Here is a 72,089-nt window from a genome sequence, read left to right as displayed (position 1 = left end):
AGTCGTACATTTCCTACGAGAAAAAGTCATAACATTACGAGAATAAAGTCGTAAATTTGCAACTTTATGCTCGAAGTTTGTGATTTTTTTTATTTGTCAATGTGGCCCTAATACTCCGTCGTATGATGGTCACAGTGTGTAGTCAGTTTAAACCTGGACTGAACAAGACTCTGTGTGATGCATGACTTTATCTCAGCTCCGGAGCATTGAGATCAAACCACAGACACTGATGTTACAGTAGATGTACTAACGAATGTATGCTAACCTCGTAAACCAGCCTCTCGTGGAAATGCATTTCATTTCATTTCTCGGGAGAGTCTGGCCTCATCCCCCCTCTAATGGCGCATTTCCACTAGCACGGCTCGGCTCGATACGGCTCGGCACGGCACGGCACGGCTCGGCTCGGTTTGGTTGTGTTTCCATTACAACTGAGTATCACTAGTGCCGCCGTGACGTCATTTACACGGCGCCGAGCAACGCTCTAAACTCTGTAAATATATAACTTTAGCAACATTTGAAACATTTTCAGGCGAGAAAGTAGTCGTTTAGATCCCCAACGTGTTGAAAAACTGACTAAATACCAGCTGTTTACAATTTTGTTTCAACGAAGTCGGCGTTACTAAAGCTAGCCGTAGTGAGCAACGCACTTCCGGTTATTTTCACAAAATAAAACACCCGTTGCCTTTTATCATAAGGAAAGCCATTACGATAGAATTGGTGCTTTTACTTTGTAAACAGGAAGTGAACCTACCCTCGCTGTAGCTAGCTTTAAACCGCCGTTTTGACTGCTCTCGTCCCGTTAACGGCATTTAACCGTTCAATATGCCTTACCGGAGAGTCTTGCCAGCTCTGAGATCGGCCTGGTTCATTGTAAAACATTTATTTATTGATGTAATGTGGTGTTTTCTGTGCGTAGGCTGACCCCAAGGCAGTGCTGCTCTTCTGTCTAGCCACAAACAAACTGCTGCTACAGCCACAATTGTTAGATTTCATCAATGAGACCAACATTTAAGAGTTTAACCAGCCGGTGGTAAACCTCTTAAAAGCCATCGGGGAAGTTAATTAGCGGTCTGTTCTCCTCGGGGTGACGGTGGTAGGCTGGCCGGCGGAGCACGTCAGGAGCCGGGGCTGCTGCCTCTGTGGTGTCGCGGTCGCTGCTCGGACTTGGAGCTTCACTTCTCCGAAAAACATCGGGGCAAACTTCTAAACAGCCGTCGTTTGGATAAACTAACCGCACATGGGGATCTAAACAGTTACTTTCTCGCATGAAAAAATATTAAAACTTAATAAAGTCACGTAATAACAGAGCCAGTCTAAATATTAGAAATTCTCTGGTAATAACAGGCTTCAGCAGCAACATTTCTGTTGTCGGTCGTCGCTTCCAGTGACGACACTCATCGGCCAATCAGTGGAAGGCAGTCGGCTGACGTCACGTTTTAGTAACGCTTCGGCTCGCTTGGAACCAGGGCTGAGGTGATACTAAAAGTGTACCTGATTGCAGGTACTACGTGCTAGTGGAAACACGCAAATAGCGCGCCGAGCCGAGCCGTACCGAGCCGAGCCGTGCTAGTGGAAATGCGCCATAAGTGTTTGGGCTGGGCGGGAGCTGGGCGGGAGTAGTAGCAAAGACGGTTTAATATCTTTGGTAGTAGCGTTGACAGACAACCCCATTCAGCCAATCAGCAAGTTGGTGTAGTGACGGGGCTTTGCACCAGTCGGTCCCTGATTGGCCAACGTGCTGTGTCAATCACAGCGGGCGACGCTGATTGGCTCGGCCTTCTGAGGGTTTCAGTCCAAACGCTTAGAATGGGGATGAGGCCAGACTCTCCCTCGGAATGAAATGAAATGCACTTCCGCGAGAGGCTGGTTTACGAGGCTAACTGTATGCTGCATTCACGTCGAATCAGGCAGACTGACTGCACATAACAGGATAAACAAGTGGTCAGCCGGCACGAGGCAGAATGATGCACACGACGTGACAATCTGTTGTTATAGCAACGCGTCGTATTTGTTTACCTCACCCACGTCTTACCGGCCCACTCTCGTTGACTAAAATGACATCCAGCTTATTTGCCGTCTGCCGTCTGCCTGATTCAACGTGAATGCAGCATCAGTGTGATCCTCCGTCCTTCCTCACACTGTTTTCAAACAGACGCAACCTCCATCATTTCTCCCGGAGCCGACCGCTCCGGTGTCTCTAGTGAGTCAGTGTTTCTGTGGTTACCGTAGGTCACGCTGCCACTGAACGTAAAAGATGGCGGCCCAACATGGCAGCCAGCATTGAACTTACCAGCTCTATATCAATGTGATATTGTAAATTCAAATTATCAATTGTAAATTCAAAGAACCAGAACACTTCAGTTTATTGTTGGGGTAATTACTAATTAATGAAATGCATACTTTTGAACAAAAGAATACATTTTTTTTGAATAGACAATAAAAGAAGTTACACAGTGGGGCTTTATGGTATTATGATACAATGACAATAAAGGTTTCTTTCTTTCTTTCTTACTTACTTTCTTTTTTTCTTTCTTTCTTTCTTTCTTTCTTTCAAGCCAATCAGGACAAAGCTCTGTGGTCACTTATTTAGTGCAGGTGAACCCGTGACTGTTACATTCATGTGACCTAGTGATGCTTCCCAATGTATCACATTCAGTCCAGTGGGTCTCTTTTGTGTACATGACCTGTGTGTTCATCAGCTGCTGTGGAAGTAAATCTCTGTCATGTGTATTAAACCCAAAACGTGTCGGGTTATACTTGTAATGAAGATGTGAATTCCATGTTGTGGTAGAATATGACACTAGTAGTGATGTAATGTATCCATGTCTACCTCTGTGCGTATCTATTGACAACATTTAGGACCCCTCAGAATTTTTAAAGTTCAGTTTTAATGTTTTAATCACTGACCACATCAAACATGTCTATGCTACTGTAGTACTTTGGTCATAGTACACCTGCAGGTATAAAAGCAGGTATAAAATTAGAGTTTTACTATTCAGCTCCCACAGACTAGGAAGTGGTCTCTTCTGTTTGTCTGTTTGAGAATGCAGAGATGGACAAACAAAAGTAGTTTTCTAATGTGTGTTATTAAGTATAGTCTGTAGAATAATAAGAGAGTTTAATGATTTATGTACTGTAAACATAATATCTTCACAAACAAACAACAACCCAGGCCTAAACTTCGCACTCAACTTGAAGAAGGTGTCATCCTGAAACTGCTCAGTGAATTAGCCTGTCTATATGACTTAAGCAGTTCTTGTTTGAGATACTTACAGTTTACAGGATTAGCCTGGGGGTATAGAGGGTGTTAAACATGTGCTTCATTAGACAGAGACAGGCTTGTTCAGTCTAACTGTTGCTGTAGAGGTCTAAATAGTCAGGCAGTATTTGTACTCAAACAACACACATTGTGTCCCACAGTACAGTATTAACTACAGGTGAATGTGGTCAGTAACCAGTCACATACTTTCAATGAATATAGGCAATCTGAGTATCTCTGAGAAATCACATGTAGTATCATCTTCCAGCCAGAATGAAGTAAGCCTCTTCATGTGTGTGTTCCTGCAGGTATGCCAGCCTGTATTTCTGCTGTGCAATAGAGGAGCAGGACAATGAGCTGATCACTCTGGAGGTGATCCACCGCTTCGTGGAGCTTCTGGATAAATACTTTGGCAGCGTGAGTTAAATTTCTCTGGTCTTCATCTGTCAGGGTGGTAGAAGTGAAATGTGAGCATTGATTACTGGTGTGTGTCCATGCAGGTATGTGAGCTCGACATCATCTTTAACTTCGAGAAGGCGTACTTTATTCTGGATGAGTTCCTGATGGGCGGCGAGATCCAGGACACGTCTAAGAAGAGCGTCCTCAAAGCCATCGAACAGGCCGACCTCCTGCAGGAGGTAGGGGTTTCTGTTGAGCCTGCATGATATGAAGAAAACAGTTCAATACTACAGAAATGATATGACTTGTGACAAATTAGTAAATCTTTAAAGGGATAGTTCAAATTTTGGCAAATTGGCCCATTGCCATAATCCTTATAGTCATAGCAGTAGGTTCGTTACCTTTATTTGTCGGTGTAAACTATTTTTAGAACGCCGCAAGCTGCTCAGAGCTATGCTATGTAGGCTAATGGGATTTCTTGGTTTCCCTCATCAAACTCATCAAATACACAATCCAACAACTCCAAAGCACTGTCGTGTGACCTGCACATTCACCACGCTATGAGATAATAACGGAACGTTACCACACAGAGCTGTTTTAGAGGTAAATTCATGCAAAACCGCTGATGCGCGTTGCCTTTCGGGACAGTTTTTCAGCAAGCAGTCTCTGTATTTACCTTGGAAACAACTCTGTCTCGTAAGGTTCCGTTATTACCTCATAGGGTGGTGAATGTGCAGGTCACAACTTGTCCACGAGAGCGTTTTGGAGTTGTTGGATTGTGTATTTGATGAGTTTGATGAGGGAAACTAACGCCGGCATTCCACTGGATGCGGAACGATTCCGAAACGGGTCCGCTACAGAACGGCTGCGTACTCCGACTCCGTCAACTCACACCAGTTCCGTCCGTGATGTTGATTGTTGCGGCTCCGCCGCACAGCGCGAACACGTGATCTTGCGATAAAGCGGGTTGTAGTTTCCATAAAGTGAACTAGGGCTGGGCGATATGGCAAAAAACGTTATCACGATATGTTTTTCCATATTGATCGATTCTCGATATCGTCTCGATATGTATTTTTTGCTGCCGCTGCCAGTTCAAGCAGCATCCTGACTGAATCCTGAAGAAACCAGAGAATGTGTTCAGTTTGGGAGGATGACATGAGTTCACTTTAATGTTCATTAAGGGTGGAACAGTTCAATAATCCACAGTTTGATTTGATTTACATTGTTGTTGCTGTTGTTTTCTGTTGTCTTTTTTCTACCATACATCAGCTCTAAAATGTGTCAATCATGAGGCTTTAGTCTTTCTAGTTATTTGAACAGGTTGTAGACAAATATTTAGCTATTTAGCTGCTCTGACACCAGGCTTTATGCCGAGCCCACTCTGATGAATCCAGGTGTGTCTGACTCTGACCTCAGTAGTCACAACAACTGTCAGACACACCTGGATTCATCAGTTTGTCCAATAATGTAAGACAGGAAGGAAAGGAGCCTGTTTGAGCTCAGGAAGTAGTGGAGCTGTGCATAAAGCCTATTTATTGATCTGACTCGGTAACCACGAGCGCAGTTAACGTCAACTCAGGTGATCTGCAGGTTGTTGTTTCACTTCACCGCTCCGACGCGACGCTCCGTGTGTGTGTGCGCGCGGCGCTGACAGAGAGAGAGGGAGGGAGAGAGGCTGTCGGCGCATACTGTGAGTGGATTTGACTCCGCGCGCACTGTCCGCGGACTTTTGCGGTTTCATAGGCAAGCATACAGTATCACATTTGAAACAGATTGAGTCCGCGCGGTCATAAAAATTGAGCTTTGCACGGAAGGGACCGGCGGACGCCCGCTTTGGGTCCTCGTCTGCCTCGAGTGCGCGCGGACATCCGCGGAGTCAAATACGCCGGAGTATGTGGGGGCCTGAGCCTAGCGCATGTTCTTCACACTGTACATGAGCAAACAGACATGTTACCGCAGAGTAAACGTCACAAGCAGCTCCGTGTTTCCTCCACTTTCTGACCGTGGTAGGCTATCATCAGGTTGCTCTGACTCCACACTGACAGGCTTCTTTAGCCGGGACAGACGAACTGATGCTCCACACGTTCACAATCGCTTCAGTTGCCATCGGCTCCACCTCCACTCATTTCCTCCCTCTTTTACAACTTTCACTTTATCACAGCTTGGGATCAATAAAGTATATCTATCTATCTATCCATCTTATCCTTCCTCCCTTTAGCTGCAGCAGCTCAAACAAGCTCTGCATGCTCAGGACAGGAGGCGGAGTATCAGACGGAAGTGTGGCCGGCTGCTGTCGCGCATATTTACTTTCATGTGATATCGAGGAATAGGGCCATAGCTTATTATCGAAATCGTTCAAAGATTTATCGCGATCCCGTATCGAGATCGTTATATCGCCCAGCCCTAAAGTGAACCACAAAAACAAAGACAATTAATTTAATCCAGAGGAGTAGTAGAGAAACAACTTGGTGCTGACCTGACTTGATTTTACAATCACTATCTCCTTGTCCATGGTGTAAACGGGGTGAAATGATGTCTGAAAACCTCCGAGCTGCTGACTACAGGCCGTTCGCTGCCCATTACAACGTTTTCAAGGTGTAAAGCAGGAAATATGCTCCGCTGTAAACATGGTGTATTTTATTTTGAAAATTAACCGGGTGTTTTATTTTGTATTTTGCCCGCGATTTCCTGTCATATACGACCTGCTCTGTGCTGCTTGATGCGCCGTGCTCTGGCGTCCGGCAAAAATAGAAGTTCTGCGTATTTGTTGCGGAGGGCTGCTGGATGCCGGTGCCGTTCCGGACCCACGACACAGCGGACCCGGAGTCGGTGGACGCTCACACGGTGATTATAATAAATACGTATCAGCTCCGCCGCCGTACCGGAGCGGATCTGCAGCCGTTCCGCAGTCAGTGGAATTTAGGCGTAAGAAATCCCACTAGCCTCCGTAGTGTAGCTCTGAGCAGCTTGCCGCTCCGCCGTTCTAAAAATAGCTTACACCGACAAATAACGGTAACAAACCTACTGCTATGACTATAGCGATTATGGCAATGGGCCAATTTGCCAAAATGTTGAACTATCCCTTTAAGTGTGTATATTAGAGGTGACTTCAAAAAGTCGACGGTTCGTTAAATTGATCCAGAGGAGTCTGATTGGACTGCAAGTCTCGCCGTCAAATGGTAGCAAAATGTGGTTATGGAAAAAAAGATTGTACCATTCTGACTACATGGGGGTGCTCACTGCTGCTACATAGAATTTCTCACAGCACCTGTATACACACACACACACACACACACCTGTGACACTCGACCCCTGATTCTGCTATACAATCAATTCATACAACAATGGGACTTGCAAGTTTTCATTCTCCATTCACACTTCTTAATTACTCATCACTACACTTAACTGCCAGGAAAAGAGAGACGGTGATGCATGTCGTGCAGCCAGCCTAATCGGTGAGATCAGGAAAAGGATGGATGGAGAATGTCCTGTTATTGTCATCTTATGCCAGCAGAAAAATTCAATTAGTTTATTTGGGTGTTTAAGCTTTTTCCTCCGGAGCGGAAAAAAACGCAAATGAGATCATGAATCAATGTGGGGAAACATCAACAACAGGATTTGACAATTAGTCAACTAAAGGCAAAATCTGATTCGACTATGAAAATTCTTAGTCAGGGACACCCCAAGTGTATAACAACAGAGACAGATGTCACTAGGCCATCTCCTCCATCCTCCCTCCTCTGCTGCAGGGTAACACTGCTGGGTCAGGGATTTAAATAGTGTGAGTCCTCCACCTGAACTTTTTGTCTTTGCCTTTGCAGGAGGACGAGTCTCCCAGGAGTGTGCTGGAGGAGATGGGCTTGGCATAGTCCACATGACTGCTGAGAGAGACTGTAGATACTGAGGTGGAAGACTGGATGAGAGGGGACAGGACAGGATCCAGATCTGAACCGTCTGGGACCAAGGACCTTGGCTCTTGGAGTCTGTGGGGACTGTACAGGGTTTAACTGGGAGGAGACTCAGTCAGGAGTGAGGATCCTTTCACTGACAGGCCCTTCAGCTGCGTGTGTGTGTGTTTGTTTGTGTGTGTGTTTGTATGTGTGTGTGTTTGTGTGCGGTGTTGAGGAAACAGGGACTGTTGAAACTTGTGTGTTCAGACATCCAGCATTGCTGTCAATGAGTCGAGAAAAGCCGACAGCGAGAGTACAGAGGACACTGATGTAAGTTTTCCACTGAGTCGGTCGAACCATCTCGCCTTGTGATTTGTGAGGTTCTGATAAGACGACAAGTAACTGGACATCTCCAGTGATGAGGCTGAGATTTTCATCAAATCTCACATTAAGTCAGGAATCAAGCTTCAGAACACTTCTTGACCTGGTCTGCTCTTATCTCATCTCTCATTATCTCTCTGGGTTCTGCAATGATCAACTAGCAGCTCATATTGCAAAGTCTGTTTTTTAAATGTCCTACAATCAGCTCAATGCTATCATTCCTCTGACTCCTAAACAGGAAATGGTGACTTTGTTGGGGACTTTTTTCAGCGATGGATTAAGCCACGTTTGGTGCTGCAGTGAGTATGTGGGGGAGACGCACAGATCATGGCTGTGATGGTTTTGGTCTGCAGTTTGGTGACAATTATAAAAAAAAATCTAAAATATCATCAGACTTTGAAAGGAAGCTTCTGTTTTTACAAACCCATTGTCAAAGCTTTACTCCTGTCTGTGCGAATATAAAATGACTCAAACAAATGTAACAGCTGTGTTCAGATAAATATTCAAATTATTTATGAAATAGAGGGGTAACAGTCCAACATTTAAATATGAACAGAGCACCTTCAGTCTTATGATGATTGAGGGTCATGTAGGTGATATATGCATTACATCATAAAGCCATAAAGAGCCATTGGGCTATGAAGTTCCCCTGACCCCCATAGCTCAGCTTCCTGTTTTCCTTTTATCCAGCTGTTCTGTCACTGCTTCATCTACCGTAGATGTTATCACAATCGTCTTAACCAAATCCATGTTGCCCAGGGTGATGAGCTGTGGGTCAGTGATCAGTGGACCAAAGGCATTTCAGTCTGAAACAGCTGGTTTGCATCTGTACCACCAGTGGACTGATGGACCTGCTGAGATGAAAATGTCGAGACCAAACAATTTCACAAAGACACGCACATATGTTACCTCTTGTCTCTCAGCAAGAAGGTTCAGGGTTCGATTTCTGGGTCTGGGACCTTTCTGGGTGGAGTTTGCAGGTTCTCCCTGTGTCTGCATCGGTTCCCTCAGGGATCTCTGGCTTCTTCCCACAGTCCAAATTTAATCAAGCAGAGTAGGATGATTCGTAAAGGTGTGTGCTTTGTATGTGGTCCTACAGTAGACTGATGACCTGTCCAGGGTGTATCCCGCCCTCACCCTAGGTCAGCTGTGATTGGCTCTAGCCCTGCAACCCTGCATAAGTGCTATAAACAATGGATGGATGGATGCAGGTGCCTGTAGTGGTTAGAAACTGTTAGAACTGTTAGAAAAATAGTTGGTTGTAGATGTGACAGTGACAGGAGGAGTAACTGAGGATGTGACTACTGAGATAACAGATTTGTCTTGGTTACACCATATTTTTTACCCATCAGCCTCTCCTCTGTGAGAGATGAATGAACATTATGTGACCTACTCTTGTTGACACAGATGCAATGTAACTTCAACACTGTCAAAGGTCTTTTCACCCAGTACATCCACTACATATCCCAGGATTCCTCTGAGTCTGGCCTAGTCATACAACTGTCTTCAGTTATAAATCACAAACTTGACTGAGATCTCAGAGATTAAATGTTTTGATCCTGTCACACTAAATGCTCAGTTTGCACAAAAAATTACATTATTATACCAGTAACACCAGTTACAGAAAATCCATCAGTTAACATTAGGTCAATCAGTTACGCCATTTCTCATGTTTCGTGTGTTTGAACGTCCTGACTGAGTCTGATCTCTATGAACTGTCAGTTGTTGTGTCATGATGCAGTCAGTGTCTCTGAAGGCACTGATCATAAATATGATAGAAGTAACTTCCAGACCCTGTCCACTTCCACACCTCCACCAAAAAAGGTTTTTACCCAGTTTTTTGAGTGGGCTCAGATATTTGACTCTGATCCTCCTCACCTCCCTCTATAACCTTCATCCACTGTAGGACTCTGAGTCTCTGGTCAGTCAGACTTCAGTGAATGTTAATGATTGTCTTGTCCTGAAATGACATGTAAAATATGGTACTGGTTCCTTGAGGATGATGAGTGATGAAGGCGAGAGCTGCACAGGGCTGTGTATGAAATGAAAAGTTTCTGCAGAATAAAGGGATCAATGTGTGAATGTAATTTTATAAAGAAATAAAACATTTTAAGCTAAATTCACCTGTTTCCAAATTTCTGTTTGTTCTGTACTGAAAACTATTGTTGCATGTCACCCTGATAATGTAAAGGGCACAAATTAGGCCCCATTTTTAATGAACATCTCAATGGTTTACATTATGTCATTAAGAACGATACACATCATTTTGTGCACTCCAGCGCCCAGTGAAAACAAAAAACCCCAGTAGTCTAATCTTTTTATGACTGATATTCTGCATAAGACCCTGACTAATACTCATAGTAATGCTGCATTAGCATCAAAACAAAGTAGGCTAAATAAAAAATGATAATACGTAGTCTAAGACAAAAAAAAAACGGAAAAGTTAGGGGGTAGGGGCCCACTTTAGTATTCTTTAAGGGGGCCCAGAATTCCTAGCAACGGCCCTGCCCCAGTAGTCTAATCTTTGTATCATACAAGAATAATTCAGTCATACAAATTGTATGACTTATTCTGCATAAGACCCAGACTAGTACTCATAGTAATGCTGCATTAGCATCAAAACAATAGGCTAAATAAAAAATGATAATACATACGTAATCTAAGAGAAAAAGTGGAAAAGTCAGTCGGGGGGGCAGGGGCCCACTTTAGTATTCTTTCTTTCAGGGGGCCCAGAATTCCTAGCAACGGCCCTGCCTGGACCTGATGCATTGTGGCAGGTTCTTCTGTTCAAACATAAGGAAACTATCAAGAGATGGTTTCTTTATGTTTGAACACTTGTCACCTGTTTTCTCACCACCACCCCCTTCTGAAAAATAAAGTCCACTGATTGTGTCATTGAAAGTTTGGAAAATAACACTAACATGCCAGATAAAGGTTGATTATGGGGAAATGGTGGAGCACGTCTGTTCTCTTCTTTAGCTTCTCCAATGATCAGATCAGTTTAGGCTTTGATATAAAGTGCAGTAGACTAAGGAACCTCCATCTAACGATCTAGGCTTTTATCAATTTGTCAGGTATCCTGAGCAAGCCAATCAGATCTAACACATATTTTTTACAGAGAGCTGGACCACCTCCAGAGAAACAAACTGCGGATTCATTCACCAGCTTCTGTTCATTCAGCAGCTGCAGCACTGCAGCTAATTGGTTCGTCTGAGGGGAGAGGGGGTGAGAGGGGGGTGGGCGGATGGTTGTGCAGAGAAATCTTATGAATGAAACCCAGTCTGGTGACGTCAATTGGGGTCCGTTTGACGCAGGAATCACGTAGGGAGGGAGGGTGGAGACACGAGACAGCCGCAACCGCTGTCCGTGGTCCTGAAAACAGACGAGCCACAGGCGGAATCCCGAGAGAGGTAACTCCGCAACACATAACAAGTGACGACACTTTAAACATTAGACGACAACAATAACAGCTTACACACACAACAGCAAGCTCGGGGTGCAGAGAGTGGACACTGTTGGACTCAAAAGCAACTCCAGCGGGTCTGAGTCTGACGCGCGTGGGAGTGGAAGCTGGGAGATTCCGGCTGCTGCCGCCGATCAGGTGAGTGTCAGCTGCTCCCTCACCTCAATGTGGTGCTTTCTGACTTTAATAGTGAGACGATTTCACTCATCCATGCTGGATCACAGGTTCTCTGTGAGCGCAGGTCGCACGCTTCATTCATTCATTCATTCATTCATTCATTCATTCATTCATTCATTCATTCATTCATTCAATTAATCTGTCAGTCAGTACATTTTTGGTTTCAAGTGGCTGAAAGTCTTTATTGAATTACTGATCATGTTTCTGTGTTTACAATCAACACAGATGAAGCTTCCTCTTCCCCCTCCACCTCCTTTTCATCATCATCATCATCATCATCATCATCATCATCATCATCATCATCATCATCATCACTGACTCCTCTGCTGTGTCCCCCGGTGCCACGGTTGTGATCTCAAAGGGACGTGTTGCGTGTGTGTGGGTGTGAGGTTGGTGTTGATCTGCAGCTGCAGGTCTGGAGATTGATTTGTGGTGAGAGATGCTTCTTGATTATGGCTCCTCATAGTGTGAATGTGCCAGAATCCACCTCCTGCAGGAATAAAAACAGATGCTTCAGCTCAGTCATGTTAAATCCTTTTGTCTTAAAAGCATTTCACCTTAAGATCATGCATCATAAGATCATATCCTGCAGCTCCACTGCAGACTGAGGCTGATTCCACTTGTCCTGGTCTGTGACTCATCTTGGAAAAATATTTGTTACTGAGGAGATTTATTTATCCACCATTTTTTTTACTATACCTCATGTTTTCTTGAACAGTGTGTGTTGATGCATCTGCTCAGTCGACGTCACTTGTTGCACTTCAGAGCACAATAATAAAGGATGGTGCCACCCCCCACCCCCATTCCATCCATCCATCCACCCACTCCTCCCCACCCACCTGTTGGTATGCTGAAATCAATGGTCTAACATCAGCACAGTGGCGCTGGTATGTCGCAGTGCTGCTCTGGATCCTGGGTCATTGCATTTCCCCCCTGCTCTGTCCACACTAGGGATGTCAAGATTACTTGTTTTCACAATTAATCGCAGTATTAAACGCCACAATTAATTAATTGTAAAGATTTCCAAATGCCGTCACTTTCCAAAAAAGATTATGTTGGAAACACAGAGGCAGATGTGCACCAAAGTGAAGAAATACTGGTCCATTTACCTAACGTAACATACGATTGGTAGGAATTTAAATGTTAGTGAGTCATTTGTGCTAAAAAAAAAAACAATGATAAACTTAAACATTTGGTATAGATGACAATTAATGACTTGAATATTTAAAACACTTCCCCTGCAGGATTAATAATTGGTTAATGGTTATATATTAAGTGTAGAGACTTAAAATATTTAGTGTAAATAATTAGTATTGTAATTATATTTTGACTGTATTTGATTTTACACATTCATATGATGTAAATTAATTCATGCATAATAATCATGATAATAGTAATATCGTGATTATTTCTCTGACAATAATCGTACAAAGAAAATCTATAATCATGAAGTCCACACACATCAGCTGCAGTTTTAAGTCCCTCTCAGCCTGTTTTTCATTGGCTGAACTGCCTGAACATGCAATCATCAGGTGTAAGAGTTTCATTTAGTTCAGTCAGACAACTCTGAAATGAGAACAACTAATTTATTGAGTATAAGCAAGCAAGCTGAAGCACAGCATACTGTAGTTAGCATATTCTTGAGCATGGTTGCAGCAGGATTGATTGTAAGGATTGCAAGCTGAAGCACAGCATCGGTATCCTTGAGCATGGCTGCAGCAGGTTTGGCGTCAGCCCCCCCCCCCCAGGGGATCATAGAGACAGAGCCCACAGGTGGATGGTGGGGAGGAGGTGGGTTTGCAAAACCTCATGGGCGGCAGCAGCAGCAGCAGCAGCAGCAGCAGCATAGCCAGGGATGGGCAGGTAAACTGGGGTGGTTAAATAGCCCGCCCTATTTGGAGGAGGAGGGCATGTGGCTGATCAGCTGATTAGAATGGGCACAGCTTGAGTTGTCTGCCTGAACTAGCTCCGCAGGCTTTGCATCATTTGTCGTCATGATCTGTCATTATTACAGCAGAAGTAAGCGGAATGTTTGTGTTAAGTCTTAAATAGTTGTATCTTCCGACGGCAATCACTAATAGAGTGTTTGGTCTGAAACACGGGTTTGTCAGTCACTCTGCTCTGCTGTAAGCCGAGAAGAAAACTTTCCTTGTATCCTACAACCTTTATCCAATGAGGAGAGAGAACGGCATAAAGGGGCGGTCCTCTCTGTGTGTACAGCCAAAGGATGCGCGTGAATGTGGTGACGTAGGGACGAGGGCGGGGACTGCTAACTCCATCTGCTGACAGGAAGTTAGACAAAACCACCGGATCGCTTACTTCTGCTTTAACATAGAAGACCCGTGTGTGTGCAGGGAGTCACTGACACTGAACTATCTTTGTGTTTTCTCTCCTACAGAAGAATTTGGACCCACTTGCTGCTCACATCGCACCCTGCTCTGAGTGGTCATGACTGGGCAACACTATGCCTCAAGTGTCCTTACCCTCCTGGTTCTCCTGACGGGAACTTCCCTTCTCCATCTGTCCAGCCCCAGTCCCATCAACGGCCCTGGGCTGAAAGTGTCAGGAGATGAGGAACAGGGGGACGAGGAAAGACAATCATTACAGAAAGAAGAGAGAGAGGACGAGCTCTTCAAAGATGTAGACCCCCAAACCCTGGCAGCAGTTTTACTGGAGGCACTGAATGACTCAGAAGTGGAGGAAAGGAAGGAGGGAGGAGAAATCAAGGGAACGGACAAAGAGATGAAAGCTGAGAGGGAAGTGAGGATGATGGAGGGAGCAGACAGAGACAAAGACAGACGACGGAGGTTAGAGCTGCTGATGGCAACAAAGGGAAAGGAGCAGGAAAGAGAGGAGGAGGAGGAGAGGAGAGCTCAAGAGGAGAAGATGACGGAGAAGGTGACCAGTCGTACCACAAGCCAGTCGGTCCAGGTCCAAACAGAGCAGCAGCTGCCTGGTCCAGATACAGTGGTGGAGATTAGTAAGGCTTCTCCCCAGCAGCAGCAGCAGCAGCCAATCAGCTCTGAACAAAGCAGCAATGAGGCGGAGGAGCAGCTCAGTCCAGAGGAGCTGAAAAGCCTCGAGACCATGATGAAGGAGTTTCCTCGTTTGGACACAGCGACCAAGAGGAAGGGAGAACTGGAAGAGAACCAGAGAGAGAGCAGAGGCTACAGCAGCCACAACGACATCCTCCCCTTAAACAAAGACGGCAACCTGGCCATGTCGAAGAAGAAGCTGAAATGGCAGGAAGAGACGCAGAAAGCCCTCATCTTCCCGACATTCAGGGGAGGCAACTTCGCCGACGACTTTGAGGACGGTCGCTATGGCGTCGCCGCGCAGCCCCCGCCTCCGGCCGAGCAAGAGGTGATGGAGGAAGATGAACCAGAGGACAACAAGGAGGAAGACGAAGAGGTGTTGAGTCCAGAGGAGGAGGAGGCTCAGGTCAAAGCAGAGCAAGAGGAAATGAGAAGACAGGCGGCGGAAGCGCAGAGAGCCAAAATGGAGGAGGAGAAGTTGGCCGACATTGCCTCGGACATGCTGCTGCACTACATGGTCAAACAGAACGGGAACAGGAAGTACAGCTCGTCTCTGTCCAACGCCGCAGAAGACAAGAGGTCCGACGAGGACCAGGAAGTGATGTCGGAGGACGACATCGATCCGCAGACCATCGACAAGCTGATTGAGATCTCCAGCAAGCTCCACCTCCCCGCCGACGATGTGGTGGACATCATCAGCGACGTGGAGAAGAAAAAGAAGAAAGACGTGCCGCCGGAGCTCACGTCACGTTGGCAACAACCCCTGACCCCTCTGTCGTCTTCTTTCTCGTCGACCAATGGCTTCTCAGAGCCACAGGTTTCAACCAATCAGTACAGATACCCTGTCAATAATAAGCCCGTCAGTCTGCACAAACCCTGGTTCCAGGAGAAACCGCTGAAGTCCCAGGATCTCTGGAGCAGACCAAAGCCGATGTTGGCCGCCAATCAAAACCTTTGGCCCAGACCTCAGAAGGCCATGCCGATCACACAGGATCTCTGGCAAAAACCCCCCAAGTCTGTCTGGACTGGCTACCCTTCTTACCCCTATGTGTACCCCTTCTACTACCAGAGGAAGCCCTACCCAGAATACTACCCCATCTATTTCCCACCTCCCCCCAGAGCCAGACCCCGTTACTACATCCCCAAACAGTCGCTTAGCCTTAGCAACTACCTGGGAAACTCTGTGGACGACGGACAAACTTTCCCTCCCAAACGCCGTCACCACAGCTGGGTCCAACCGCGGCTGAGGAAACCCCCCCTCCAGCAGAAGCCGTACTACACCGGCTACCCCCTCCCTCTGTACCCCAGGACATTTCAGCCGTCCCTTGTCCCAAAACCCAGACCTCCTCCCCTGATGTCTGTCATCTCTCCCGAAAAGCAACACAAGTACTACTCAGGCCCGAGGCACGAAGATTATTACGCGTCAGAAAAACAGTCAGACAGCAGCAGACGCGACGAGCTGCAGAAATACATTCAGCAGATACTAATGAAGAGACCACAGATGAAGGACTGATGGAGGGATGGGAGGAGAGACAGATGAGGGAGATGGGAATGAGGAGAGATGACTGGAGGGCTTTTCTTTCTGATTTTGATTTTTGACTTTTTGTTGTTTTCATTCTTCATAATGTAAGAGGTTTCTTTCTAATGATTTGATTGGTTGTTATATGGACAAGCGACGTTATAGCCTACAGGAGCCTTTCATTCAGTGGTAATCTGGATAAAACAGGACTACACCCCTCTATGAAGGAGGGGGACCAGAAGGGGGACGTGGTCTGGACTTTTCATCCCAACCCCCCAAATGTGGACATTTCCTATGCTAGTGAAGGAGGACGCTCCAATCTACTGTCACTTTTACCTTTAACAAATCAGTGGTTGATGATGATGATGATGATGATGATGATGATGATGATGATGATGATGATGATGATGATGATGATGATGATGATGATGATGATGATGATGAAATTTTACTGTGTAGACACAAGACTGCATGTGACTAGCTCAGGCAGGGAGAAATATATCCATATACATAATTCATCAGGACAGTTGTATGCTCTTTGGACAAAAGTAGACACATAATAAAATGCCCCCTTGGGGATATTAAAGTCAAATCAATCAATCAATTCACTTCAATGTGATTATAAAACCAATAGAACAGTTTCCAATTTACCAGCCTTCTCAGCTTTGAGGCTATCATCTAGATGTTGAACCAGCTGCAGACACAAGAGCCGGATCCTTGAGGTCTGGCATAAAGTCAGAGATCCAGAACAGTCAGGTTCTCTCTAAAATATTTTTAGGTTATTATAAGGTTTTCCTTCAGCCCATGGATTCCCACATTAATTTGACCATAGTGTCACCAGAGGAAAAGATGTGTGATTGAGTCACTCCTTCACTAATTTTGATGCATTTATTTGTGAATTGATCATATTGTGTTATTTACACAATAGCATTCCATCAGTATTTACACACACACACACGCAGCTCCTGATCATGAAGTACTGTATAACAGCACATTTCATCCTCAGGGCTGTGAAGCCACACTCATACCACTATAATGGCTTTGATGACTCATTCCTTTGCATAACTTAAATTACCTTGTTGCTATGGTGCCAAATCCTGATCAGACTCTATATGGCATATTTTACAGCCAACACCTACAAGGAGGCTGCAGTGGTGTAGACTTTACTGTTCTTTACCAAACATGCAATGTGTCAATGACTCTTCTGTAGAGATAGAATCCTTGGTTGAGTTGCAGCTGCTTAGTAAAGAACAGTGTTGTTTTAATATTCATCATCACCATCATCATTAAGATATTGTTAAGAGGTTTCTCTATATTTCTCTACATTGAGAGACATACACAGTATTATACGGCTACTGATAATCAGTAATCAATAGACACCTTATCTCAGGAGCTAGTGTTGCTCCCTGTTTGTAGGTGTTGTTGACCTTTGTGGCCATCTGTTGCTAAGGGATCGGCTATAGCCTCGGCATATGTGTTGCTGACAGGTCAGAATCAAGGCATCCACAATCTCACACAGGAAGTCGGGCTGATGAAACACAGAGGTTCTCTGTCATCTTTTTCATTTGTTGTCTTTTATGAGGTTGAAAAGTCAGAGATAACGAGAAGGCGGGGTGAGCATCTGCACGTTTCTCTAACTGTATATCTTCTTTTTGTACAAGCATAAATGAAAAAGCAAACAAAAATTTTAAAGTGAAAGAAACAATGACATTAGTGAACCTGAGCATCATTGTTGGAGCTGTGTGTCCATGGTCTTTCTAGATGTATCTTGTTAAAAACCATCGTAATAAACATGTGTTTGCTGGATGTAAATATGAGCATGTCAATGACTACTTTTGCTACATAGAAAGAAACAAATAAAGTCAACTATTTTATTACAAAAGTGCTTCATTGTGGACACGGAGAATTTCTATGTGAGTCTGAAAGAAACAACAAAGGTCCTTGACAGACATCTTACTGGGGTGGTCATATCATTCATTGTGTATGTCAGATTTCTGCTGTTTGCAGGATTGTAACAGAGAGTCATCCTCATAAAAGCTCTTAAAGGGGTAGGTCAACATTTTTGGCAAATTGGCCCATTGCCATAAACCCATATACTGTAGTTTTAGGAGTAGGTTCGTTGCCTTTATTTGTCGGTGCAAGCTATTTTTAGAACGGCGGAGCAGAGCCGCTAGCTGCTCAGAGCTATACGCTACGGAGGCTCGTGGAATTTCTTGGTTTCCCTCATCAAACTCATCAAATACACAATCCAACAACTCCAAAACGCTCTCGTGGACAAGTTGTGACCATTCACAACGCTATGAGATAATAACAGAACGTTGCGAGACAGAGTTGTTTTCGAGGCAAATTCAGAGACTGCTTGCTGAAAAACAGCCCCCAACGGGAATGTTACATCCTGACTGAAAAGATGCAGATATAGCAGTAACCTCAGGTCAACAACATAAGGAAAGCTTTGTTTCTTTATGGTGTTTTTGTTTTGTAATTTGCATTATTGCCCCTGCCATGTCAAAATCACAGTCCTTTGATCAGCCTGCAGTACTCTGACAACCATCTGCTCTTTATAATAATCACATCTAGGTTAACAGTGCCACTCCCGTGTATAAGCCTTTGGGCTGATTACAGCACAGACAGTAACTGAGGGTGGTGGCAAAGAAGATAATTTGGCTGCCTGATGCTGCGTCGTGCTGCTCAGAGGTTATAGGGTGTTCAGCAGAGTGATTAGAGGTTAGAGCAGTCATCAGGGGAGATGCTGCAGGATGCAAATACCCACACCCACAAGAAAAAACAACAATTACATGTCCATGAACAGGTCTGTGGATGTGTAGAGGATGGGGGTCAGGGGTTCCATGAGTGAAAGCAATGCTCAGAGATAAAAGACAGGGGATAAGCTTTAGTAAACATGAGCAGAGCTGTAGCTGCGACATGAAACTTAAAATAATAGAGACAAGACGAGACAAAGAGCAATCAGATGACAGGGTGAGGAGGAAGTGACACGGGGCTGGGTAGAGGCAGGGGGAGGGAGGGAGGGAGGAGAGGAGGAGGGAGGAGAGGGGGAGGTTGATGGTTGCAGCTCTGCCCACAGAGGTACGGTGATTCATGGAGTCACGTGATGAAGACTGGGTGACTCATCCACCAGCTTTTTCATGCAGCCACTGCAGAGCACCTAAACACACAGAGACAGACACACACATACACATACACAATCACACACAGTGCACAGACAGACAAATGTATCCATGCATGTTCATTCTGACAAAACCAGGAGCTGATCAAACATGTTCATGAAGACAGTCAGAGCGTGATGCCTCCACATCTGTATTGTTGTTTATTCTCTCCTTTATTCTCATTCTCTTCTTTCATGTCTTTGCAGATCATCTGTTTCTGTTTTCATCCATGATAGCGCTGTGAATAAATCACGCGCATGTGTATGTGTGATGAAATGAATGAGAATAGATATACATTTGTCAGAACAACAATACAGAATGACAATTCTAAGTGAAACACCATAGAGAAAAAACAGCAGCAGTCCCTCTCAAAGTAAGAAGATAGGAATTAGTGCTGTCAAACGATTACAAATTTTAATCACAATTAATCACGATTAATTGCATTTTTATTCGTTTTTGCTCAAAATAACATCAATATGAATGAATCATAAGAAACATCCAGAATTTAAAAATCAGTCCGAGTGTGTGATTTATGGACAGTAAAGGATATGGACAACTGATGTTATATATACACAGTGGTGGCTAAAATTATTAGAACAGCTGACAGATCTGAAAATACCTGACCTTTTTGCCTCTAAAACATGACTTCATTTAATAATGTTTATGAAATATACAGATGGTTGCTCTGAGCACAATCAAATGAAGTGAGTCCTACTGTTTTTATCCACTTCTAACTGTAATGTTTGGCATCTCTCTGGCATAGTGTAGAAGCCTAATAATAACATATTTCCTGAGCACTTCAACAAAGTTATCCCATTATGCCTTCACTAATCAAGCCAAGGGGTTTCCTTTGAGTGTAGAATAAATCTGTCCAGTTTATTTTCCAACTTGCCCCAAATTTGCTTAATAGGGTGGTCCAGACTTTGTAAATAATTTGGCTTCTTCAGTGAAGGAACATGATTGTGTGACATTGATTGTGTAATAGATCTAGCTGTTTTTTTTTTGTCAGGAAAATTACCTAAAACTTCTTATGATGGTTCTGGTTAATAGAGCATAATGATGATTAATGGCCAATTCAACAAAAACAAATAAAGTGTTCTAATAATTTTGGCTCATTGCAGAGGGGGCAGAAGATATCTGGAGGAGAGGAGACATTAAACATTATTGTTTAATTTAGAAAACCTACTTAGAGTAGAGTTGAAGGAACTTATGAAGCATCTGTTTGAGTTTCTACGTAACACAGGATTAATACTGTAGATAATGTTGTATTTTATATATATCTTTATTCTATTCTTTTATATAGCCTAGTAGTATGTGTATTTATAATATGTATTTTTTTGCATATAGTATATGCATAATCTTTTGCACTAGAATATTTTAATTCATTCTATTTTATTTTATTTCAGGCTATTTAAATTCTTAATTCTATTTTTATCCCTCCCTTTAAACTATTTTTTGTACCTTTATGTTTGCACCTGACACCAAGACAAGTTCCTCGTGCTGTAAACTGACTCCTGCTCAGTAGGTGGCGGTAATGCTCCTGAAACGGGTCGAAAACTACCATATAACACAACAGAAGAATAAGTAATGCTTTTACTGTGAAAATATACCGGAAGCAGTTGTATTTGTTGTGGCTGGTGGCGGGGAAGAGACGTTTTAGTAACGTTGACAGCGATTCATATTCAAGAGCCAGCAGGACCCTGCAGACCGCAGCTGTCTGACTCTGAGCTGAACCAGGACCAGACCCAGCCGGACCGTGCAGCCGTCAGGATGAAGCCGCCGCCGCGGACGCGCAGGAAGCCGGACCGCAGCCTGGAGCCGGAGCCTCCGCCGCGGCAGCGCTCACACAACCCGACCTGTGAGTGGGGGAAACCGGAGCAGAAGAAGCTCCTGAACGGCCTCAAGAAACTCGCGAAAACCGCCGGAGAGAGCGGAGAGATCGACTATACCTACCTGAAAAAACAACTTCCTTCCCGGTCCATAGCAGAGGTAGGTGGTCTGGGTTTGTCAAGTGTTATCAATAAATTAAGTCCGTCTGACTTTCTGTTTGGACTTCATTATGTTGTTGTTAACCGAACCATAACTACTCCTAAAGCATTTCAGTTGTGTGAAACCAGATGGTCCCAGGGATCAGTTTAACTCACATTTATTAGATTAGAGTTAGGATCAACTTCATAACGTTGGAGACTAGAGCTAAGTAGGCTACAGCTGGAGCAGAGTCCTTTAGTGTGATGAAGCCTGTATGACCTCCATGCTTCATCACATGTGTCCAACTTATGTAAATAAGTTAAAGTCATACAATTACTGTGATGTTGAATGCCAATGTGCAGTGTGAGACTGCTCAGCTCAGCATGACATGTGCTGTCCTCCCTCCCTCCCTCAGATCGAGGCTGTTGTCGAGGCTCTGAAGAGCAAAGTGATCTCTTCTGTCAGTCTGAAGGTGAAGAAGAGGAGGCAAGAGGAGAAAAAAGCTAGAAAGCCCATTCAAGTGTGGACTCAAATGGCAGCAGCTGTGGCTGGAACGCTTGAGGAACCCATCACCAAGGCCTTCTCTCAGGTACATTTCAACAGATGTGAGCTGCTCATGTTTAAACTGATGCTTCTCGTGTACCAACCTAACCTGTGAGGTCCCTCCCACTCCCCCTTTGTCTTTCAGATGTTGAAAGTCTCGTCCACTGAGCCTTGCACCCTGAGAAACTGTGACCCTCCTCAGATCTACAGACCGCCTTCAGACCCGACCAGACCGGTTGGTCGCACCGTCCCTCTAAGACCGTTGCCACGTGCGCCAGTCCGAGGTGTGTGGTGTCTAGTTTCTTGTTGATGATATCAGTGATGAGGAGCCACATATATGACACACTCAAACACTCAAAGCAAGTGTAGTCCAGACCACCTGTGACTTTAGTCTTAATAATCGATACTATGTATGGCGTCAATTCAGTACCAAAATAAAAAAACATAATCAGCGCGCATAAAGACCACTCTCTAACTGTGAGTGTTCAGCAGATTTTTATTTTTTTTTTAATTTTTCCACTTTTTCATAAGCTTTTTTCACAGGCCCGGACTTAAATTGTCCTGTGGTGTGACATCGCACAATAGTGAAATTTACAAGAATAATAATAATATTTTCAAATATAGATTACTTGAATTGAAAGTTTAAGGACCCCTTTCTCCAAACTATCATTGATAATTTACACAGGTAACTCATTCATAGCTGTTTTTCAGTTCCATTCTTAAATTGTAGCCTCTTTTATTGCTCACACTAATGAAACTTTCTTATAGAATTTTAATATTATGATGAAAATGCTTTTTTTTCTTCTTATAGTTAAATAAATGTCCTTTGCTCTTATATTTCCTTTTAAATAAATAAAAGATTATGGTTTTTATGCGCGTGGATTTTGGCACTGTATTGACTCCATACAATACATCGTCAATGCAAATTGGTGCATTCACAACTGAAGAGCTTTAGAGCTAAACACTTGTGATTGGATCATCTGACATAACCTGAGAGAGAGTTCACTGGCTCTGTTGCTCCTGACAGATCTGGACAAAGCTGGAACTTGTATTTGCCTGACATGTCAGTCAGCAGGTGTAGCAGCAAAAAAGAAATCACCTTTTAGTGTGTCTATTTCACATAATGATCCATGCACATAACACAGTGAGATAATCTCTGCGCTGTGGGTTCTGTCTTTCTGTTCCTCAGGTCAGTCTACTGCTATCAACCCTGCCCGTCCTCTCCTGTTCATCAAGACTCCAGCACCAACCATAGGCCCAGCCAAACGACCCCTTACTCAGATCAGAGTACCAATCAGCAAAATCCCTCCATCTCAGAAACAGCTTTTAATCAGAGCTGGAGCCTCACCTGCTACCCCTAACCAGCCAGGTATAGCAGCCCGAGTTGAATTTGCCCGGAATTGTCCTTCAATGTGCGCTGATTATGGTTTTTATGCTCGTGGACTTTGGCACTGTATTGACTCCATACAATACATCGTCAATGCAAATGGCTGCATTCACAACTGAATTTAGAGCTAAACACTTGTGATTGGATCATCTGACATAACCTGAGAGAGAGTTCACTGGCTCTGTTGGTCCTGACAGATCTGGACAAAGCTGGAACTAGTATTTACCTGACATGTCAGTCAGCAGAAAAGAAATCGCCTTTTAAAGGGACATTGTGTAACTTCTTCTGTTATCTATTCACGAAAATCGATTATTTCGTTCAATCAGTAATCACCCTCATCAACAAACTGAGGTTTTTTCCGGTAAGCTCTGAAGAGCGTTACACTGATGCTGCATTCACATGCAGTCGGGCAGACGGCCGTCGGTAACAAAGCCGAGAGAAAGCCGGTAAAACGTGGGTCAGGTAAACAATACGCCATCGCCATGACAACATATTGTCACGTGTATTGTTTTGCCTCGTGCTGACGGACCACTTGTTTACATAGAGGCTTGTTTGTGCCGTTACGTGCAGCGGCTGTCGTCGGTCTGCCGTCTGCCCAATTTCACGTGAATGCAGCATGAAAATTACGATTGAGTTGCTTGCGATATACAACCGCAATGCTAGATGGGAGTAATTCCTACACAATGTACCTTTAATGAAATATTAACAGTGTATCTATGTCACATAATGATCCATGCATATAACACAGTGAGATAATCTCTGCGCTGTGGGTTCTGTCTTTCTGTTCCTCAGGTCAGTCTACTGCTATCAACCCTGCCCGTCCTCTCCTGTTCATCAAGACTGCAGCACCAACCGTAGGCCCAGCCAAAAGACCCCTTACTCTGTCCAGCGAGATCAGAGTACCAATCAGCAAAATCCCTCCATCTCAGAAACAGCTTTTAATCCCAGCTGGAGCCTCACCTGCTCCCCCTAACCAGCCAGGTATAGCAGACATCCCTGCAGCCCCCCCGACAGCTCCACGGCCTGCCACCCCAGCCTCAGCAACAACCACACCGAGTACTGTCCCTGCAGCTGTGGTGGTGACTCCGAGTGTCTCTATAATCCAGGCAACCCATCAGCAACCCTCCACCTCCGCTGTAAAGCCCACTCCACTCAGTCCTCACACACCTGCCTCTCCCTCTGGCACCAGAATCACACCTGTCCCCAAAGCTGCTCCATCCTCCGTTCCCCCCAGCAACAAAGCCGCAGCGCTTCATGCCAGGTTTGGTCGCACCAGCAAATACGCCACCAAAGACAGTCCCCGAACCTTAGGTGTCAAGTGCATCGTGGACTTTGAGAGGATCTACTGTTACCTGAGCCAGATACACAAACCAAATGACGACTGTTGCCTCACCCCAATGGGTGAGTTGGAGAGTCATTCTCAATAATCAATTATATTATTAGACTTAGTTTAATTTTGTAGTATAATTCTTTAAAGACACTAACATCTGTAGACATCACATGAATTGATAATGGTGTTGTATTTGTAATTGTCTAACTTTGTCCTGCAGAGAGCGCCATCATGTTGGACCTGTTGATGTCTCTGGAGGAAGAGATTCCTTTGCTTGACTGTAAGAAGCTTCAGAAACACCTGGTCCAGGTAAAAGCTGCCTCTGTTTCAGTCTATTAAAACACAGTATTGTTCTATGTTCAGCAGCTGGCAGACTTCATTAACACTAGAATCGCAAGCCTTCCTCCGATCCTCCGATCGTCTTGCAGTGGGAATGTCAGATCTGGGTAATTTATGTCAGGGGTTCCTAACCCCCTCGCCGTGGATCATTTGGTTCCAGGCCGCAGAAAGAGCATGAAAATATATAAAATTGTTTGTTTTGTCTCATTTACACTTCCGGTCATTTTATTTTGGAAATTTTGCCACTTGGTTTTGTGCAATTGACAGGCAGGTCCACAAACGTAAAAGAGTGAAAAACACCTGCCCCAAGTTCCTTTAAAGTGAGGGTGTCAATAATTTTGTCCAGTTCATACTTGGAGTTCTGTGTGGAATAATGATCCTGTTTTTTTTCTCTGCTTCTTTGCAAACAAAGGAAATAGACTTAGGGATACCAAAACATCTGCAGTTACAACCATTTTCTGGTAAAATTTGTGCATTATCTAAAAGAGGTGCATTGTTATCAGTGTTTTTCGACATGATTGTGTAGTGAGCTTGTTTGGTATGTCGGTACTAAAAAGGTGCTCAACTGCATTTGACAAAAAACTTTTATTAAAATTTTTTGCAAATGCATTGCTTTTGAAGAGAGTGCAGGGGTTTCCGCTATGTATATTAAGCAGTGGCGGCCTGATAGACAATGGCAACATTTTTTATGTTCCTTCTATAAAGGCAGTCCAGTCTGCCTTTACGTTCCCAGGCAAAACACAGTCAGACGCGCTCCGGTGGATGTCCCAACCAGTAATTACAAAAACAGTGTTGCAGAGTAACAATAATCATTTGCTAACACAATAACTCATACCCAGCCCCATGGTGCCTTAGTAAAAAGAAAAACACAAAAACCAGGAATTTTTTTTTAATCCCTTTCTCCATGTTTCAGGTGTACCGCACTCTGTCATCACCGGCTGACTCCCAGGTGGAAACGGCCCCCTCGACTCAGTCAGAGGGTCAGAGTGCTCCAGACAGTGCCGGACCAGATGGCCCACAGAGCTCTGACATGTCTGACAGCAGTAAGTCTGTGGACAGTGGTGGGAGGCAACTGCAGCAAGAAGCTGAGAACCAATCGTCCAAGAGCAACAACACATCGAGCCAAGCAGGGAAGGGAGGCGTTCCACGATCCTGTCCCCCTCTCAACCCTTTCATGGTGCCATCAAAGCTACTGATGCGCAAATAAATTAAGTATTTTAATATTTATTAACCATGTAGTATTTAACTTAAAACTGCTTCAGGGTTTAGTCTTATTGGTTGGTCTTCTTCTGAGAAGAAGCTGGATTTCAAAACACTGTTTCTGAGTAACTAGCTACTAAAGTTGGTGTGGTGTTGAAGATGGATGTTCAATCACATACGTTTTTCATTTATTCTTTCAACTGGGAGTTTTTCTTTTTATTTAAATCGTTAAGTTTCTTTTAGTGTTTTTTTTTTTACCTCCTGACTTTGTTTTTTGTTCTTTTTAATATAGCCTTGGAAAATTCAGGTCGAATTTAATTTTTGTTTCTGTTATGGTTAAATCACAATGATTTACACATGATGCGTGAATGCTTTCAATAAAAAGAATATATTTAGTTTTTGTAACTTCATATTGTACAGTCAGTTTCTTATATTAAGATGACATTCTGAGTAAAATAATAAGCATTTTTTTAATTGACTTTTCATATTCAAATAACAAACATCCCATTCAAAACAAGACAGTAGGACTCAAGAGATACATCACAAATACAGGTCTAAACTACAGACCAAACTGTAACAAGGCAGATACTAATACTTATTTATTTATTTATTTATTTAATCGTTTATTTAACAGGGACATTGCAGAATTGGCTATCAGCTAAATTTCATCTGTAGTCCCTGGGCAGGAACAAATAACATGAATCTAACACAAAAGCACATACAAATATAAAAACATCACACAAGCAGCCTTTCAAACAACAACAATAACAAAGTACACACAATACAACACAACACGACACAACAGCAAGAATAAAATGCAATGTAAGACACAACAAAACAATGTTAAGATACAACACTAAAATGGTGAGTGAATGATGGTACCAGACATCACCACCTATGTGGTCCAGACAGTCTCGGGTTAAAAATAAATAAGTAAATAAATAAAAAGTACAATAATAAAGATATTTTTTTTAAATTAATTCATTAAAAATAAATAAATAGAAATAAAGAAAACAAGATATTTGTTACCCGGCATTTTTTTTAAAATTTTTGTGTTAGATTAAAAATCAAAAAACAAAATAATCTATCACTTTTTCATTTTTTGATTTTTGATTGCTAATTGAAAATAGAAATAATGAATGATACACGGACCTAATACCAGTACCATAACTGCCCTACTAGTGTTGCCAACATTACCGTTGTGAATGTAATCATCTCGAATATTACAATGACATTTATACTGGGGCTTGTGCCATTAGGTGAAGCTCATGATCATCCTAGTGACACCAGTTTGTTCTGGCAATAAAAATTATATCAGCCTACCCTGAAATGACATTTGGAGTTGGGAGCAGAAGTTGAATGCTTTTACTGCTTCCTTATGTAACCCCTGATTATCAGTGGGCAGCCAAATCAATTAAATCCTGATGCAATGATGGTGCAATCAGCAGAGACAAGTGTCTGTTATCGGAGACAGACAGTCAACACATTCCAGTGAGGATGTGTGTTGGGTTAGAGGACAATCCCAGGCAAATTCAACCTGGAAGTTATATAGTATAGTTTCCTAATATTTTAGGTCTAAAAGAAGGAATCTGAAGATTTTCCTTTTAATTGCTCCTGTTTTGCAGTAGTTCTTTCTGTCCCCGCATCGCAGCCATGAATGGGAGCAGACTGATATTATGCTGTTTAGGCTGTTAACATCCCACAAAACCACTTTTTTCCCCCACAGACAACATCAGATGGCTATTCAAACATACACCAAGGGGTTTGTTTATGTCAAGAAAGCTGACAAGTTTGTAAAAGGAGCTGTAATACAGCGTAAGATCGGTCTCACAAGTCTCACTCTGGAAACAAACAGTGACACAAACAGAGAGCAGTACATTTTATCTTTCAAGTTTGAATGCTTTTCTTTTTCCAGATAATTCAGTATTTTATCAAGGAAAAAGATTTTGGCACTTCATTGAGTGCACTAAATTACTGTATATTGTTTTGTTCACCAAGAATGAGTCGGCAACACAGTATATTGCTTCAACTACATTATTGTGCATCATGATTTAAGATCAGGATGAGGAAGAGATGTGTTCTCCACTGTATTGAGATTGATGATGGTGAAACCTGAACTGATGAAATAATGTAACCTGTTCAAGAGGGAAGTAGGAGAGACAGGGCAAATGTTTGGGTATTTAAGGTATTTAAGATATTTAAGGAATGAGGAACCAGTGACGTGTCTCAGAGACCGGCTGAGGCAGGTCGAGGAGAGAAGGCCGCAAGGCCAGTAAAGGTGGCAGAGATTTAAAGATGGGGAAGTACACATTGACCAAATAAGGCCAGTACTGGTGCAGAATGATGGAGAAATTGTTCCATGACAGGGGAACGGTGTTGTCTGCGCTGGGCCTATAAAAAGGTTATCTGCCCGGAAGCCGAGGAGTGTGCGGCAGGACTAGGTGCAAGAGCTAGCTGGTTAGACCCTACTCCTGCGAGGACCCTGAGAACTGGTGCATTTGTATAACTTAGCCATCAAGAAAAAGAGAAGACTTGCACTCAGTGATTTAGGCCCAATTTCAATTCTATTTTTCATCCCTACCCCTAGCCCTAGCCCTTAACCCTTGCCCCTTGAAACGGAGCTACAATTTGTAGGGGTTCAAAGTCAACCAAGCTTTTGCCACAAATCCTGTATTTAAAACCATGTTAACTTAATGTAAATGTGGTGATTTCTGTACATAGGCTCCAGAGCCCCGAGGCAGCACTGCTCCTCTGTCCAATACACACATGAACCTTCACTTTTAATTCAAACAAACTAATGCGACTGCCACAATTGTTACATTTCATCAATGAGACCAGCATTTATCCCCTAAAAAGAATGTTACCAGCCAGCGGTAAACCTCTAAAAACCTGTGGGTAAGTTAATAAGCAATCGTCTTTTCTACCAGGATGACGACAGAGGTTGGCCGGCTGACGAGCTCTCCGGACGGGTGATGCCTCTGTGAGGAGCCGTTGCAAGATGCATTCTGGGAAACTTGTCATACCCCTCGGTTTGAAGTGTGCCTCTGAAAAATCTCCGTATGAAGGGCCAGATAGCCCTATACCACTTCCCCTAACCCTCGTCTGAACCAGAATCGGGACACCACCACTTCATGTGAACGCGCAAAACGAAGGGGTAGGGCCAAGGGCTAGGGCTAAGTGGGGAACCTAAAAGACAAGAGAACTGTTATCCTCATCTTTTTGTCTGAGGTTTTAATTCAATTATCACTGTGATGCTGTCCATGATCGTAAGAAGCTAAGCCATAGTGTGCACAATATCTTTAAGGCTCTTAAGGGTTAATCTAGTTTTGTGTCCACTTCAGAAGATAAACAGGTCCATAGGGTTCTTTTTCCTTTAAACGAAACCTAGCCAATTACCAAGTGCAAAGATCGAAGAGGAAAGCTGCCGTTAACGGGCGTGTCAGGTGACTATTCCTGGGTGGGGGGGCTGCTCTACCAGGGGTAGTGGCTTGAGGAAGCGGGATAGACGTCTGGATGAAGGCAGTGAGAAGCTATAGGCGAGGTTCCTCGTCACCAGCTTAAACATTCTCTAGAATTTCTACTCAGGTCCGTGACCGTTAGAACTTGAGAACGTACCCTTTAAACGGACAACTGGTCCAGTAAAAGCCTTAGTAACAGGGGCTAAAAACCAGGGATCTAACATTGTGAATGATAACGTTGCTGCCTCAGTGTGAATCAACTTACTGTTATCTGTGATGATGTGTCAGTGTTGCCCCACCTATCAAATGGAAAGGTTATGTCAGAGGAATGAAGTGTGAGAAATGAGGGAAGGACCCATAAACTCATGTGTCATGTTTGAAGGGTTTTCTAGCCTCCACACATAACTCTAATCTTAGACAGTCCTGTTATGTATCCCTCCTCTAAACCTTGACACTGGGTGTGTTTACAAGGGCTAACCCACTGATACCACTGCACAGTGGACACTCTGTGGACTCAGATGAAAACAGTTGAGGACATATGACATATTCAGTTTAGGGATTTAAGCATTTGTGTTCAGTCATTATCCACGTCCTGCTTGGGATCATCTGGCCATGGCTTTCTCCTCTCATTTCCTGATCATATCTGCTTTACTCACCTGTGTATGTCCTGCTGATGGTAAGATTCAAAAGAATTATCTACTGATGTTACTGTTTCATGCATGTTGTGAGACTTTATCACAATAATTATCCTTATTATCTATCAAAATATCTGCAGCTCCATTATTTGAATATTTCACTTGATCGTATTATAATATTAAGCTTTATTCATTTCATTTCTTTTCTTTATTTATTGAATTGGGAAAGTGCACATTCATCAACACTGACGCATTAAGCATCAGTGTAAATGTGCCGGACTTAGCACAACTGCTAAATTTCAGCCGCAGTCCCAAGGCAGGTTTCTAAAAAACATTAACACAGAAAACTTGTCGAAGACAAGTCGTACAATGGACAATTACAAAACAGAACAGACAGACAATATCAAGGCAAAACAGACGCAGACAAACAAAATAAGAACAGACAATTTTAACCCACAGTTAAAGAACAATATACCATATGCCCCGGGAACAGACATCAGATTAAACAGTATTTAAGCTATATGAGTACATGTCTGATTTGTTTTTAACCAATGTTTGAGTTTTTTTTTAAAGAGTAAGTAGTTGTCGCAGTTTCTGATGTGTGATGGTAACTTGTTCCAGGACTGTGTTCCTCTTACAGAAACAACCAAAATTTAGTTCTACGCCTCGGTACATTACAATCACCTCTTGTTAAGGCTCTGGTTCTTCGTCCTTCATTATTTTTTTCTGAATGAATTTATTCAGTGGTGGGGGGGCAAGTGCGTTTAAAACTTTGAAAATGAGGCAAACATCCATAAAAATCTGGTAACTGTCTAAGTCAAGAATGTTAAACTTTTTTAAAACATTACAATAATGAAGATGAAGAGGTTTCCTGTCCAGAATCTTAATGCAGAAGTAAGCGGAATATTTGTGTTAATATAAGTCTTAAATAGTTATATCTTCTGACAGCAATCACTTATATAGAGTGTTTGGTCTGAAACACGGGTCTGTCAGTCACTCTGCTCTGCTGTAAGCCGAGGAGTAACTGACAAGAAGTTAGCCAAAACCACCGGATCGCTTACTTCTGCTTTAACTGCCTTTTTGAAGAGAGACTTGATGGGTTTCAATATACTTTCTGTTGTGTGTGTCCATGTTGTAAAACAATAATTTATGTGTGAGAATATCATGGCATGCATATATACTTTAGCCGTATATGATCATATTATATATATGATGATCGACAGGTTGAATTTAATGATATATATGATTTATTTAGCAGGTTTATCTTTGTTTTTGCCTTTCATTTTACAGCTGATTTAAGCAAAGGCAGCTGCTGATGTTTCAGACACCAAGGGTTTCTGATTCTGCTTGAATAGCGTTAGTGCACTAGCACCAGGGCTGCTGTATAGGGGAGAAAGGTGATGATAATTCTAGGGGCCCAGCACCCAGTGGGGCCCACAAAAAACCCTAGTAGTCTAATCTTTGTATGACTGATTTATTCTGCATAAGAGCCTGACTAATAATCATAGTAATGCTGTGTTAGCATCAAAACAAAGTAGGCTAAATAAAAAATGATAATACATACTGTACGTAGTCTAAGAAAAAAAAGTGGAAAAGTCAGGGGGCAGGGGCCCACTTTAGTATTCTTTAAGGGGGTCCAGAATTCCTAGCAACGGCCCTGACTAGCACTGATGATAGATTACTTACACTGACTGAATCAAAAAGCATATATTCAACATTCAGTACAGTGAAGGAAGTCGATGGGAACAGTACTCTGATAGCACTTCAGAGTACTGTACATCATGTAAGTCAGTACATTATGTAATGTTAGCCGAGGCCGGCCGAGTGCACTGTACTGACTTTGGAGGAGTTCAGGTGTGAACCAGGGTAAATTGGACGACCCCATGTTTACAGAGGGGTCGCAGTACCAAGTGAGGCTATAGGTATTAATTAATTCTCATGTTGCAGTATGATATGATACTAGTGGGTAGGATGTTGGTGTTGAACAACACAGTTTAGGTCAGAGAAACACCAGATTTTCAATTTAGCTCCCATGTCAGTGGACAGGAGTAGAAACACTGGTTGCATGAGACTCATGTCTAACACATATATCATGTGTTGCGGCTGTAGAGAGAAAGAGCTGCAGCAGCACCACAGTATTGTCAGCAGCTCAGTGACATCACCACACATAGGGGAGACCGGGGTTGGTTGGCTACAGGGGTTGGTTGGCACACCCCTGTTTTCTGGCCTCCTGTTGGTCACAGACTCACAAATGTGACATCAAAATGATCATCTTTTTGAGCTGCACTTATCTAGTTTGTTAAAACATCTGAAAATGACTCACTCTTTTGCTGAGGGCAAAATATCAGTTTTTTGGTACCAAAAGTAAAAAATTGCCCCCCGCACTTAACATGTTATAAAATTGCTTTGGATAAAGATATTGGAAATGTGTTACTTCCAGTTTGTAGAGATAGGAGTCAGCTTCAATTTGATATGAAACTTGAAAGTCTTTGATGAGTGACGTTACCTGGGCAACATCATATATTCACAAAAGTGGGTTTGTTTTGGTCGGGGTTGGTTGGCACACTCATGTTGGGGTTGGTTGGCACACACAAACCAACCCCAATATGCAGTATACATATATTAAATGTGATTAAACATAATTTCATACAATTCAGTGCACTGAGTGCAAGAAATGGGCACATGACTTATGCAGTGAAATGAGTCACAAAGCCTACATATGCCAATACTGTAATTCCAGTGATTCTATATAGGCCTTAATGTAAATAATCTGCATCCACCCCACACAGCAAATCTAAAACACAGTGAGATGGAAATAAATAAAAATACAAAGAGGTGATATGCTATATTTAAGGATAAATTCTATATTCATTGAATATTTTCTCTTTAAAAAATAAAAAAAAAGCTCAAATAATTTACTGTTTAATGTTCTGTGTACGTGTTATCTTGTTCGTGGCCTTAAACGCCCTGTTTTAGTGTTATACATGCAAATATATGTATGCATATACATGCTATCCTCTTAAATTTCAATATATTAGAATTCAATTTCCAATTTATTATTATATTGGTTGCTTCATCCATTCATTTTTACATTGTGCCAACCAACCCCATGAAGTGTGCCAACCAACCCCGTGTCGGGGCTGGTTGGCACAAGTGCACAGTATGATTTTATTCATAAATAAATAGATTTTAGAATATAACTGTGGACATGGAAATGTGTTTAGTTAAAGCTGACACCTTAACCTTTCATTTAATGCTGGTTTGAATATTCTCACATAAATGATGCCAGAGTGCTATGGCAAAGAGTGAAAAGTGTGCCAACCAACCCCGGTCTCCCCTACTGTAGGACATTGATCTTGTTGGTCTGCACAAAAGAGTGATAACAGTGGGTGTAGGTCCATAGAGCTTAACAACCCACAGGTCAAAGGAAGACTAATGAAATTTACTGAAAAAGCATCTGATACAGGATATACTAGACTCAAAATAATGACATACAGAAAATAAACACAAATGTACCAACCCATATGATATCACTTAAATACATATAACATAATAATCCAAAAATAATCTCTCACATTACCTCAAAGAAAAACGACAAAAACAAACAAAACAAATTACACTCTCACTAGATGAGCCCAATACAGAATTTATGTATAAACACATCTATTCTATGAAACAGTTATATGATCATTTTTATTTCTGTTGATGTCCATTCAATTTATACGTTTGTACTGTAATACAAAATTATAATATTTCAATAGTAGAAGATGTCTCTCTTGATCACTTCAGAAATTTAAACTCTGTTTCATGAAACACCAACCCATCATAGAATATTGAATTTAACTCCTTGAATTGAGTTGACCTTCCTTTTTCAGAATATTTCTCAATAAATGATCAATGGCGGTCAAAAATAACATTACCAGAACAGACTGAGCCAAGGGAAGTGAGCAAGTCTGGGTTTTGGGCAGAGGGTTTTCTATGGAGTTTTTCCTCAGTCGTCACAGTCGATGTGAGGGTCTAAGGCCAGAGGATGTTGTTGTGATGACATGTACAGCCCTTTGAGACAAACTGTTTGTAAAAACGGGCTATACAAATAAAATTGCCTTGCCTTGCCAGAGGTGCTGCGGTGCCAAAATGGTGGAACTTTCGATGGTAAAGACTGCAGATGCCTTATTGGATTCAGTGGAAGAATTTGCCAGTTCATTGAGACATTTGAGTCAGGTAATGTTGATAGCCAAATGTTATTTTTCTCTAAATGTTATAGAGCACAATTTTTGCATTCTGATATTGTCCTAAATTCCTCATTAATGGTATTCAATATATTTTTGCTGTCATTGCAGACACACTCAATAGATCAGTGGAGGTTAGTTTCATGATCAATGAAGCATTTGATGAAAACTATGAAGACAAAGCATCATTGGAATACAAAAAGTTTGTTGGAGACTTCACCAATCGGGTAAAAGAAACGCCAAGCCTGTAATACCATCATATAATAATGTATTTTGCCATTTGAACTTTTAGACAAAGATATCACTTTGTATTTTTTGTTGATATTTCAGATGAATACGTATTACAAGAAAAATAAGATACCACACTTTCAAGAAGTGCTAATAACCAATGTCAGGTAATATACTTAATTCTGTATTCTAAACACAGAGGTGACAATCCTTTCTGTATTCTACACTTGATCTACACTGGATGTGTATGCAATTGTTAAAGGGATAGTTCAACATTTTGGCAAATTGGCCCATTGCCATAATCCCTATAGTCATAGCAGTAGGTTTGTTACCTTTATTTGTCAGTGAGAGCTATTTTTAGAATGGCGGAGCGCAGCCGTGAGCTGCTCAGAGCTATGCTACCGAGGCTAATGGGATTTCTTGGTTTCCCTCATCAAACTCATCAAATACACAATCCAACAACTGCAAAACGCTCCCGTGGACAAGTTGTGACCTGCACATTCACCACGCTATGAGATAATAATGGAACGTTATGAGACAGAGTTGTTTTCGAGAAAACCAAGAAATCCCATTAGCCTCCGTAGAATAGCTCTGAGCAGCTCGCGGCTCTGCTCCGACGTTATAAAAATAGCTTACACCGACAAATAAAGGTAACAAACCTACTGCTATGACTACAGGGATTATGGCAATGGGCTAATTTGCCAAAATGTTGAACTATCCCTTAAATTTAAAAAAGTGCTAAAAAGAAAAAAGGCAAATGACTCATTTCTACAATTGTTTTTCTTTTAGTCCTGGAGCGCCTTTGGGCAGGTTGTCAGAGAACCCTGTGGGACAGGTAAAGAAATGAAAACACTTTCACTTTGACTCAGAGATCAGATATCAACACTACCCATTTTTTGTTCTGTGTTTTTCAGATGAGACCATCAGATGAGGCCATGGCTACTGACGGTGTTAGACCAAGAGCAGACAGGTAATTAGAGCACAGACACCAATGTGGGTTTTACACTGATAGCATCCAATCTCTTTGTTGTTTTCAAACAACATCAGCACATAGTCCTCTCCTGCATGGTTTATCCAAATGTAGGTAACCTGCTGTATTGTTCATGGTCAGTATTTTCAGAAAGTACATGGTCTCTGAATTGTAGCTAAGGGATAGAAGCTCAAATCCGGTACATGGCCAAACATAATATCTGTAGAACAAGTAATGGACACAAATGTGCAGTCTGGCTGTAGAAAGTTATTTTGTACTATAACTCAGTTTGTTTTGTGATGTATAACTTGGTGGTTTTCTGTAGTCTCCGTATGTTCGCACTTGCACTTACAGTATAAGTATTTACTGCAACCTGGTTTTAAGTAAAACCATCCATCCAGCATTGTCCAGATTGATTTGCATAAATCTAATTATAGCTCCTCTCTATGGTATTTTGGCTGATGAAACAGGTATATTTAATAACAACAGTAATAAAAGGGGAAATGTATTCTAACAAAGGAGGAAATGTGCTATTACTAATAACATTTGGAATCATAATGAATGTGCCTGTATTGTTATTCTCTTTGCCTCAGTGTTAGTGTCACACATGATGTGGTCTTGGCAATTTCAAACAACGCTAGCTCTGGTCCCCTTTATGATGCCAACCACAAAGCAGTGGATGTGGCTGTTGGGAATCTTGTTGATTGCACAGAAGGTAAGACAGGAAATCTGTTCATCTATAATTTTAAGCAAAATTCTCAGCTAAAAAGAAATTACATCAGAATCAAATTCATTTCAAGTTTGATCAAAAACAATTAGTTACAATGCAATTACAATTTATGTTTGGATTTGTCGTAATAGTTTAACACATTAATGCACTATTAGTCTTGAAGACAAAAGCGTTTATTATTACAGTGCAGTGCAGAGAGTGTGAGACACCAAGGCCAAACTACAAAGTGCAACGGATAATGATAATGACAGTTCAAAATGTGCTGAGAGGTGTGGAGAGGAGAGCAGAGGAGAGCCCTTGGACCCTCACATTGAGAGGAAAACATCCCAAGAAAACCATTAACAGGGAAAAACAGCAGAAAACCTTAGGCTGAGGAACATGAAATATGGAATAACATGGGAAATGGGATAGTGCAATCAAGAGTAGCTGATGAAGGCAGCTTCTGGTGGGGGAAAACAGGCAGTGCAACTACTGTTAAGTGGCATGGACGTTACTGTGCTGCTCCCAACACACCCCTCAGAAATTATTAGGTTAAATACTAACTAATTATATATTTGGGTCCTATAAACAGAGATAATTTGCATTTAAATAGATTTTCTGTTCTGACCTGGTAGAATGGATACCTTTGCTATGGGGGTTCATACGCTCTGCTGTTTTGGTAAATCATTTTCTTTGTGACATAGTTCCTACATCCCAGGATACCAGGGTTAACAGGGTTTCTGTCTTAAAGGGACAACGAGGAGTTTTGGAAAAGCGAAGCGTTTTCACACTACATTTATGAGCCTCCGCGCGCACCGTAAAATTTTTTTGACCGGCGCAAGACAGACTCATGTTTTCATTCATCAATAATTAAAGTCAGAGGTTCAAAGAGGTTCACATACCGTCGTAGTTCTGACCATAAACGGCGATTCAGCTGCGTTATTCTCATGACTCGTTGCGAAACTGAAAGTAAAGAAACGCTGGTCGGCTTGACCAGCATCTCCACCACCACTAATAATAACAAAATAACGATAGAGACAGAACGATATATTTATCGAAAATGGGCCCATTAACAAGTGTGGGTAGCGGAGATTCATCCACATTAACGTGAGACTTTTTTATAACCGAATAGAAACTCCTCGTTGTCCCTTTAATGTGAGTGAAAATCTAGTCAAATCTGTGTGTTTGTGAGCTGTTGCTATCTTATCCAGTGTTGCGATCAGTGACTTGAAGGTGTGGTGAATTGTGTGATGGTGCATTGTAACAAGCTGACCAGGGCGCCTTGCTCACAGGAGCAATTTGTGGTTGCAAGGCAACCAAATGTTTATTAGACACGTCACAGAGTGTCAAGACGGTGCCTACACACCCAGGAATTGACAAAGCATAGAACAAACATAAAGATATATTGTGTTTGAGGTGGGGAGAGGGAGTGACAGGTAGAAAGAAGATAAAGGAGACACAGGAAGGAGTAAAGAAAAAGGACAAGGAGGGGGCAGATGCATATGGATGCCCAAAATACTGTAATGCAATAACTCAAAATTATGAGACATGGATGGATGGATGGATGGATGGATGGATGGATGGATGGATGGATGGATGGATGGATGGATGGATGGATGGATAGATGGATGGATAGATGGATAGATAGATAGATAGATAGATAGATAGATAGATAGATAGATAGATAGATAGATAGATAGATAGATAGATAGATTGAAAATCGTAAAAATAATCGGAAATCAGTTTTTGAGAGAAGAAAATCGTGATTTTATTTTTGGACAAAATCGAACAGCCTTATTTGAGACACAGCAAACTTGTATGCGATTTGCTTATATTTTTAATATGATAAGTCATTACTTGTTTGTTTTGACTTCTCATCTCATTATATTTGAGTTATCTCATAATTTTGACTTATCTCATGATAAATTTGATGGAGTATCTCATTATTTTGAGTTATTTAGTCTTATTTTTTTTCATCAAGTGGCGGAAATGTAGGCTACTTCCATAGATGGAAGTTTGGAGACCTTGTTTTGAGATTTGTTTTTTCTTTCTTGGGTTGTAATTTATGTTACTTACAGTATGTTTCTGTCGGATACATAGGCTACTGTATAACTGTATATGACATACACACAAACATATTTTGTCTTTTGGATTTGTAGATTGCCCCTGGACTGTCACTCAACCCGTTGTGAAAAAAACTGTATTGGATGTGGGGTGTAAGTACTTCACTGTATACACTGATGTCAACATTTTAGCCGTGATGTTGAGTTTCAAACTGAAACTGAAGAGAGATATTCACATTTTCAAGTTTATACACACAGTTCTGTTTCTTGAGTAATATATATATATTTTTATATATATATATATATATTTCTTTCTTTTTTTCTATAAGATTTAGGCCAAGGCTATGAGGGTGGCCCACAGCAGTGTCTCACAATGCATTTCTCTGCCCCCTAAACAACCATGGATGAATTGCAATAACATAACATCTCAGCAACATCTCACCTTACAATTAGTAATAGTCATTTGATTTAGTGATACATCTTTTGGGGTTTTATTGGAACAAGTCTTGTTATCACTGTGCAATTCAAAAATCAAAAGTGAGCTAACATTTATTTTGAGGTACTATTATGCAATACACTTATTCAATAAAATATTAAATATATATATTAATTATATTTTCATGGTTTTGTTTAGGCTCATTGTAGTCATCGGGCATGGGATGTTCAGTAAAATATACACGCAAATGGTTAAGGTTTAGGTATACATAACAGCATGCTGTATATAAATTGACAGCTTCTCTAAATAGTGGATCATTTTGCTGGAATTAACATGAAGTTTGAATTAACAATGGTTTTGTTTATCTCTCCAGCTGTGTGCAACAAGTTGGTGAAAGATCCTATTGTTGCTTACTACTATGAAAATATGCTTATTGATGGAGTGCTCACCTGTGTGACTGTATGTAGCAGTCAACATCCAACTCCGAAAGGATGTTACAGTAAGGGACACTGCAGAGTACGCAAGGACACTGGACCTATTTGCGAGTAAGCTAATTGTGTTGTCACTTTGATGTTTCACAGAAAATACTACAGCATTCAATCTGTTTTGATTTTGCCTGCAGTCAAACTGACACTGATGATGATGGAAGTGTTGGAGCCTTAAATGGTGCCATAAAATCTTTTGAATACTGTTCAGCTTACTTTAAAGGAGACATATTATCCCCAATACTACATACTGAAGCTTTAAATTCAGACTTTTGCTTGTCATTGTAATTTTTAAAAATCTTGTCATGGTTATTTTTAATATTTGATATTTGTTTCTGTTAACCTATTGGACTGTTTCTGCCTCTTCTGTTCCAGGTGTCAAAGTGTAAATTCCACCTGGTACCTGGGCGATGACTGTAGCTTCCCTATACATAGGACTTCTTTTTATGTAGGTTTAAGTCTGACCTTTTTTTGTCTGTTGGTGACACTGGTATCCTTGATGGCATATGTGCTGATGGGCAAACACAAGCAAATACAACGGTAAGTTTTTTCCCCCCATCCATTAATACAGAACAATGCAAGGTTAATAATATTAGTAGTATTTTATCCCCCCCCCCCCTCCCCTCTCTGCCTCCCATTTCCTGTCTCTCTCAACTGTCCTATCCATTTAAGGCGAAAAAGCCCCCAATAAATGTACTTAAAAAAAAACAAAAAAAACAACCTGCCCCCTTAATAGAATAGTTTACCAAAAAAGGAAATTCAGTCATTGTTGGCTGATGAATACTCCTCAAAGTGCATCTGGAGACCGGGGAGGGGCGTTCAAAACTTTATACGAGAGTAATAGCGCCCGATACAAAAACGTCCATATAACTACACAAAAACCTTGTAATATTCCTCCATGCTCCTCGTCTGCTACTAGTGAATTCTGACACAACAAACATCAACAAATAATACTATAATAGATATGGATTTACTGTTCTCAGGCTAATACATATTGTGAAATGCACGTTCCTAAATGTTAATCATATAACACAAGCATATTTTAATGAATGAACCAATGCCAAGCAACAAGCACAAGAAACAATGTATACCAGCACATCATTAAGTGACAGGCTATGTGCATTCAATTATGATGCTGATTTTTTTTTTTTAATGTTCAATTGAACTTTCCATAAAGGTTTTTAACAAGTAAGGCATCTTTCCTAAAATCCATCTGTGAATAATCTATGAAGGCAAATGAATCAATGTTTGTTATTTTAAGTTTACCCACTTCATAAAAGGTGTCTATCCTATGATGAGGCAGCGGCGTGCACTCCGTACGTGCATGTTGGATGAGAGAGAGCGCAGCGCGCGGCATCCCCGCCCCTCAGTGAGAGACAGAGGTGCAGCGGAGAACAGAGGAGCAGCAACAGAACTGCCACGTTCAGTGTGAAAGAGGCGTCACTATCAAGAATCGAGAGCACGCACCAGGCAAATTCAATACAGGACTGTTTACACTATAAACATTTCCTAAATTAAGTCATTTTGAGTAAACTCTGGACTATATCCCTTCAGGACACTCGGATTGCAACGGACAAAGAGCATGGAGGAATATTACAGGGTTTTTGTGTAGTTTCATGGACGTTTTTTTGTTGGGTGCTATTAATCTCATATAAAGTCTTGAACGCCCCTCCCGGGTCTCCAGATGCACTTTGAGGAATAAAAAAACTACTCTGGAGTATTCATCAGCATGAGGGTGAGTCAACAATGACTGAATTTCATTTTTTGGTGAAACATTCCTTTAAATCAATCTTTTAGAAATAAAATAATAGATTACCCACAAACTGAAGACAAGATGTACGACAGTAGTTGAAAAATCAGCTGGAAAAGGCACAAATGAGATGATTCATCTCTTCTTCGCTCTTTTCCTCCGGGCACTGTTTGTGTGCAAGCAGTGTTTTTACTCGCGGGATTTGCGCAAATATTTCGCGTGAGTTCAATATTTTGACGATTGACGAATATTTTGCGAATTTTGCATGTTTGCGTCATTCGCACCGCGCCATTTGCGTCATTTGCGCCGCCGACACAAATTCGCATCCATTCGCGTCTGTACATTGACTTTGTATGTAATCTTATCGCGTGAAAATTTGCCTCACGCCCGGTGTGAACACGCCATCACACAGCACTGTGTAGCACTCGCCCTGCTCATCAAGCTAGAGTTGTAATGGGTTGTTGAAGCCTGGACCTGATGCGGACCGATACACTAGCATTTTTTCTTGGTCCGAAAAAAAAAAGGGAAAAGTAAAAGCCCGAGGCCAGCCTGGCCGGGGAAGAGAACTATATTTTTTGTGCATTTTTGTAATGAAAGCTGAAATGAAGTTTGCTCTTTATCTGCAGGACAGGAGACGATAAAGATAAACTGGACCCGTGGCTATATGGCGACGCTGAATGGTTGAGATACAACAGCTCAACTAACATAGGCCTACATAATGTTGGTAAGTCCTTAATGGGAATCAGTTTGGACAGTCAAAATATAGTACCAGTCAAAAGCTTGGACACACATTCAGTAGTTTTCCTTTTTTGGAGCAAATACACAGTAAAAAAGAAAAGGATAAGCAAATAAAAACAAACTTCAGAAAAAGAACATGCCAGATTGCCATGTCTCTACAGCAGTGGCTCCCAACCTTTATTGGCTCATGACCCCCTTTTGACATCAGATATTTTATATAAGTGAACGTATAGAATACAGCTGTAATCATAGTATTTTTTTTTTTATCAATTACTAGACATTTCAGGCGACCCCATTTGAATTCCAGGCGACCCCATGTAGGGTCCCGACCCCAAGGTTGAAAAACACCGCTCTACAGTTTGTTCCTGCATTATCAGAGTGATAGTCCTTATCATGTTGTTGAAGTCTACACAGTCCATGTCTCCCACGAATCAACTGTTCCATAAAATGTACAGTCTTTCATTCACAATTTTCAGCCAGCCATTGTGTGTCGATGGTTCTGGCTTATACCACTTTCTCGTGATTGCCTTTTTACAAGCTGATAACAAGATTTTCAGCAGCTCTGGGAAAACCATTCCAGGTGACAACCTCATTAAGCTGATAAAAGAATATCAAGACTGTGCAAATCTGTCATCAAAGTAAAGAAAATATAAAACATTCTGCTTTGTTTAACACTGTTTTGTTTACTTCATCCTTCCATATGTGTTCATAGTTTTGATGTCTTTAGTATGAATCTACAATATAGAAAGTAGCCTATTAAAAAATAAAGGAACCACTGAATGAGAAGGTGTGTCCAAGCTTTTGACTGGCACTGTATATTTACACATAATGAAATAGTGTAATAAATATTGAGCAGTGATAGTTAAAAATAATTTTGCATTGCCCCCCATTGCAAACAGGAAACAGAAACATCAATTCATTTTCTAACTGGGGTCTGGCCACAGAAACTTCCTCTCCAAACTGTCGGTCAGTGCATCTGTACACAAAGCACAGAGGATCAGTGTTAAGTGGTGTTTGATCACACTGAAGGTTCTGTCATCTTGATAATTTGTGTTTCTTTCCTCTTCACAGTGGGCCTCAAACCAGGGCATCCTGGGATGTCTGAGCAGGGCACTGGAAACTCACCAGACTCAAACAATGGTTAAAACTAATGTCTACTTGCTGCACTGTCCATATCAGCTACATTGTAAAATTTTGAATCATTGCTTGATTTATTTATCGATTTCTTAAACTGACAGCAGCCAAATAGGTTTATTGGGCCCAATCCGGTGCCCCGGCCCCCGGCCTGGCCCTGACCTCAGGGTTCCTACGCAAGTATTGGAAAGTATGGAAAAGTATGGAATTTGATTTTATACATTTCCAGGTCTTTAAAAGTATGGAAAATGGAAACTATTGTATGGAAATATATTTATTTTATTTATCTTATCTTGGTTTGGTCTTATCTTAAGTTATTTTGGTTAATTATTTTGTATGCGCTATTGTATCTAGCTACAATCTCATGGAAATTATTTGGTTGCATAATGGCATACCCATTCAGAATAATGAAAACAAATGATGATATGATGATAAATTGCATGCTTTTTTTATATTATGCACGTCTGTTTACTTAAATATCACAAATTGTTTGATTTTTTTTTTTACTGAGAAGTCTGGAAATTAGGGTCTGGAAAAAGTATGGACTTTGGACATTTCAAATGTGTAGGAACCCTGTGACCTGTACCGCTGCTGTACTGTGTATATAATATTTATGACTCCACTGAACAGCCTTATCATAAATTATACCTTAACAAAGCTTCTGCTCATTTTACTGTATCAGAGCAGTGCCATCTCATCTCTTTCAACTCAGTTTTCTAATTTATGAGGCTGTAGTTAGGCAGTCTTTGGTACACTCCGGAGGGGAGCAACACACAAACAGACATTCTTTATCCCCTGGACTTGTCATGTAATTGGACCTAGTTTACCTTATGGAACAAACTTCCTCATCCCCTCTTTCCTTGCTTCCTACGCTGACTGTTGATTCTTGAAAAAAAAACAATTCTAATATTTACAAGTTTGTTGTCTTGTTGTAATGAGTCAATTAACAAGAACAGTGATGTTGATCGGTTTGTGGCCTACTAGTCTCTTGGGTTTGTTTTTCATTGTAATTATGTCAGTCAGAACACATTACCAGTTACCAGACAACAGAAGTTTCAGTCACGGCAAACCAATTGTAGCTAGCAAGTTTCCCTTCAGTAGCAGTAGCAGTAATATGTTTCATGTATTGACTTTTCTGAAATTAAAACTACAGCTCATCACAATTTAAAATTCATTCACCCACATCTCTGTCCTGGTTAATTTGAACATAACAAGTGTGCCCATGTTTCCTGCATGGGAATCCATCATCTAGATTCTAGAAAGACAAATTGGATCCTGGTTTTATCAACTGATTAAGTTCAGAATTTCTTATTTTGTCCATGTACATTTACTTATTCCCTCAAATAGCCTACTTTTAGCCTCTTTTTTATGACCGCGCAGCATCATTTCATTTTTCCTGTTTTCGTTTATTGATTGCAGATGGGCACTAAAACCACGAAGGCATATTCAAAGTTGGCTTAAAGGTGTACAGAAAAGAAAATTGAATTTGAGCCCACTCTGGGTCATAAAATTAGTGTAATAACTCATCTATCAGACGATGTAGGCCAAACTTTGTGCAAAATTCTATTTTTGAGTAAATCCGTGATGAAAGTGTGTATTTTAGTGTAGTTTTTTTTTTTCGTATTGGATAATGCAGGCGCACGGATTATACGTCAGCCTGTACACGATTCACTAGCCACTGATATTGGATCCGTAATCCGTCATTCAAACGTCTGAGACACGCACACACACACGGAGCTCGGGCTCGCCCCAAACTTTGAATATCCCGCCCGCTCGATAACGACCAATCAAATTCATTTTCCTTACTCGGGTAAACTCGTGTTGCAGCTCGTGACAACTCGGCGCGACAAACAGGACAAACGGCCATTTCTGTACACCTTTAAACTACTTCACTTTAACTTTATGCTCACTGTGCAGTTACTGCAGCTTAGGGCCGTAACTTGGAAACATCTCAAGAGTTCTTTAGGCAGAATAGTCTGACAATATTTTAATCATGATGATCCCCCCTAAGCTCCTGCGTATTGTCTTATTGCAGCAGGGCAGTACACTCGGTGCATGCTAACATGTCTAATTCAGACCACTGTGCTGTGGTGTAAAAACAGAGCAGCATAAGCCAAAAGGCAGCAATGCAAGAGTGTTAACCTGCTTCGAATCCCACCTGATTCGCTCAACAGTGACTGGTGTTCTGGATGAGCCGCAGCGCTTCCAAACATTGGCGCAATGCAATGAATAGATTTTTAATAGACACCTCTAGCTTTCATTACTCAAGGCAACAACTGTGTGCACACTCCTTGTTTTTGCAGTCCTCTAACAAGCTGCCTGGCAGCACTGTGGAGAAAAGCTGCGGCTTAAGTGAGAACAATTGATATTTAAGTTAACATGCTGAATGAGGGAAGCAGGAGCGCTGCTGTATAGTGATTGTCAATGGTGTACAGAGAAAATAATCTAATCATGTGATATATATTTTCTGTGCTACTCGTGCAGCCTGATCAATTTTCCCTCAAATGCTCAGGTGATGGAACTGGAACATGGTTATTTAAAAAAGGTGAGTTAGTAGTGGAAACATGGATTCTTATTCAAATAAAACGTGGAGAAGAGAGCTAATTAGGATAAAATGTTATCTAATAACTGCTGACAACTAATGCATTAGTTCAATTTAATTGGTGACAACTGTCGCCCTGCTGCACAAAGCTGTGTAAGGATAATTGAGGCTTATGAAGCAAACTGTTATCAGGGATGACAGCTGAGGATACAGACTGGACAGCCATTAAAACAGTCCGAACTAAGACCCCTGCTCACACTGGTGTAACACCCCGCACTTGTACTTATGCCGTGGAGCTGCCGTGCCTGGTGAAATGATGTTACAACAGCACCTCTGTCTCTCAAGACTCTCAATTTCAAAGGTTTCCCCTGTTTTGAATGAGGTGTTGTTAAGTAGGCTCTGCCTCTTTAAGTGGAGAGATTTGTGTGAGGTCGGCCGATCAGCATCCAATTGTACTCTAACACTAATGGATCACTGTTAGTCATGATATTAAGCTCAATTGTTCGGATATTTAAAATGACAGTACATTTATTTCCAGCAACCATGACCATTAGGATACTGTAGAGCTACATTATTTCAGCGCCATGGGAACAAGCAAGGACTTTTTTCAACTCTAATATCAATCCCAAACAATGTCCACAACTTCAACTCCAACTGTGTCAGATCTGAAATAAAACTAATCAGCTAGAATTAACTTTTGAAACAGTTTTGACCTCACTTTTTTGTATTTAAGAGGAATAATTGACAAAAACAGAGAGATGAAGCCTTAAATCTGAGGCTCAGTATGTGGCAGAGGAGCCCTGCTTTATCCGTCTCAGCTGGCAGAGGAGTTGTTATTCTATGCCCGAAAACACACACACAAAAAAACTGCTGATTTCTCAAGGACAGGTGTTGATTGGAAACTTTTCTGTTTACACATATGAATTTACACCACTTCAAGATGGATGTTCAGAGCAAAGAGAGAAGTGCTGAAATTAGTCAAATCTGATGGTTGTGGGTTTAAAACAACACTGGGATTCGTCGACAGATCCGTCTACTCAAGTTAAAATGTTGTTTCTCTCTCTCTTTCTTTCTCTGTGTGTGAAAATAATGACTGCAGTGACAGACGTGTTTGAAAATGTCACTTCAATCCAATGATTGCGAACAGGAGTTTGTGTATTAAAAGACAATTGCTGTAGTTATGCAAAAATGACATGATTGTGCATGTAAACAAACCAAGACATGAGTAACTGAATGCAGATGATACCAAAATGATGTACTTTCTATGTTGTAAATATATTATAACTTTGCTGACTACATTATATATACCGACACATAGACACCAGTGCAATATGTTGAACTGTGACTTTCAGTTTCAGTGTTTCTCCTGCATTTCTTTGACATTGTGCTTCATTTTATTTTCTCCATGTTTTCATTTAATGCTTTCTCCACTTATAAGCTCTTGGTTTTTCTCCTCAGTTTTCTTTGAGGTCCGACACTCTCATAAGCTCCACTAGCATTTTAATCTCACTTTCCCTATAATTGAACATTTTTCCCCTTCTTTCTGCGATTCACCGTTTTCCATGCATTATGCAACTAAACTGAATTAACTGAGAAAAATAGTAAAACATATTCAGATCCTCTGCTATATACATCTCCCGATTAGTCAAATTTCTTAATTAGGCCTTGGATGGATGCTCACACCCTTTTGGAGAGAAAGTGAGAATCACGAAAACACACTTCCTGTGAATCCTAAGTTAAGAATGCATTAATGTGCTGTTCTGAGTAGTATTGTCTTTAATCTAAAGTCATTTTGTAAGAAATGTTTTGACTTTGGGTCTCACACACTCACACACACACACACACACACACACATGAATACAGAGTGTGGGTGTTTTTCTGATCCTCTCCATGACTCCCTAATGCAATGCCCCCTTCAACAGTGCCAGCTCCATTGTTGCCCTTTTAACGAGGTGAAATCCAGACACATGGGAGCAGATGTTGCAAAGAAAACACACTGTAACGTGATTGTGATCGATGCGCGACTCCCACTATATCCGCTGCATAATTTGGCGGATGGCATCAGGATAACAACCCAAATTATGTGGAGACAGCTGTCGCCATGGCGCCCAGGCAGCCGTCGCATTGGCTCCCGCCTTGTTTCAGGCAGAGGCGGAGAAGCCAATTAGAGTGATTTACAGCTGGCTTGTGTCGTCACCACCTTGAAAAGTTAACCTGTGTCTGGGTCCAGATAAACAAAGCACATGGCTACCTGGTTGATATGCTGAAGAAAGCAGCTGAGTTGTTTATTTATTTATTTATTGTAGGCTAATTCAAAGTGATGCTCCACATGGAAAATCTTTGAAGTTAATGTGAAGTTGGCCTTTAAGTAAAGTTAGTAAACTTTTGTAAGGGAGGGTTGTGCTTCTTACAAAGCCATAGATTATGAGTATTAAGGAAAAATTTGCACATGCCTGAGGATATGCATGTTGGTCCTCAGGCTCTATTTGAGTGCCAAATAAATTTTTCCATGTGAAGTTGTACATTATATGGATCTAATTCAGTCTTAAAAGCTGCATTTGTTAAACTGTTAATGCATATTATCTACATGAGCTTCAAAGCAGACAATATATTTCCCTATACTATTATTGCTGCATATTACTGCTGTGCTATACCCCAAATTCCTTTATAAACCCCTGAGAAACAAAGTTACATCACCAATGAGGACAGTGCACTCTGATTTAAAATGTGAAAACTTGAATGATGCAAATGAGCTGCAGCTTGAAGGTTTGAAGGTTTTTTGCGGTAATGAGTCCGATCCACAGCATTTTGAAGACACGGATGAGGCAGAGGGAAACTGGGAGATGGCGAGACTTGTGTAAAATACAGGAAGAGGGCTTGTGATTGACCGTCGCTGGAAATCCAAGCAGGCTTTGAAGTGTAAAAAATGATGATGGGATACAGTTTGAATGTATTTGCACAGTGCACTTCCATCGACAGCTCGAGAGGTCACAGGAATGGCACCTCTCACTGTGAAAGAAAGGCTCAGTCAAAATACAGACGGCTGCAGCTGTAATATTCAGAGTAGTAACAGCATAGCATCAGACTGACAGCCTTTTGATTGATTTATTGATTGAAAACTTTATTGAACATCATAAGACAAGTGTTCAAAAGGATTAAAAACACAATAAAGCCCAAAGGCTTATTTCCATTGTGGTCCTATTTGATGGCCTCTATTGCTGTGGAAGGCGACTTGCTGGGATGTGAGACCTTATAGGCTGCACTCATCAGTTATAGACATACGCTTATTGTCTATAGCAGGTATTCTACTTGTTAAAATGACTAGATGGTGTTGATATTGCAGCAATAAAGCTAAATTTATGTTCATTTTACTATGGGTTTATCATTTTGTCTCTATATCCCTTCTTATAAAGATACAACAACGTGGTGAAACCTGTAAAATAAATAGCGAAACAAAAATGAAATTATTTTATGTGTAATGACATATTGATGTGAAATATATCTGGATATTCAGCCTTTGTATTGGAGAGTTTATGAAAGACACGACGAGCAGCGTCGCTCCAGCCCAGCAGGTGGCGACAAGACACCATGCAACACACCAAGAAGAAAAAGTCAGTCGCTCGCTAATGACGCACAACTCCCGCGACATTCAACTTTTAGCAAGTGAGTAGAAGAGTGGACGTGTTTGTTGTGAACGTGGACTTCACTTATTAACGAAAATATGCTGAAAAAGAAGTCAAACAGTAGTGAAAAGAAGAGGAAGCACTCGCAGTCCGAAGAACGTCGTGACAGCAGTAAACGCAGAAGTACGGACGCCAACACGGAGGTGAGCTAATCAAGCTAGCTTCAAGCTAATTGTTCACTGTTTACATTTGGAGAGTAGACTACATTTAGCTATGTTTATAAGCAGCCTGTGTTTTTTTTAAATTTATTTTAAAGAACATAAGCACCCTGGTAAATACGGACAAACTGAGGCAGCCAAGTCAATAACTAATTTGTTTGTTTGTTAGCAGTTATTTAAGCCTCCCTGCTATTGTTCCTTTGCTGCAACACCTGTACTAAAGTTGCAGGTTGCTACACAGGCAGAGGCTGTATTGTAATGTAGTAGTATTTATGTACTGGTTTGGTTTTGTGTCGTATTGTTAAAGCCAACAGGTTGGGCTGCTGCACAATTATAATCATGAACACAATATGGCTAAGTGCAACATCCAAATCTCAGAAGCTGCCTTTTTCCCCCCCATTCACTTTTGGATGGAGGTCAAATGTGTCAGAGCATTGTTGTTGTATTGTGTGTATCGCTGTAAGTGACACCCTGACAAACAAACCACATTCTCAAAATGTAAAATAACATGTTTGTTTGGTACAAGACCCGACAAAATTCAAATGACCACCCCAACTGAGGTTTTTTAAAATCACAATTTCAATAGGCTATTTGACGTTATTGCCTATACTTTCTGACAGTTTTTCAACTTCAAATTCTTAAAAACAATTGTCATACACAAATTATTTTTCAGTTTTTGCTATTTAATCATCATTTTGGAGGCTCTGGTCTAGGGCTGCAACTAACGATTATTTTGATAATCGATTAATCTGTCGATTATTTCTTCGATTAATCGATTAATCGGATTTTAAAAAAAGGCACAAATTTGATTTACATTGTAGGGAAGAGAAGAACGAGAGGAGGAGTTGTTTCTCAGTTTGATCCAGCATGTCACTGGTATCATTTATTTCTTCCTCCCTAACTTTATTCAAAAACAGAATGTTATTCCAAATGGACAATATTAGTGCAAAGAAATTGCACAAATAAGTTTTTTTTAAGTTAGTTGAACGGCCCAGAGCTGTTAAACTAGTAATAATACATTAAAAAAAAAAAATAGACAAAATTCATTAGGGCACTGCCTGATTTGCTTACAAGTGGAAGTCTGAAGCATGTTTACATCCAGAGGAAAATTCTGATCAACCCTGAAAGTTGATCATTCACCGGATCAACCGACAACAACCTGACGTTACTCCGACAGTTTTCAGTTTGGCTCACAGCCCACTTCCCCGACGGTCTCACACCCACAACGTTACACACACACACACACACACACACACACACACACACACACACACAGCAGCGATCTGATGTAAACATCGGTATTACAGGGTTGCCAACTTTTGGTCCTGGGCTGGAGTGAGATTCTGTTGGTCTGTTAGCGGGGGGGGGGGGGGCTGTCTATAATAATAACAATAATAATAATAATAATAATAATAATAATAATAATAATAGTTATGTTTATTGTAGTTTTTCTCTCTGTCTCTCTCTCTCTCTCTCTCTCTCACACACACACACACACACATTATACCTGCAAACCGAGTAGGCTATGTGTAATAGGTGACAAAATATATCCCTCTAGGGGGGTCTGGGGGCACCCCCCCAGGAAAAAATTGTGATTTTAACATGTATTTGAAGCATTCTGGTGTACTCTGAGAAGAAAATAAAGGGAAAACACAACATTTGCTTCAGATAAGAGGGAAAAAAGCAGATCTGTGGTTCCTATCATTGTATGGCTGGAGTGTATGAAACTGGTCTAGTGGGGAGCTCTGGCTTTTGGCCTGGACCAGCCTATTGAGCCTATTAATATATGAAAGGACAGAACAGACATGTCCTGTGATTTTCAGTCTTATATTACAGCCTGATGATACAAGTCAGGTCCTGAAATGTGTGTTTCTCTTCTGTAATAAACATTCTACATAGGCTACCCATTCGGAGTTTGCAGGTATGGCACACGTGCATGCATGCGCAGTTGCGCACACACGTACACACAGACGTACACACACACACACACACACACACACACACACACACACACACACACACACACACACACACCTGTTGCTGCGCTGTCTCTCTCTCCTCTGCTCTCTGCTCTCTGGACTGAGCTGCCTGGCTGTACTTTTGTGCTACCCAGTCTGCATCTTGATTTTATAGTTTTCAACGGACTGGCCCAACCAGCCCGACCGCAGGCGTCAGTTCGAGCCGCGTTCAGTCTGAAAACATAACTCGGTCAGGTCAGGTTGTGTCTCGGGCTTCGCTCTCTCCCTCTTTTGTTTGGCCATCGGATTCGGACCAAGTCGGGTCCAGGCTTCAACACCGTGCTGCTGTTGGTGGGGGGTGGGGGGTCGCGGATCGACAACTCCCCGTCCTACTGTGCTGTGATCACAGGCTTGAGCAGCCGTCCAATCGACACGCGGATAAGCATCGCGCACACCAATCAGAGAGCCTATTGAAGAGTGCCAAAGCTTGCTTTAAATTTTTTTTTTTTTTTTTTGCCAAATCGCTTGATTTTGGCGTGAGAATTGTTTGAGTGGCGTGAGAGCGTGAGACAGGACCTAAAAGCGTGTGACACACGCCAGATGCGTGAGAGTTGGCAACCCTGGGTATTAACTGTAATAGCGCCCATCACCATAAAATAAAACGGGTAAATGATGATCAAATCTCTAATCTGAGTCCTCCACACACCGAGCTCTGAGCAGAGGAACAGCTGATCAAACCTCAAAGGAATATTTCTACCTTTACTCCAGGTGTCCAAATCAGTCAGCAGCAGCAGTCATCAAACTCCAACTGTTTTATAATCCATATTATTCCCGTTTGCATCGCGTTCCTCGCGGCCAGCTGCTTCATTCATTTGTATTGTGTGAAAAAAAAGAAAAAAGTTTTAGCTAACGTTAGCTTTAGCTTTAGCTTCAGCTCCTGACAGGAGAGGCTGACAGAGGAGACAGTGAAGCCTCTCTGCTGCCGGTACCGAGTCCAGACCCCCGGTCCAGACTCCAGACAGTCCGTGACCATGTCCGTGACACACCGCGTCCGAGCCGCGCGGACCGTGTCCGTGGGAGTAACGTTGCACCGGGAGTAAACAACGCGGTGGAACCGGACAACACATGGACAACACAGGTCCGGTTGATCAGAAACACGGCTGTTGCCGCCGCTAAAAACACCTCTTTTTTTTTTTTTTTTACATGATGCAAATGAATGAAACAGGCTGGCCGCCAGGAACGCGATGTAAACAGAAATAGGCCTAATATTAGTGGATTATTGGAGCTGGATGACTGCTGCTGCTGACTGTTTTGGACACGGGTAAAGATAAGAAATATTTTCTTTTTTTCCCTGGCTCTGGGCCAAGTTAATCGCTACTCAACGAATCGATAATCAAATTCGTTGCCAACGAATTTAATAATCGATTTTTATCGATTTTATCGATTAGTTGTTGCAGCCCTACTCTGGTCTCAATACTGCGATTGAATCTTATTGAGTTATACTAAAAGGTTTCTTTTTGGTCAGAGTAATTTTTAGCCTAGCCGAAGTAAGCAGAATATTTGTGTTAATATAAGTCTTAAATAGTTATATCTTCCGACGGCAATCACTTATATAGAGTGTTTGGTCCGAAACACGGGTCTGTCAGTCACTCTGCTCTGCTGTAAGCCGAGGAGAAAACGTTTTGTATACTTCCTTGTATCCTACAAGCTTTATCCAATGAGGAGAGAGAACGGCATGAAGGGCTGTGTGTGCTGCCAAGGGATGCGCGTGAATGTGGTGACGTAGGGACGAGGACCAACAGATCCATGACGAGGGCGGGGGCTGCTAACTAACGAAGTTAGCCAAAACGACCGGATCGCTTACTTCTGCTTTAACACAATACAGATGCTCCAATTAAACTTAGTGTAAAGACGCCTTTAAGTTTTATTTATGGTTTTTGCCCAAAATATTTAATATTGGCCACTGTTATTCTATAGATTGTTGTTAAATTACAACATGTAGGAAAGCTCATCTTGTTGATGTTCTTGTTCTGTAAATCAGAAATAATATTTGTTAAAGGAGGCCTATTGTGTACCCCCCACCATTTTATGATGTTGGTAATAATGTCTTTTTTTCCTTCAAAAAGTTGTATTTGTGAGTTTTAGGACTCCTGACTAGTGTGAATAAAATGAATTATATAACAGTTGGAAAAAATACAGAAACACAAAGAAATGAATCACTGAAATCATGCTGTTTGTCAGTGTTTTAACTTTTTTTTTTTTAATGTCAAGTTACAACAACAAAAAACTTTAAACAACAAAAACTTGCAACTGACAACTAACGTGTACAACTAACAACACTTGCAAGACTTTTTGAAGCCCTCTGAACATTGTCATCTCAGTAACTTAGTTTGTTTTCTAAAGCAGGACTCCAAGGATGATCTCGCTGATGCAGAACTGGACAGGATTGGCAGCGACATTGAGGAGGGTGGACTGGACCTCAACCTGCCTTTTAAACCCATCACCGCTTATGTCGCCGACAAGCAGGAGATGCTAGAGCAGTGTTTCCATGTGCTGGGGGAGAAGAAGCTACATAAGATGCTGCCTGATGAACTCAAGGTGATTCTGAGCATATGGACTCTCCAACTCAGAGTATTAGAATGAAGACAATACAAAACACTGTAAATGTCAGTGTGTGAAAGTTTTCACATTGCAACAAACATACTTTTCATTGATAAAGAAATTATACAATACGTAATCAAACGACATCTGTCAACTAAAGGTCAGAAGTGTTTCAAAACCAGCTTTGCAAATGGGTCAGACTCGGCACCATCTCACCTGCAGACTGTAAGAAATGTCATGCTGCAGTTTTACAGACATTAATTTGTAGGTAATTGGACCCGATTCCCACTCTGACCTATCTAGTCCTCCAGACTAATGTACCGACATTGTGACCATGGTCGCATTTTTGCGCCTAATTCCAGCAGCCCCTGCGCTTTTGCAATAGCGCCCATTTCTTTAAAAGGTTTGTTCCATCTTTTTGTAGGCCTTTATCATTGGTGAACTGGGTGATTCATAATATATACTTTTTTATTTACTAATAGAAAGTCACCATTTTCACATGTTACTTTTCTGCCATGCTTTTAGTTGTAGATGGACGTTTTGCTAAGGTTACTGTTATTTTACATATTGTGTAAGTAGATGCTGTCAGGATTTTCTTTATCTATGGCGCCAATTAGCCATAGGTTTGCAATATTAAAATTGAACTGTAAGGTCAGTGGTTTAAATTTGAAGTAAAACGTAGTATAATAAAGTTTTCATAAAAGTAGAGTAAAGGTAGAGTAGTAAGTCTACAGGGTTTCGCCGATTGTTTTGGAGGGGAGTGAAGCGACTTCAAAGATGCCTTTTAAACACATTATCCTTCACAGGACTGCAGTTTAGAGGAAATCAAAAAGCTGTGTTGGGAGCAACTGCAGCCAATATCAGAAAAAAATCTCATCCAGATCTTAGCAGGTGAGACTTGAGGCCGGTTTGGCACTTTTTCATAGCAGCTTTCCAGACTGTGTGTGTTTAAAGTAATACCGCATCGCAAACAAAGCATTTCCATTCCCTTGAAGCTGTTGTTTATTGTGTCTAGGGGAAGAACTAACATCTGGAAATGGGGATGAAAACACAAAGGAGACCTTGGAAAGCCAGTGAGTGAACAGCTTTCTAACTTGTTCAGTGTGCAATTTCAGAGTGAAAATGGAGTGTGTTTTCCGACTTGTTATGTGTTTATTTCAATTTTTTCCATCAAGGCAAGACAATAATGTTGACTCCACATCTTGCCTCAAAGAAACGGCAAAGAGTGAGGACTCTAAGCAAGGTAATTAATATGTAATACACAGACACAACATCCCCCAGGCATTCAATGGAGGACTTCAAAGACATAAAAGTGCAATAAAAGGATCATTTACAATGTCTTGGTGTATTTTCCTTCACAGAGGGTGGGGGCTCAGGCGAGGAGAGCGACGTCCTGAGCATAAATGCAGACACTTACGACAGTGACATAGAGGGACCCAAAGAGGAGCAGACTCTTAAAGTCGTGGTTGCAGCAGCGAAAACAGAGGACAGCGGTGGGGAAGTCGCCCAACCAGCTGTAAACCCTGAACCTGTAAACCCTGAGCCAGAGCCTCCCACCGGCTCTCAACCAGTGGAAGCAAAGAAAGACATACAGAGTGACATTGACAGAAGCGTTAGTGAGATTTTGGCATTGTCATCCACATCAACTAAAGAGGTAAATAAAGAACAGAGTGCGCCATCGCAGGCTGAAGATGCCACGTCACCTGTTCAAGGCGGCTCTGTCACAAGTCGCACGCCTGCAGCTGCTCAGCCGTCCATCCAACAGCTGGAGCTCTTGGAGTTGGAAATGAGGGCGAGGGCCATCAAGGCCCTGATGAAAGCAAGTGATGGGAAAAAGCCCTCTGTGGCAAAAAATGTTTAACGTGGTTTATTTTTTTTATTTTTTTCCCATGGTTTAATGGTTTTGCACTCGAAAAACTGGAACTTACAGAACAATGATTTTTGAACAATTTGCAACATCATTCAGATTTTCTTTTCATTATGCCATTCAAACCGTGTTGTGTTATTACTCCATATTGGAATGATGTTACAGACTGTTTAATGCCAAATTAAAACACTTAAGAGACTTTGATTCATTTATTACTGTTTTACTCATAGTGTCATCTGGGAAATGCTCAATATGCAGACAACATCAAATGTAGTTTCTCCCTTGGGCACTAGATGGCAACATTACTCTGCTGTAATAAACCCAAGGGGTAAGAGAGAGAGATGATTTATTTGCCTCCATTACAGTAAAAATAGTCATGAGCAGCATGAAAGTCAAGTTTTCCTAGTAATGATGTTATTTAATAATTCATTTATTCAGTTAGGGCAAAAATTGGTTTTGCAATGGCAGAAATTCTCATCGCGCCAGTTGTTAGAGGTTGTGGGCATATCGGAACGATGCTATTTTGTATGTATGCTGAGCTTTGCAAGCCAAAGCAGGTGGCAGCAGCAGCGTTGTACTATCATTTACACACTCGCAGTATTTCTTCACTGAACACCTGTTTGACTTGTCAGGCAGAAGCATGCAGTAATACCTGCCGCCTCTCCTCTTTCAAACGTGCATCTTCTAAAGGCTCAGTCCAGAGCACTTTAAAGTGGATATCTGTTTGGTGAAGGGAACAAAAGCCCTGTGGCCTTACAGACAAACTACACAGTAATCCAAAACTAAAATCAATCTAAGATAATTAGACCAGCTGCCCTCACTCTTACATCTGCCAGTTTAATTCACTAGACTAACTTTTAAATTAATTTTCGCTCCGCGTACCACTATGCAGCAGCTAGAACTAATGGCGTCCTCTCACCTAATATTGTGTTTTTTTGCTGTAATTTATTCTGAAGTTGCTTTGTTCCAGTGTAAACTGTAAGGTTGCTGTGTGTGTGTGTGTGTGCAATTACATGCAGATGCAGAGCAAAACAGCTCTCTACCCCGGAGGAGACAATGGAACCTCCGATAAGAAGCCAGTTGCCTCCTGGGTATTTGCATTTAAAAGGGTTATTTCATGGGCGAAGTGAGGGTGGGGAGGGTTAAATGCATCTTTCTTTACACGTTTATGTGCAGGTATCTTTGTGCTCATTGACGATTTCAAGAGGAAAACGTCCACTTTAGTAAAAAATGGTTCTAAAGTGCTCGTGGTGGCTGTAATTAGCGAGTATTTATCAGTGTAATTTTACTGCTATTAGAATGCCAATTATTATTATAGTATGAGCAGATAAATGGCTTTTTAAGCAGACCTCAGAACGAGTGGGCTGAAAATTGGATTGATGGAAGTGAGCTGAAACTTGTTGAGGGAGTACTTTTTTTGAATTCAAATGAACCCAAGTGAACCTTGTTAAAATATTTAGGTATGATGCTTCCATGAGCGGTGCTATTATCAAAGTCAGAAATAAGGTTGCGCGGAAAGTTCCTGTGCAAACTGGTACATCTGTTCAGTAGCCACACTTATCATTTTCCTCAGTGTTGTGAGCTAGCTGCTAGTTAGCCATGATAGAAACACTGTATTCCAATCCCTAAAGGGTTTTCATTTCCACCAAGAAGCAAGCATTCAATGTCTTTCCTTTCAAAGACTTGACCTTGTTACCTGGATGTCCCTAAAATGTACATCAGAGAGAAGTGACTGTGCATTTATTGTACTGTCAGCTAACTGTAGGACACAGTGATTGCTGCCATGGCCCCTCAGACTATATGTACAGCACATAGAGGATTGAAAATATAAAGAGCGAGAAGGAATGTGCTCCAAGACAAATACGACAACACAAAAGCACAAACACTGAACTCTTGGAATACACAAGGCTGCAAATGTCAAACCACCACAGTAGCAATGTACAGCAAAAAAAAGAGACTCTCACAGCATGGCTTAGGAATAGCCCTGTCAGTTTTTGGTATATCTTTGCCAGTGCTGGTCACACCACATTTGATCCTCTTACTTTTCCTCCAGCTTCACCACCATCAGGTAAGATTTCCACTCGTCTATCATTTTTGTTCTTGATGAGACCAGTTCCTGTCGATGTTGGCTCTAAGTGGCGGTATGATTTAAGTGATAAAACTGCGTACAAGTATATGAGGATTATCAGAAGTAATGCAAATGTAGTCAAAGTATCTGAAGTAAAAAGCTGAATTCACTAATATTAGGCTATGTGTCCTTGATTTGTGGCTGGTGGTACACTTACATGCTGTAGCTGGGGAGACTGAGCCAACGCATACTACTTATTATTCTGTATGGCAGTTTAATCAGTAGTAGTACATAATATTTGATAAGAAAAATATCATTTCTATGTATAATTTGGGGCCTTCACTGCCATAGTCCACCTACGTTTATGCTGTCTAATTAGCACTGTGTTGATTAACATTTCCCTCATGTTGCTGCCGAAGATCTGTACCCGCTGGGGCATGGGCATCTTTACCCAATTATCATTCTTAGCGCGTAGAGTTTGGTAGAAATCACATACACTAATTGCCAGCATAGCTCCACCTGACTTACACCTGACTGGAGTTATAATCACACACAATGGTTGAAAACAACTGTATTGGTGTGCAGAGCATAGAATCTAAAGCACAACCGGCAAATAAACCAAGTGGAGTACGAAGAATTTCTTTCTGAAAAAGTACAAAATACGGTATAACATGGAATACTGCATGACATTAAAAATAGATTTGTTCTGAGCTGCCATACTTGGGTGGATGTACTCCACATGTTAATTGTAGTATCCTGGCATTGATGCTGAGCTCAAAGCACAGCTACATCTGAGGTTACATCTGGACTCTGGTAGAAGACAGCCACCTGAGACTGTTGGATGTTGTTGTTCAGCCTGTCAGACACTCAGCTTGGCAGGTGCCCGACTTTATTTTTGCCACTGAATCCAACCTGATTACAGTTAGCGTCAGTGGCGAAGTTGTTTTTCTTCTTTTTGGTTATTATTTGAACAATTATTGTTCTTTGAGGCCTTGCTGTTTCTAAGACAAAAGGAGATCTGTCACTTTTCTCCCTTTCTTTTGGTCTTAATATTCACAATGGGTTATTTTTTTCCTACATTTTGAGTGTGCTTTCAGTCCTTTATGTGTTAGTAGTGTTTGCAATGTTTTCAGATTTGGGTTTCATTTTGTGCTTTCAGTGCTTTTTGTTAACATTTTCTGTACAAGAATATGACCCCTGTCAGTCCAATACAAACCTGTTGACATTATTTCTTATTCTTATAGTCAACATTTCAATTGAAAGAATAAATAAATATGATTATAGGGGGCAGCCTTGTCTGACACCTTTAGAAAGTGTGATTGTATCAGAAATATGTCCATTATTTATAATTCTACTACAATGATTTTTGATTTATGAGTTGACCCACTTAATAAAGGTCTCACCAAAATGAAAGATTTGTAAACATATGCACTTCCATTTAGACATATCAAAGGCTTTCTCAAAGTCAACTATGAATATTAGACCAGGCAAATTGTTCTCATAATATTCCATTATTTGAAGGAGACTTCTAATATTATCACCTATAAAGCGGCCTTTACAAAACCTGTTTGATCGGGATGTATTCATTCTTTCATAACCTTCCTTACTCTAAGTCAGTGGTTCTCAACCAGGGGTCCGCCGACCCCCAGTGGTCCGTGGGGTAATTGCAGGGGGTCCATGAAAATATCCGCCGAACCTTGCAATCCGGCCTGTGACTGAGTTCGCCCAGGTACCCAAATCACCATGCGCAAATGTTTGGGGAGCCGGCTGGAACCCCAGATCGGGTGGTGGGGGGGTTCAGGACCCCAAAAAGGTTGAGAACCACTGATCTAAGTGCTAAGCATTTAGCCAAAATGCAGGAGTGTACGAGGTCTCCAATTCTTCAGTTTTATTGTTTTTCAAATTTGTTACCATATCGTAAAACCTGTAAGAAAAAAACAGGGTATTGAGAAACATGTCTTTCTTTAGGACACAACGCGTTTGCGCAAATAAAGTTATGCTCTTCGAGTTTCCTCTGCATTGTCTGTGTTCTTTTCTGCAGCTAGGAATTAAATTGAACTAACAGCTCATGCTGACAGGCAATAAATAACTTAGCACCTCTGTGTGACTAAATGAATTGATTTCCCAAAACAATGACTCATTGGACACATTTCATTTTCTTCAAGTTTCAGACAGCATTTTTCTTAAAGTGGAAGAATTATTTGATGTTTGATGCACTTTGTTTTGATTAAATGTCCAATTCTGTGATATCACTAATTACCGTTGCATTGGCAACAATCCTGATTGCCATCTGAAAGACGGAAGAGGCATATTAATGTGTTGATTATTTAAATATAGAGATTACTCTCGCAATATTGGCTAATGATAATGAATCCGTGTTTCATTTCTCGCCTTGATGTTGCAGATTTGCTGGACTAGATGTGCTATGTAATTTGATTGGTGATGCATCCCTGAAATAATGGATTCTTCTGTTCCCCATTGAATCTTCTGTCATTGAATGGAAACGAATGACAATTGCTGTTGCTTTGTCACAGGTGTGCGGCACATCTGTTCGCCATTCAGTTCTTTTGCGCGCGTAAACGCTTGGCTTTTTCTCAAAGAGGTACGAGCCTGGCAGAACCCGTTTTGAAAAATGTGAAGTGGGTTAGTGCAAGTTTGCTGCGATTTGAAAGAGAAGAGCTCCCTTTCTTTTTTAAGCCACACTCTAAAAACCTGTGAGAGAGATTTGAACATTTGATATTCCACTCCAGTGTAGTATCTGCATTTGGAGAAAATTCCTCCCCTCCACTGACTCCTCTGACATCTGACTTTCAGTTTCCATGCATGCTCACTCTGCATGGGCTTCCTCCCCCCTCCAACTTCAGGGTCTGCATTCAAATGGTGCATTAATACCATCAAACGACCATTGAAATTCTGGCGGGTAGACGAGCAAGCCAATAAAGCAAAATGCTTTTGAAAGATGTCTAGAGACATCAGGAAGGATGGATGACCTCGCACAATCAAATCAGCATAATCAAATGAAATATCACAATATTACATCAAAGCCAACTCCCACTGCGACAGCAGCTGCAACATGATCAACAAGCTTGATCCTCAGAGTATCGGTGCTTCCTCACAGAAATACTGTGTTTGATGGCCTGAAGTGAATATATTTTGCAGCTAATAGAGTCGGTTCAGTAAATCTGTAATGTTGTGTGGGTTTTAAATGTTCATGGAATCTGTGCTTAATCTCCAATCAGTAAACATGAGCGATTCCCACTGAAATGAGCATGCAGGCTGCGGCGTTAATCTATAATAGTGCACAGATCTAGCACTCCCTAGAGAGTTAAGGGCGATAGCACCCAAGATAATTATGTGAGCTTCAGAATATATTTCCCTTTCTACGTCAGTAACAAAACCCTCTGAAGCACATTTTAATATAACAACTCAAAAAAAGAGCTTTCATGTCTAATAAAATAGGCATTATTTAAAAGAAAAGCCACCACTCCCAGAGGAAATAAAACTAAAAGATATTCAAAATAACCATTGCTGAATGTCTCCCACTCATTTCATTGTGTTTTTTCCCTCCATAATAATGTGTGCTTTCCAGGGTTGTCCTGTAACTCACTGATCTTTTTAAAGTACACTGTTGGGTTTCAATCTGTCAGAATAGTATTTCAGAGCAACCAGCAATTGTTAAATATACATTATTAACCAACCTCAGTATACTGTAGACTTTTAAATGTAGGAAACTCTAAAAAAAAACACACCCTATTTCCACTTTCTTTAAACTAATCACACTTTCTGTGAGGCTAAGCTTTAAACAGCTGAACTGTTATAGTCCCAGTTGTCCCATGAACAGCTTTGGACCACCAAACTGTCCCCCCAGACAGATGATGGATCACAGCACACAGCCCCGGAAACTCAAACCTTTACGACGCTAGGCGAAAACGGCACCATTCGCGCTCGGGTTGGAAGACATTGAACTGTCAAATCGCGCCAGCGTGCCATTTATTTATTTTTTATTTGGATGATTTATTTCCCACAGACGCACAAAAGGATCGAGCCAAGTAAATTACTTGTGCCAAAAGTTGTGATAAAACTGTCAAATTGCTTCCCACCACCAGCTGGCAAGCAATTGTATTACATAAGTAATTGTCAAAAGGAATGTCAAGAGAGGGGTATATTCCTTTGTGAGTTTCTGTCTCTCTTACCATCAGGATTTTACGTGCCTTGCCTCACTTAAACTGCCTTGTCTTTTGTTTTAACTACATCGCTGTATCTACCTCTCCAAGGAAAACCCGCAGATAGAGTCGTACCACTTCTGTTTTCTACTTCTCATCCCAGGTCTAATGGGTTTTAAACCTAGATTTTGTATGTTTGATAAGGCGTGACATTTGGTGACACCCATCTCTGTTGTTCCTTCTTTTTATTGTCCAAAATAACAAGGAGCAAAAGTGTCATTTATCACTTTTGATTGATAGCTGATACCCTTTTATGATGTTCTGTATAATTCAACAACCTTCAGTTTCCCATAAGTCGTAGAGTTGTGGAAGATAAGCCAGACATTTAAAGTTGCTGTCTAAGTCGCTCAAACAATTATACAATAGGCATGAGTCATACAACCAATACAACGTGTCTCACAAAAGCTTTACCCCCACACTGCCACATCAAGACTCAACATCATCCATACTCCCCTCTTCTTCATCACATCATATGAAAAGAGTGCTATTTCAGCTCCACTTATTGACAGCCAATTAGCCAGCCAGTGTCTGCTTGGTGCTCCCCCAAAACTGATTGCTTATCCCTGACTCTGATTGTGAGGGGTCGGACAGAAACAGCACTTTCGCAACTTAAATGGCTTTTTGACGTAAAAATAATCAGAAGACGCTGCTGCAATGGAGAGAATCAAGTGATTTGAAGTGTTGCTGTCTGTAGTTTTTAATACTGAAAATCAGGGAGGATGCATTCACTGTGTCCCCAGCTGCTCATCTTGTTTTAGTATTCTTGTGGCTCTACATAATGCATTATATTGAAGACCATCAGCTATGGATGGATAGGCCTACTCTTCTTTTTAATGTCTCTGTTTGAAAATTAATTGAAAGAATAAGACTGTAGTGTTTGCCATGTTTGTAAAAAATATATAATTATAGATGCATCATCCATCATTTTGGAAACAATGACCCATCCTCAAAATCACCCTTTTCACTGATTGCTAGGGTGGGACATTGTTTCCAGGGACATAAAAAGTGACATACAAGGCTGGGATGCACTAACAACATTAGCACAACATTTCACAATCACAGCACAGGACAAATTCGCTGTATTATCATTATAATAAACCAAACAAACTGCCTAGCAACCCTTCATTGCTTTGTTAATATTTGCAGTGTGTGCAGGGGCGTAGCACCAAATTCTGGGCCCTGTGAACTCGTAGTGTCAGTGGGCCCCTATCCATGCCAGTGCACGAAGCACAGGGTTGTTTTTGAGGTAAATTTATACAAAGCCGCCAAAGCGCGTTTCAGTCGGCAAGCAATCTCTTTTCAGCACTATACTTGCTTTGAATTTACCTCGAAAACAACTCGTAACATTCCGTTATTATCTCATATTATATCTCTGCTGATCTAAAAATAGCTTGCACTGACAATTAAAGGTACAAATCTACTCCTAAAACTATAGGGATTATGGCATTGGGCCAATTTGCCAAAATGTTGAACTATTCCTTTAACAGTTGCTTCCCCTAATTCAACATCACACAAAAAAAAAAAAAAAATCAGGATTTTCATGGGCCCTCTCCCTACTCGGGCCCTGGGTAGTCAGAGCCCCTTTTCCCCCCACTACCACGCCCATGAGTGTGTGCAGTGATTAAGTTGTTTTTCCAGATTTGTAGCACATTTGTGCCTTTGCATGTGTAAAGTTGTGGTGCGCTGAACTCTACGAGTCACCATACAAGTATCTTATTTGTTTGTGAATTTGTGATATCATTCAGTTTCATTGGACACTGTGCAGCCTAATAGGAAATGTGAAGAACCTGGAGTGAATTATACACAATGTCATTGGCCCACTGTTCGTATTTCCATTATTAGTAAATACACTTTACCAAACCAATGCTTCTGAAGCAGTGTTTCTGGCGAGGATCTTTAAACTGTTGATGGTTTTCAAATGATATTATGAAGAAGTCTGTTTTGTTGCTATTTATCTTTTTCTATCCTGCCCTCATTATGTGTTCGGATGATATTTGTTACGGGATTAACAACATAGAAAGTAAAGAAGAGGCCTGTAGATTGAAGTAGAACGAGTAATAAATATAGGTACTGTTACGATGAGAGTTTGAAACTGTCCACATTTCCCTTCTCATCCCACATAGAAGTGAATGGCAGGAGCTGTGATGTGGGCGTGATAATTCTCAGAGTAATCAGTGTGCCCTTTATTGTGACTAGACTTTTTTTGTGGTTGGATAATGACGGGTATTTTTGCTCACTTAGTTAATGAACCTCTCAAGTTTTGCCTTTGAAAGTGAGGTCATCATATTAAAGCAGCGCACAGATCCGATGAGGGATTCTGGGACAGATGTTAAAATGTCATTTCTGATCTGTACCTCAGCAGGAACAGGTGTTACCGGGGCCTGCTGGTAAATGGAGTCGACATGCTGGGGAGCAGAAGAGATGGCTGTTCATCTCCGTGTCCAAGTACTTTAAAGCCGGTGGATCGGCTTCCAACTCCACAGGCCCTCCCGCGCACAGCCGGCTCGAAGCGGTAAGTTTGCACAAAGTGCGCCTTTTACATTGTCATTCATTTGTTGATGCCCTCTGCAAATAATTCAGTCGAGAAATGATGTTGGCATATGTATTCATTACGAATGCGAGAGCAACCACTGGGTGCAATGCTGATGAGCTAAAAATGTCATTGTCAAATACATTTTCTGCCGCGTGTGGTTATGAGCTTAGGAAATGAACTATTTGTTTGTCAGGGGCTAAATAGCTGAGCACACTAATAACGGCTCCTCTGGAATTAATCAAGGTGAGTTCAAAGTGACTCCAACATAAATCAACATTCCCTTTGCCATTCAGTTTAATCTGGTCCAACCCCCCCGAACTAATCAGAAGACGCAGACTCCCTGCGATTTCACGGCCGAGCCTTCACGCCATTTTTCCTCCAAAGATGAACTGACTATCACTTTGCGCAATTAAAGGTCATACGGAAGTGATGAGTCACTTCAAAAATCAACATCCCGAAACCAAAAGATCCATCATGAGTCACCGCGTATTCAACTGCAAAGGTCCACCTGTAATAGCGCTCCTCAATATTGATAACTCCACCTCGGCCTATTCCTACGTGACTCATTAGTCACTGAGGTAATGATATGTCATAAAAGAGCAATCAGTGTTCTGAATGTGAAGGATGACTGTGGCTTAAGACATGCCGACTGTGATAGGAGCAGGTTTGGTATTTGGATGCCCACCCTATCTGTGTTTTTGCCTGTTCCCCTGAGGTAAACAAACAACATCCTGCCACAGAGAGTTAGACTCAGCATTCTCCAAAGCCTCTTTTTCTTTTTTTTTTCTTTTATTTTAGGTAACTGAGAAGTCATAACAGCCATGTTGGCTGTTTTATCAAAGCTCTATCATCCTCATGCCAGAGTCATTACACGGCTGCAGAGATGGCATAATAATAAAACGTGACTTAATCAAAAGCGAGCAGGCCTCCAGAATAATGGCTCCCAGCAGCTGAATATGCGAAACAATCGGGCAGGGGCTACTGTTGTACTTAACCTCATCAAGGTCCTCATTTAGGTGATGGAGGACACAGATGCTGAGGCGAAGGGCTGCTCCAGGCTTGTTTGTTATTTTCACTTTATGCTTGATGAAATGAGTCAGCAGTTTAAGTTCAGGAGAGATAATTACAGCAGTGCATCGTATTAAATGATCCTTTTCTTTGTTCTGTATTGAAAGTAAAACACTATAATTGTTTTCAGCAGTCCGAGGGGCGCCTTGATGAATTTTTTTTAGAGGTGTCGCCCCGGCAGCGCCTGCCTCTTCCCGAGGTGATGCACAGGAAGTCAAAACAGAGGTGCAGCAAAGTGGCCCACATATCCACGTGACGTACGACACGTACCGGTGATGTCAGACATGTCAGATTCAGGTTTCCAGTTTGAGCAAAAAGACAGTAGCTGTGTTTTTTTTTTTTTAACACCGGGGTTGAAATCTTCCCCCGAAAGCTTTACCGAAGTGATGTGTAAGTGTCTGTTTCTGTAATGGGCTATGCCATGGGAATGTTTCCATGGTAACGTGGCAAAGGCGCTAGTACAGCTCAATGCCGCTCTCTGGGGAGTATCTGGGAAGCTTCTGCTTAGTGGGAAATGATGATAATAGCGCAGAGTGTTGGATAAAACTCAAATGGGGAAGACTAACCCCCTCATATTGCAGGGAAAGGAGACGACATTCATCTTCTTTTGCAAAGTCTTTTGCTGGCTTTTTTTAAGAACCAGTTTCCCTAGTTACCGTCCTACTGTATGCTCCATTTTCATTGCTTTCACTTTTGTAATTTTTATTGGGTGTTTAGTACCTCAACAGACACTATAAAGAGCTATAAACCTCTGTTATCTTGTATTTAGGCTCCAATTTGTGAACAGTGCCTTTCAGAACTGGTAGCAGCCTGTATACAGGCCTGCAGAGTTTCACCTATTGTAATCTACAGCAGGGAACTTTGACTGTGACTGAAGCTTGTGCCTCGGTGACTATTTTTAAAATGTAGCCTGTTACACTGCAGAGTCTTTTTTTTTCATTGCAGTTGCTGCATATTCTGTAGAAACCGGTTGGAAATCCTCATGCAAATGAAAAATCGGCACGTTGCTCGTACAACAGCGCCGTAACAGCCACAGAGTGTCCAGAAACATCTCCGCTCGAGTCAGATACCTGTTTGTGCCCCACCCACACCCCGTTGCTCTTTCCTCGGGCGGCGATATGAGCACACACGTGCACGTGCCTCAATGTTAGATGTCGAAAAACACAGCTTTGTATTAGATCACAACCGCGGATAAATTACATCCGCAGCGAGCATTAAGGAGCGCCAGGGCGCGGGGAAATAACTGAAGACTGAAGCTCTTTGGAGTCGAAAATGTCACATTAATTTCAAACACATTACCCCCTGCCTGAAGACTTAATGAAGAAGCCCATTAGAATGTCATACCTGCTTACTTGTGAGTTTTGTAGAAAGTTTATTTGATATGTCTGAGTCAATTAACCAAAGTCTTTGTGATAAGGAACTGCTCAGCGGACCTGAACCTCCCGTTCTACTACGGGGAGCACTTGGATATTTTATACATGCCTGTGCTTTGAATAATTTCCAGGCAGAAATTCTTCTTTGGCATGGCGCTTTATTATTATTTTATTTTTTCTTCCCCCTCGCTGGCTTAAAGGTTTTGTCCTTGATGTCACTTTGCGAAGCACAAACAAACACACTAACAGGTGAATTGCAGTCGAGCCACAGTGTAAGGACAAAAGCATTTTTCTTAGAAGCTTCCTTTTCTATTATAAAACATGTAAATGCTTTTTCCACACTGTGGGTTAAAGGAATCCACCCTCATTTGAAGCAGCAGAGGCCAAAATATCTTGACCTTTTTAGACTTTTGAACTCCAAGCGCTCCAAACATCCTACATTTCCCATCATGCAACACACCTCCTATTGGAAATTTGAAGTGTGGACCTCAAGTTGAGTAGATAACCCTGATGGTTATCTACTCAACTGGACTTAGACTTCCAAATGTTCCCTACAGAGCCATAATGGACGCTATATCACTGCTGTACAGGCTCCTGACGACTAAAACGATCCCCTAGTGTAAAATATTAATAGTATCCATCCATTCACTCTTTTATTGGTGAATGTAAAGGCCAGTGTACACTACAGCGTGTAAGCAGCCTGGCTAACACAGTGTAGCGGCTACTGAGGGACGTACGTTTTTTTTGTACATTATTTGCGTCGAGTTGTCGTGACAAGTGGCCTACTTGTATTTAAACTCCTTCGCAGTCATTTTTTATTTGTCAGCATCCTCACGGTGGAGTTTGTCTCTCTCTGCGGACACGTAACGTTTCATGTCCTCCTCAGACACGTCGCTGGAGCTCTGGGACAAACACCGGATGAGTGACTAAGAAAACAATTCCCCTGGATGTGCCTGTTGTCTCGCTCTTCCTCTCTCGCGCACTCTCTTTCTCTGCGTCTCTTCAGGGTTGAATCACATTTCTTTTGCTTCCCTCCAATGTGTCTCTGTCATATATAGGTGCCCGGGCACATCCAAACACACACACACACACACACACACACACACACACACACACACACACACACACACACACACACATATACACACATACACAGAGTCTGACAAATCCCCCCTTCTGCCAAAAAGTCGATAAATAAATGCATTGTCTCTTCACTTTCTGCTGTTGGCATCAGCCTGTCTAAATTGTCTGAGAAGGCAGTGGAGTGTGAAATTGAGTTCAGAACTGTATGCTGTGTGAGGGGGCACAAGATGAGCGTATGTTTGCTTATTTATTCATATTGCAGCAGCATTTCAGTGGCGGTTTTTGCAAGAAAGGGTCAGTTAAACACGTCGAGGTGTTGTTGGGGGGGGGGCGGGTGGTGGGAATTTGACAAGTGTAAAGGAAGAAGCTCAGGCAGTGGCATTTTGACCGTGCAAGGAGAGCAATAGGTTATTCATCTGTGGGATAAATGAAGCTTTAAAGTGAAATTGTGCATTTACAGTGAGTCCAGTAAGTTTCTTATACCTGCGGTCCCCTGGGTGCTGTGAACCAGGGCGACTTCTTTTTGACAGTCGCTATCATTGTTCTAAATGCCATCTACACTGAAGCCCCCGGTAGTTGCATACAAAGCAAAAAGGTAATTTTACTTGAATCACTAGGTAGTGATTGAATAACTTCACAGTGATTTGCTCTCCCCCTATTTCTGAAAAGATGAATTTCTTTCCCAAAGCCAAAGAGTTCATGCGAGAATAATAGCACCTGCCCACACTAATTTGCCAAGAACAAATGATTTTGCTTGAGAATGTAACTTTTTGCGCCGCTTTCTCCCAAGATTTAATCAGAGGTATTACGCAAACCTTCCCCTTCCTCAGCTCTTTTCTCGCCGGCTCTGTGATGAATGTGTTGTTGCCGGATGATATATGTTTATAGATTGCCAGGGATAACTGCTGTTTTGAAGAGTTATAGCTTCCCCTCACATCACAGAAAGTGGCTCTATGCGAAAATCATTCAGGGATTTCAGGTTTGTCTCTCAATTTCACTGAGCACAACACATGATGAATGTGCATTTGTTAAGAAGAAAAAAAAAAGACAAAAGAGAGAACAGATCCCTAAACTTTGTTTCCAGACTTTTTTTTTGACAAGGCTGTTTGAATGTCATCCCACACTACAGAGTTTGGCAGTAGGTGGAAAAAACGATCCGCGTATTACGTATTTTTAAGATTAGCCGCAGTGGTTGACTTGCCCTTCACTGTCACCGGAATCACTGGGATGGAGGTCACCCTCTTGGACTTTTTTTTATTTTTTTATTTTAAGAGTGACAGAAATTGCAATGGCAGCATAAATCCCATCAAAGTCTTTGCATTCTCAGCATTACCTGTAAGAACTGTCCAGAGGTCAACTGATAGGGCAGCCTCGGCTCTTTTTGCAGAGCTCCTCCATCCGTCTGTGAAACTAATGCATTTCGCTTTGAACCCTGGGAAATACAACAGTGGGTAACCGCTGTACTCGACTTGTTTCCCCTCATTCATTTGATTATGTAACCCTGTCTCCCAGAAATGATGTCTGTATACAACTAATTTGCAAGAGCAAATAGGATTATGTTTTGTATTAACATAATGAGGATATATTGTTAATATATGTGTTTGGCAAGGTGCAAATATGTTGGTACTGAACCTACAGCATCGTTTAAAAACATTCACAGACAGCAAATTTCAAGCCAACTATGCAATCTTACAGTAGAGTATGCATTTATAGTGACAACATTATTGCGAATATGTTGAGGCTCTTTACTTCTTTTCACTTGGGTCAGGGTTAAGGAGAGATTGTGGTTTGGTTGATTACATAAAGAAGTCTGCAGTAACTTGAGACACAACTGGGTTATTTACATATAACCTCACATAGTGCTTTGTTGCCAGCTGTTCGCAGATGTGGTGTTTTGTTCAGCCTGGAAAACCTTTTGCTTTTTACATTACAATTGGCAGAGCAGTTTAGTAAAGAGCATATGCTAAATATTCATACCCCTTCAACTTTTCACCATTTGTTATCTTTAACCCTAACCCCATAAAATTGCACTCACCACCCCATAATGCACAAACCCAATTTTAGAATTTTTTTGCAAATTACTTAAAGGTATAATGTGTAGGAATTACCCCCATCTAGCGGTGTGGTTGCATATTGCAACGTATTCTTGATGTTGCATTCATGTGAAATCGGGCAGACGTCAGACAGACAACAGACGCTGCATGTAACAGGATAAACAAGCGTCTATGTAAACAAGTGGTCGGCCAGCACAAGGCAAAACAATACAGGCGTGACAATATGTTGTCATGGTGATGTGGTATTGTTTACCTGACCACGTTTTACCGCTTTCTCTGGTGGACTAAAATGACATCTGGTTGGTTACCGACGGCCGTCTGCCTGACTGCACCTGAATGCAACACCAGTGCCTCCGTCCTCACCGCGGTGACAGTTTTCACAGGCGCTACCTGGAAACTTTCTCCTGAGCCGACAGCTCCGCTGAGTTTCCGTGGTTTCCTATCGTCACGCTGCCACTGAACGTAATAAATGGCAATGCAACATGGCAGCCAAGTTCGGTGCGTACCGCCCATGTAGATATGAATGTATGGACGGCAAATTCAGAGCTTAAGGAACACTTTCAGTTTGTTGATGGGGGATTACTGATTAATGAAAAACATGTAGAACGAAATAATCATTTTTGCTAGAATAAAAAAGCCAAATAAGTTACATACTGGGGCTTTAAAAAAGATAAATTAAAATATCACTTGACACTCATGTAGGTCGTTCAAGTGCTATCCATTTCTTTTGATCATCTTTGAGATGGTTCTACGCCTTCATTTGAGTCCAGCTGTGATTTGAACATGCAAACACCAGTCTAAATAAGGGCTTACAGCCCATACTGCATATCAGAGTAAAATGAGACAATGTCCGTTTGCGCGTCAGTGGAAACAAAATGAAGACCCACCTATTGCATGGCTTCACAAGTGGTCAAAAACACCAGTAGACCTAACACCATAGGCTTTAAAATGGGACTATTGCCTTAAATGAATCACTTTGGAGATTATCTAGTCTTACCTGTGTGACTAAACACCATGACTACAGGTTCCCATTCCTCCACATTCCTGGAAGTATATTCTAAATTTCTCATTATAGTGTTGAACACAGTGTGTTAGATCACCACCGCCGTGACAGTGTCGTAAACCTTGATAAGGAGTGTGACCATGCCAATAGGGAAAAGAGAGAGCTCATTTTATGTTAATCACACCACCCTAAGGACATATTGGCCTATTATCTACTTTAAGCATCTGCACTCATTAAATGAGTAAATACACAATTACTGACATAGTAATTAACATGTCGTTTGGCCCTGTCTTTAATTTTCCAACACTATTTCCTATATTGCCACGTTGCTATGACACGCAAACTATTAAAGAGATTGTGTTTTCTGCTGTAGAAATTGTTTGCCCTTTTCTGCAATGCAAAGTCGTTTAATGGTTGTTAATGATGTAATTAGTTCTTTAAAAAAAGAAAAAAAAAACACTACATTCAGGGGTCTAATGCCCGTGACTGCTTGATTTCCATAAACTGTCACATTGAATGGAGAATGTATTCGTCCACACTGGCTCCAGGCTTGCTTTCGAGGCGTGAACTAAAAAAGCGGCAAAATAAGCACATTATGAACGCAAACACGAGAAGCTGCTGTTGGAGGATGTTCTTTAAGCATTGTGGTTTGTATGTATTAAAGATTCTACTGTACTTTGATTGAGCTCCCCTGTTTATAAAACAGTGTGTGCTGTTTGTTAGGGTGTGAAAATGCCATCGGTTTGCCCAGCAAAGGCTTGGCCCGTAAATGCCACGCAATCTCCAAAGCGGTCATCAGTGCTCACTTTAACCTTCTGTTTTCTGTTTAAACTTGACAACATGCTGAGCCTCGCACACAACCGTGTAGAATGGTGATGAAGGAGCACAAAAGTGGGTAATTATCAGGGCCTTCTTTCTGAAAGCGCTTTCAGGGTTATACTTCTCACCTAACTTGCTTAATTTAAAGTCCAAGTCGCTGTTCTTCC

At 41.5% G+C, this 72,089-nt stretch overlaps 4 protein-coding genes and 1 long non-coding RNA gene across 7 annotated transcripts in view; all 5 read left to right on the top strand.

Annotated features, from left to right (window-relative positions):
- The window catches only part of ap1s1 (adaptor related protein complex 1 subunit sigma 1), an 11,008-nt gene extending 3,242 nt beyond the window's left edge, over nt 1-7,766 (top strand). The window contains exons 3-5 of the mRNA XM_085759006.1: nt 3,568-3,676; nt 3,760-3,897; nt 7,480-7,766. Of these exons, the coding sequence (XP_085615132.1) occupies nt 3,568-3,676; nt 3,760-3,897; nt 7,480-7,527 (295 nt within the window). The 3' untranslated portion in view covers nt 7,528-7,766. The remainder of the gene's footprint in view (nt 1-3,567; nt 3,677-3,759; nt 3,898-7,479) is intronic.
- A 6,212-nt stretch (nt 7,767-13,978) lies between these two features.
- vgf (VGF nerve growth factor inducible) lies at nt 13,979-16,271 on the top strand. Its single transcript, XM_085759860.1, has one exon. It carries the CDS (start codon nt 14,018-14,020, stop codon nt 16,115-16,117), a length of 2,100 nt encoding a protein of 699 aa, XP_085615986.1. The 5' UTR covers nt 13,979-14,017; the 3' UTR covers nt 16,118-16,271.
- Nucleotides 16,272-21,031: 4,760 nt separating this feature from the next.
- Nucleotides 21,032-26,462, top strand: snapc2 (small nuclear RNA activating complex, polypeptide 2). Of its 2 annotated transcripts, XM_085758962.1 has the most exons (7): nt 21,032-21,276; nt 21,671-21,844; nt 21,944-22,082; nt 22,988-23,167; nt 23,978-24,586; nt 24,736-24,824; nt 25,768-26,462. In XM_085758962.1, the coding sequence occupies exons 1-7, from the start codon at nt 21,058-21,060 to the stop codon at nt 26,059-26,061; spliced, it is 1,704 nt and encodes a 567-aa protein (XP_085615088.1). In that variant the 5' UTR covers nt 21,032-21,057; the 3' UTR covers nt 26,062-26,462. The 2 variants fall into 2 exon arrangements, with proteins under 2 accessions (XP_085615088.1, XP_085615089.1); XM_085758963.1 differs by lacking the exon at nt 22,988-23,167.
- Nucleotides 26,463-39,076: 12,614 nt separating this feature from the next.
- LOC146969358 (uncharacterized) lies at nt 39,077-41,725 on the top strand. Its single transcript, XR_015034323.1, has 3 exons — nt 39,077-39,327; nt 39,643-39,807; nt 41,644-41,725. It is a non-coding gene; the product is annotated as an uncharacterized LOC146969358 (long non-coding RNA).
- Nucleotides 41,726-49,049: 7,324 nt separating this feature from the next.
- On the top strand, nt 49,050-55,902 carry caap1 (caspase activity and apoptosis inhibitor 1). Of its 2 annotated transcripts, none has more exons than XM_085759615.1 (6): nt 49,050-49,257; nt 53,637-53,828; nt 54,638-54,722; nt 54,847-54,904; nt 55,007-55,074; nt 55,193-55,902. In XM_085759615.1, exons 1-6 carry the CDS (start codon nt 49,153-49,155, stop codon nt 55,690-55,692), a joined length of 1,008 nt encoding a protein of 335 aa, XP_085615741.1. In that variant the 5' UTR covers nt 49,050-49,152; the 3' UTR covers nt 55,693-55,902. The 2 variants fall into 2 exon arrangements, with proteins under 2 accessions (XP_085615741.1, XP_085615740.1); XM_085759614.1 differs by having other exon boundaries at nt 49,065-49,257; nt 53,634-53,828.
- Nucleotides 55,903-72,089: the final 16,187 nt, after the last annotated feature.

The sequence above is a fragment of the Trachurus japonicus genome, chromosome 18 (assembly GCF_045865225.1).
Source record: "Trachurus japonicus isolate A0001 chromosome 18, Traja_1.0".
In the NCBI taxonomy this organism is placed as follows: Eukaryota; Metazoa; Chordata; class Actinopteri; order Carangiformes; family Carangidae; genus Trachurus; species Trachurus japonicus.
This window is presented reverse-complemented; position numbering and strand designations above follow the sequence as displayed.

Bases quoted from the DNA above. Each gene is read 5' to 3' on its own strand.
- vgf (XM_085759860.1), top strand. From the start codon at position 14,018: ATGACTGGGCAACACTATGCCTCAAGTGTCCTTACCCTCCTGGTTCTC.
- snapc2 (XM_085758962.1), top strand. From the start codon at position 21,058: ATGAAGCCGCCGCCGCGGACGCGCAGGAAGCCGGACCGCAGCCTGGAG. The intron at 21,845-21,943 runs GTACATTTCAAC...TTTGTCTTTCAG, and splicing joins TCACCAAGGCCTTCTCTCAG to ATGTTGAAAGTCTCGTCCAC. The intron at 23,168-23,977 runs GTATAGCAGCCC...TCTGTTCCTCAG, and splicing joins TGCTACCCCTAACCAGCCAG to GTCAGTCTACTGCTATCAAC.
- caap1 (XM_085759614.1), top strand. From the start codon at position 49,153: ATGCTGAAAAAGAAGTCAAACAGTAGTGAAAAGAAGAGGAAGCACTCG. The intron at 53,829-54,637 runs GTGATTCTGAGC...TATCCTTCACAG, and splicing joins TGCTGCCTGATGAACTCAAG to GACTGCAGTTTAGAGGAAAT. The intron at 54,905-55,006 runs GTGAGTGAACAG...TTTTCCATCAAG, and splicing joins AAGGAGACCTTGGAAAGCCA to GCAAGACAATAATGTTGACT.